This window comes from Phyllobates terribilis, unplaced genomic scaffold (genome assembly GCF_046119375.1).
Source record: "Phyllobates terribilis strain yellow unplaced genomic scaffold, ASM4611937v1 Scaffold_1__5_contigs__length_1240528914, whole genome shotgun sequence".
Lineage (NCBI taxonomy): Eukaryota > Metazoa > Chordata > Amphibia > Anura > Dendrobatidae > Phyllobates > Phyllobates terribilis.
The window spans coordinates 915,802,811-915,874,899 of NW_027362761.1; positions in this window are offsets into that span (position 1 = coordinate 915,802,811).

Here is a 72,089-nt window from a genome sequence, read left to right on the forward strand (position 1 = left end):
GACTTTGTGGGCCGAACCCAAGGGTCCAGGAACAGTGTCTGCGGGTGGCACTACTGCTTCTTCCGCTGTTGTGCATGCAAGCCAATCCCCTGTCCACGGTGCATGCGAAGATGCCTCCTGCCTTGCACATGTCATTGCACACTCTCAAGTAGCAGCATTAGGAAGCACGTCCATGTCCTTGTCCCGTCTCAGCGTTCAGTTGCCAATACCCCAGTCCTTGGAACACAAGTGCAAATACACAGCCAATGCCCAATAGGCCACACTACTAAGTTCCCACATTTCGCGACTGCTTGCGCTAGAAATGTTGCCTTTTAGGCTCGTGGAGACGGAAGCATTCCGCAACCTGATGGTGGCGGCCGTTCCTCGGTACTAGGTCCCTGGCCGCCACTATTTCTCCCGGTGTGCCATCCTCCCATTACACAAGTACATGTCCCAAAACATTAGCTGTGCCCTAAACAGCGCAGTTACCAGGAAAGTCCACATAACTACGGACACGTGGACAAGTTCTTGTGGGCAGAGAGGGTACATCTCGCTGACGGCACACTGGTTTTACATAGTGGAAGCCGGGACTCAGTCGGACCTTGGGAAGGAACACGTCCTCCCGACGCCAAGGATTGAGGGCCTTAGGTCAATCAGGGTTGCCCCCACTGTCTACAGCTCCTGCACCTCATCCTCCTCAGCCTCCTCCTCCTCTTCAGCCTCCATCTCCAAAATGACCACATCAGTCACAAGCTGGAAGCACTACAGAACTGCCTCGGACAAGCGGCAACAGGCTTTGCTGAAGCTAATGAGCTTAGGTGACAAACCGCACATTGCTGAAGAGTTGAGGACAGCTCTGAAAGATCAGGCAGATCTGTGGCTGACACCGCTGAACCTACAGCCAGGCATGGTCATGTGTGACAATTGCCAGAACCTGGTGGCGGCTCTGAGGCGAGGCGAGTTCACACATTTACCATGTCTCGCCCATGTGCTTAACCTTGTGGTTTAGCGGTTTCTCAAATCCTACCCAGAGCTGCCTGATCTGCTTGTTAAAGTATGCTACCTGTGCTGTGTGCCCATTTAAGAAAGTCATCTACAGCTTCCGCCGCCCTTGCTGTGTTTCAGCAGCATTTGCAGCTTGCGGCTCACAGACTGATATTTGATGTCCCCACGTGTTGGAACTCTACACTGCAGATGTTGGGAAGGATTTTTGAGCAGAAGAGGGCAGTTGTTAAGTACCAGCATCAACAAGGCCATCGATATTCAGTTCAGACTTCACACATAAGACCTCAGGAGTGGACATGGATGTCAGACATAGGTACCATCCTCCAAAACTTTTAGGACTCCACCAAGATGTAAGCGCCGTCACCATCGCACTTCACTGTCTTCTGAAACTCTCTCTGCTCACAATCAAAGAGGATGCATTGCAGGCGGAGCGCAATGAGATGGAGCAAGGAACCATACAGGGTGATTACACATAGCCCAGCCTCATCTCATCCCAACGTGGATTGGGTGACAATGAGGAAGAGGAGGAGGAAGAACAGGAGCTAGTTTTATGCGCTATAGACGGTACCATCTACACAACTGTCATACTGTCTGTTCAGCGTGGATGGCCAGAGAACAGAGAGGAGGAGGAGAAGAGCATGGTTAGTCATCCTCTTGGTGAGGACACGAAAGTCTTGCCTCTTAGCAGTCTGGCACGTATGGCTCAGTTTATGTTACGTTGCCTTTCCCATGACCCTCTGGTTCTCAAAATTTTGGGTTCCAGTCATTATTGGTTGGTGACTCTTCTAGACCCACGCTACAAGGAGAACTTTATATCTCTTATTCCTGAGGAGGACAGGTCTACAAAAATGGGGCAGCACTTGTGGCAGAACTATTAAAAAAATTCCCATCTGAAAACGCTGGCGGCAGAGGGCACACGACGTTAGACAACCAAGGAGTACAGGAGAGAGAGACACAACTTCAATCCAGCAGAAGCAGGGGAACACGGTCAAAGTTCTGGGAGAATTTTCTCAGCCCCTCCCATCGCACAGTCCCTGAGGCGTGGGGTACTCTCACAAGGAGTGCAAAGTTTGGGCAGCACATTGGATCAGTGGTTAGCACTGAAGCCTTGCAGCTCTGGGATCTTGGGTTCAAATCTCAGCAAGGATATCATCTACAAGGATTTTGTATGTTCTCCCCGTGTTTGCGTGGGTTTCCACCTCAGTAAAAAAGCAGCCATAGAGTGTCCGGGAACCTTCCCACACACTTTTCTTAGCCAGGACTGCTTCATGGCAGGGTTGGACGGTCCCACCATTGAATCCTCTGGTGTGCCCTGGCTTCTACATCAGGAGAGTTCATGATAGCGCTAACTTTGCAGCTGCTATGGGGCTCTTGAGTGAGCCCTCAGAATCAAATCCTCTGGTGGGCCCAATGTTTTTCAATCTGAAACAGATTCTCAATGGGAGTTGTATTTCACCACAGCCACATTCTTTAGCTCCATGAAAGGACTGACAAAAAGGGAAACCGTATCTACTCCAGCTGTCATTTCTCCATCATCAGGCTCTGCCCATTGTCACACACGACCATGCCTGGCTGTATGTTCAGCGGTGAGAGCCACAGATCAGGCTGCCGTGTTACAGCTTTCAACAACTATGCAGCACTGGGCGGTTTGTCACCTAAGTATTAAGCATGTTATCTTCAGCATAACCTGTTGCCGCTTGGCCAAGGCAGTGCTGCAGTGAGACTGATGTGGTAATTTCGGAGATGGAGGAGGAGGTGCAGGAGCTGAACAATGTAATTACATTGAGATTACATTGTCGACTCTGTGTTTTATACTAAAGAGAGATAAGAAAGATCCTACTGTTTGTTTGTTTTTTTACGTTATTTTTTAAGACAAATGCATTCACCAGGAAATGTTATTTTAACATTTTACAACCTTATCTGGCTATGTGGTGTGCATACAGTGCTGAAAAGACATGGGAAGCATGGGGAAGACATCTGGAAGCATCTCTGACTCCCAGGTCACTGCCTAAAAGTGTGCCCATCATAAGTGATCCTTGGCGCATGCGAAGATGCCTCCCGCCATGCACCTGTCGTTGCAGACTTGCAACAATCACCGTCCACGTCCTTGTCCCACTGCAGCGTTCAGTTGTCCCTACCCCATTCCTTGGAATGCAAGCGCAAGTATGCAGGAAGCCACCCACTCACAGGCTGCAATACTATACTGCCAAATTTTTGACAGCTGCTTGCACTTGAAATGTGGCCTTTTAGGCTCGTCGAGGCGGAAGCTTTTCACAACCTCATGCCGGCGACGGCCGAGTGTCAATACTCGGTCCCTAGCCGCCACTATATTTCCCGCTATCGCCTCCGCCTTCCACAAGCATGGGTCCCACAACATTACCCATGCCCTCCTCAGTGCACTTACTGGGAAGGACCGCCTAGCCACAAACACGTGGACAGGTGAATGTGGCCAGGGACGGTACGGAGCCAGTCCACAACTTTTTTTGCTAAGAGTTGTATTTAGCTCGGTGAAAGGACTGGCATAGAGGGAATCCGTATCTACCCTGTGTGTCATTTCACCCAGGAAGTCCTGTAATTGAGCTTGTTGCAGAAGCAATGGCAGCCCATCCAACATCAACTCGCACTTGTCGGTGGTGCTTTGACACAGACTCATCTTTCTTTGCGAATTTAATTTCTTGAATACAGAGTTGTACAATGGCCTGATCTGTAATGCGTTTTGATAAATAACATGCATAAGCATGGCCGATCCACATTAAAAAAGTAGCCATAGAGTGTCCGGGAACCTTCCCCCACACTTTTCTTAGCCAGGGCTGCTTTCCGGCAGGGTTGGACGGGCTCACCAGAGAACCGGAGACTCCTCCGGCAGGCCCTGGCTTCTCCTTCAGGAGAGTTCATAGTGCCAAGGTGAGGCCATGATGATGATAGAGGCCACCATCTGCTTAGTTTTCTGTTACTTGGAATGCAAGTGCAAGTATGCAGCCAGCCACCCACCCACAGGCCGCAACACTAAACTGCCAGATTTCTGGGCAGCTGTTTGCCCTTGAAATATGGCCCTTTAAGCTCGTGGAGGCAGATGCATTTCACAATCTCATGCCAGCGGCAGCCGCGTGTCCATACTCGGTCCCCAGCCGCCACTATATTTCACGGAATCGCCTCTGCCTTCCACAAGCACGGGTCCACAACATTACCCATTCCCTCCCCAGTGCACTTACTGGGAAGGACCGCCTAACCACAAACATGTGGACAGGTGAATGTGGCCAGGGACGGTACGAAGCCAGTCCACAACTTTTTATGCTGAGAGTTGTATTTAGCTCAGTGAAAGGACTGGCATAGAGGGAAACCGTTTGTACCCTGCGTGTCATTTCTCCCAGGAAGTCCTCTAAAGCTGCTTGCACTTGATATTTGGCCTGAACATTACTGCTGGTACTTTTCTGTGGGAATTTGCTTGCCTCCTACCAGCCTGGAATATTTCCAGCAAACTATGGTACGACGCCATGGTGTTAGCACTGCCCCCAGTACCAGTAGTGAAGCCATCCCCAATTTCCTTCTCAGGAATTTTATTTGGTAGACTGAGTGGCTGCCCAAATACATTTTCTCACAAAGGAGCTGTAGATAGAGTGGCAGTATGTGCAAGTTTCTCCAGCCTGTTAGATATTAGAGGGTGAACGGCAGCACATTGGATCAGTAGTTAGCACTGAAGCCTTGCAGCGCTGGGATCCTGGGTTCAAATCCCAGCAAGGACAACATCTACAAGGACTTTGTATGTTCTCCCCGTGTTTGCATGTGTTTCCTCTTCAGTAAAAAAGCAGCCATAGAGTGTCCAGAAACCTTCCCACACACTTTTCTTAGCCAGGACTGCTTCTCAGCAGGGTTGGTCGGTCCCACCAGAGTATCCTCCGATGTGCCTTGGCTTCTACATCAGGAGAGTTCAAGATAGCGCTAACTTTGCAGCTGCTATGAATCAATTACTCTGCTGGGCACAATGTTTTTCAATCTGAAACAGCTTTTCAGTGTGAGTTGTATTTCACCACAGCCATATTCTTTAGCTCGGCGAAAGGGCTGGCATAGAGGGAAACCGTATCTACCCCGGTTGTCATTTCTCCGTCACCAGGTTCTGCCCATTGTCACACACGACCATGCCTGGCTGTATGTTCAGCGGTGAGAGCCACAGATCAGGCTGCTGTGTTACAGCTTTCAACAACTCTGCAGCACTGGGCGGTTTGTCAATTAAGCATTAAGCATGTTATCTTCAGCACATCCTGTTGCCGCTTGGCCAAGGCAGTGCTGCAGTGCTGTCAGCTTGTTACTGATATGGTCATTTCGGAGATGGAGGAGGTGTGCATGAGCTGAACAATGTGATTACATTGAGGTTAAATTGGTGACACTGTTTTTTATACTAAAGAAAGATCCTATTGTTTTGTTTTTTTTACATTATTTTTTAAGACAAATGCATTCACCGGGAAATGTCATTTTTACATTTTACAACCTTATCTGGCAATGTGGTGTATGACATATCATCAGACACATCCTTTTTTATTTATGATGGAGGGACTCTGAAAGTCATAAAGCCTATTTTTACAGGGACATCAGACGGCCCTTAGTATTCTTAAAAGGCCAGCAGTCGGCCGTAGCTATTGTTAGAGAGCCATCAGCCGGCTATGCTTGCTGTTCCCATTATTAACAAGTGGGTCTCAAATACTGTTATTGCGTATCCAGTGACTGCAAGGGCTACCAAAAATTTGGACGCAACCCATTACCCCTTTGAAGAGACATAGAGGAGGGTCTCAGTAATAAAAATGTTCCCATTATAAAGGAGCGGGTTTCCTATAGTGGTAATGCCCATGCTGTGACTGCAACATCTGCCAAAATTTGGGAAAAACCCCACTAAAAATTTAAAGACACACGGAACAGGGCCACAGTAACAAGGTACGACATGTTCCCATTAGAAAGGAGAGTTTCTGCTATACAGTTATAGGTATGCAGTGAGTCCAACGGCTGACCAATTTTAGGAAAAACCCCACTAAGAATTTAAAGACACACGGAGCAGGGCCACAGTAACAAGGTACGACATGTTCCAATTAGAAAGGAGAGGGTCTGCTATACAGTTATTGGGTATGCAGTGAGTCCAACGGCTGACCAATTTTAGGAAAAACCCCACTAAGAATTTAAAGACACACAGAGCAGGGCCATAGTAATGACAAATTCCCATTAGAAAGGAGAGAGTCTCCCATAGTGTTGGCCTATGCAGTGAATGCAAGGGCTGCCCAAAATTTGGAGGCACTTCAATGCCCCTTGGAAGAGACCTGGAGGAGGGCTTCATAAAAAATGCTCCCATTAGAAAGGAGCGAGCCTCCTATGCTTGTAATGCCCATGCACTAAGTGTATGGGCTGACAAACATTTACCCCTGGGGGGTATACATGAACATACTGTATAAAAAAAATTTTTCACGGACATCATAAACACCCTTTAAAAAAATTATGTGGGTGTTGCATCATGGACCACAGTCACCCTGGTGATATGGTGGTGGAGGATGAGGAGAAGGAGGAGGGCAAGAGCAAATAGACAAATTCAGGAAACATATACCCATGTGTGGGTGTGAAAAGGTGCATGGGAATTCACCTCCCAAGAAAAGACACTGGATTTGAGTTTATGTTATGCTGCTATCATTCGGTGGTGTTGAGAAGTCTGGCTCAATCCAGCCCTTGTTCATTTTAATAAGAGTCAGCCTGTCAGCATTTTCTGTTGACAGGCGGATGCGCTTATCAGTTATAATTCCACCAGCGGCACTAAAAACCGGCTCTGATAAAACGCTGGCAGCAGAGCAGGCCAGGACCTCCAAGGCATAGAGAGCCAGTTTATTCCGCTTGGATACCCAATAATTATAAGGCACAGAGGAATCACGGAGGACGTTGGTACAGTCGGCAAGGTACTCCCTCAGCATCTTCCCAAACTTTGCACTCCTTGTAAGAGCACCCCGCGCCTCAGGGCCTGTGCGATGGGAGGGTCTGAGAAAAATCTCTCAGAACTTTGACAGTGTTACCCTGCCTCTGCTGGATTGAAGTTGTGTCTCTCTCGCCAGTACTCCTTGGTTGTCCAACGAAGTGTGCCCTCTGCCGCCAGCGTTTTCAGATGGGAATTTTTTTAATAGTTCCGCAACAAGGGCCTTCTGGTACTGCCCTAATTTTGTAGACCTGTCCGCCTCAGGAATAAGAGTTATAAAGTTCTCCTTGTAGCGTGGGTCTAGAAGTGTCACCAACCAGTAATGACAGTCACCCAAAATTTTGAGAACGCGAGGGTCATGGGAAAGGCAGCGTAACATAAACTCAGCCATGCGTGCCAGACTACTAACAGGCAAGACTTCCATGTCCTCATCAAGAGGATGACTGACCATGCTCTCCTCATCCTCCTCTCTGTCCTCTGGCCTTCCACGCTGAACAGATGGTATGACAGCTGTGCAGGTAGTACCGTCTATAGTGCATGAAACAAGCTCCTGTGCTTCCTCCTCCTCCTCTTCCTCATTGTCACCCAATCCACGTTGGGATGATATGAGGCTTGGCTGCGTGTAATCACCCTGTATGGTTCCTTGCTCCATCTCATCGTGATCCGCCTGCAATGCATCCTCTTTGATTGTGAGCAGAGAGCCTTTCAGAAGACAGAGAAGCAGGATGGTGATGCTAATTATGGTGTCATCGCCGCTAACCATCTTGGCGGAGTCCTCAAAGTTTTGGAGGATGGTACATATGTCTGACATCCATGTCCTCCCCTGATGTCTTATTTGTGGAGTCTGAACTGAATACCGATGGCCTTATTGAAGCTGGTACTCATCAACTGCCCGATTCTCACAAATCCTTCCCAACATCTGCAGTGTAGAGTTCCAATGCGTGGGGACATTACACACCAGTCTGTGAGACAGAAGCTGCGAATGCTCCTGAAACACTGCAAGGGCGGCGGAAGCTGTAGCTGACTTTCTAAAATGGGCACACAGGCGGCGTACTTTAAAAAGCAGAACCGGCAGCTCGGGGTAGGATTTGAGAAACTGCTGAACCATGAGGTTAAGATCATGGGCCAGGCATGGTACGTGTGTGAGCTCGCCTCGCCTTAGAGCCGCCACCAGGTTCCAGCTATTGTCACACACGACCATGCCAGGCTGTAGATTCAGCGGTGTCAGCCACAGATCTGCCTGCTAATTCTGAGCTGTCCACAAGTCTTTAGCATTGTTTGGTTTTTCACCTAAGCATATTAGCTTCTGAACAGCCTATTGCCGCTTGGCCGAGGCAGTGCTGCAGTGCTTCCAGCTTGTGACTCATGTGGTCTTTTCGGAGATGGAGACTAAAGAGGAGGAGGAGGCTGAGGAGGATGAGGTGCAGGAGCTGTAGACCGTGGGGGCAACCCTGATTGACCTAGGGCCTGCAATCCTCGGCGTCGGGAGGATGTGTTCCGTCCCAAGGTCTGACTGGGTCCCGGCTTCCACTATGTTAACCCAGTGTGCCGTCAGCGAGATGTACCGTCCCTGCCCACAAGCACTTGTCCACGTGTCTGTGGTTAGGTGGACTTTACCGGTAACTGTGTTGTTGAGAGCACGGCTAATGTTTTGGGACACGTGCTTGTGTAATGCGGGGACGGCACATTGGGAGAAATAGTGGAAGCTGGGGACAGAGTATCAAGGGATGGCCACCGCCATCAGGTTGCAAAATGCTTCCGTCTCCACCAGCCTAAAAGGCAACATTTCGAGCGCAAGCAGTCGTGAAATGTAAGAATTTAGTAGTGTGACCTGTGGGGCGTTGGCTGCATATTTGTGCTTGCATTCCAAGGACTGGCGTATGGACAACTGAACGCTGAGCTTGGACAAGGACATGGACGTGCTTCCTGATGCTGCTATTGAGAGTGTGCAATGACAGGTGCAGGGCAGGAGGCGCCTTCGCATGCACCATGAACAGGGGATTGGCTTGCATGCACAACAGCGGAAGAAGCAATGGTGCCACCCGCAGACACTGTATCTTGACACTGGGGTTTGGCCCACAAAGTCGGGTGCTTTGCTGCCATGTGCCTGATCATGCTGGTGGTGGTCAGGCTGGTCGTTTTTCCACTCCTGCTGATGCTGGCCTGGCAGGTGGAGCAAATGGCCTTTTTGGTGTTATCAGCAGAGTCTTTAAAAAACAACCAGACTCGGGAAGACCTAACAGTTGTACTGGCAACTTCCTTCGTGTTGGTATTACGGGGAACGGTTGCCTGCCTTCTGTCTGCGGCCACCACACTGCTTCTTCCTGCCTGTTGTGGTGCTCTGCCTCCCTCCCCCTGGGTGCTGCTGTCCTCACTCTGCATGTCATCCTGCCAGGTTGGGTCACTTACTGTATCATCCACCACCTCGTCTTCCACTTCCGCACCATGGTCCTCCTCCTGACTTTCTGGCAATTGTGTCTCTTCATCGTCCACCTCTTGTGACACTTTCCCACCGTCGCCTTCATGTGACCGTGGCTGCTCAAATATTTGGGCATCGCTACACGCGATCTCCTCTTGCCCCGCTTCAAGTGGACCGGGCGAGAGGCCCAAATCTATAAATGGAAAAGTGAACAGCTCTTCAGAGTGTCCAAGTGTGGTATCAGTTGTCTCTGAGTACTCGGCATGGTGGGAGGAAGGAGGATCAGGGTGAGGAATATGCGGTCCAGACTCACGGCTACTGAGACTTGACCGTGTGGAAGATAAGGTGGTGGTGGTGGCGGCTAAGTGACTGGAATCATTATCCGCTATCCAACCAACAACCTTTTGACACTGCTCTGGGTTCAATAGTGGTGTGCTGCGGTCCCCTAGATATTTGGACAGGAAGGTTGGCAATTGCAAATTGAATTGGAAAGTGTTCAAACCTTTGTGGAATCATGATTTTCAGGAAATTTGACTCAAACTTGATTCTCTGAGAAACGATTGTTTCCATTCTAACAGCAATGCATGACAAAGACACAGTGGGTTGGATATTCTATCATTTATTTTTAGTGCAAAATCTTGTAATCTACAGATATGTCCAGACACTTCTGTATTATTGCACTAGATCCCATTGCACATCTGTCATAGAATCATAGAATCATAGAATCATAGAATGGTAGAGTTGGAAGGGACCTCCTGGGTCATCTGGTCCAACCCCCTGCTCAAAGCAGGATTCACTAGATCATCTCAGACAGATGTCTGTCCAGCCTCTGTTTGAAGACGTCCATTGAAGGGGAACTCACCACCTCTCGTGGCAGCCTGTTCCACTCATTAATCACCCTAACTGTCAAAAAGTTTTTTCTAATATCTAATCTGTGTCTCCTCCCATTTAGTTTCATCCCATTGCTTCTAGTCTTTTCTTGTGCAAATGAGAATAAAGATGATCCTTCTACAATGTGACAGCCCTTGACATATTTGTAGACAGCTATTAAGTCTCCTCTCAGTCTTCTTTTTTGCAAGCTAAACATTCCCAAATCCTGCAACCGTTCCTCATAGGACATGGTTTGCAGACCAGTCACCATTCTGGTCGCTCTTCTCTGAACTTGCTCCAGTTTGTCTATGTCTTTTTTAAAATGTGGTGCCCAAAACTGTACACAGTATTCCAGATGAGGTCTGACCAAAGAGGAGTAAAGACCGATAATGACTTCACGTGATCTAGACTGTATGCTTCTGTTAATACATCCCAGAATTGTATTTGCCTTTTTTGCTGCTGCATCACACTGTTGACTCATGTTCAGTCTATGATCTATTAGTATACCTAAGTCTTTTTCACATGTACTGTTGCTTAGCTCTATTCCTCCCATTCTGTATATGCTTTTTTCATTTTTATTGCCCAGATGTAGTACTTTGCATTTTTCCCTGTTAAAAACCATTCTGTTGGTTGCTGCCCACTGCTCCAGTTTATTTAGGTCTTTTTGAATCCTCTCTCTCTCTTCTCTAGTATTAGCTATCCCTCCTAGCTTTGTGTCATCAGCAAATTTAATCAGTTTACCCTCAATTCCTTCATCTAAATCATTGATAAAGATGTTGAACAATACAGGTCCCAGGACGGAGCCCTGTGGTACCCCACTTGAGACATTCATCCAGCTGGATGTGAAGCCATTTACAACCACCCTTTGAGTCCGATCACTAAGCCAGTTATGAATCCACCTAACAGTTGCCTGGTCCATTGCATACTTGGTCATTTTTTCAATAAGGATGGTGTGAGATACTTTGTCAAATGCTTTGCTGAAGTCAAGATATACTATATCTACAGCATTTCCCTGATCCACCCAGTCAGTGATTCTGTCATAGAAGGAAATTAAGTTAGTCTGACATGACTTGTTAGTTACAAACCCATGCTGACTCTGGTTAATCACTTCATTCTTATCCATATACTTACATACATGTTGTTTAATAATTTGTTCAAAGATCTTTCCTGGTATAGAAGTCAGACTCACCGGCCTATAGTTCCCTGGGTCCACCTTCTTCCCCTTTTTGAAGATAGGAACAACATTTGCTCTTCTCCAGTCTTCTGGGACTTCTCCTGTTCTCCAAGAATTTTCAAAGATTATGGAGAGTGGTTCTAAAATTTCTTCTACGATCTCCTTCAGTACTCTGGGGTGTAATTCATCTGGACCTGGAGACTTGAACTCATTTATGTTAGCTAAATATTCCCTCACAATCTTTCTGTTTACAGATAACTTGGATTCCTCTATTCCTTTAAAAGGACAGTGAAGATCAGTTGATGTTACATTTTCTTTCTGAGAGAAAACAGATGCAAAATAGGAATTAAAAAGTTTGGCCTTCTCAACATCCTCTCTTACCATTTCTCCATTTTCATCCTGTAAAAATCCTATAGCATCTTTGACTTTTCTTTTACTTTTGACATACCCCCAAAATCCTTTTTTATTGCTTTTGACATCTCTTGCAAGCCTTAATTCATTGTCAGCTTTAGCTAACCTGATACGTGCCCTGCAGGATCTGCAGACTGCATTATAATCTTCTTTAGATATGCCTCCCTCTTTCCATTTAATAAACATTTCTTTCTTTCTTTTTAGCATGTGTTTAAGTTCTGTGTTCATCCATCCTGGTTTCCTTAAATGCTTCCCATTTTTCCTACTTTTTGGGATTGTTAACGATTGTGCTTTGAGAATCTCATTTTTAAAAATTTCCCATCCTTCCTGGACATTTTTGTCCTTAAGGACATCCAGCCATTGGATCCCTCCTATTCTCTTTCTGAGTCTCTTAAAATCTGCCTTTCTAAAATCTAACCTTGAAGTCTGAGTCTTCACATGTCTTCCTCCTCTAGTTATCCAAAATTCTATAATAGCATGATCGCTGCCTCCTAGGGTCCCAGCCACCTTTACCTCCTCAACCATTTCCTCCCTGTTTATAAGGATTAGATCCAAAGTAGCAGAACCCCTTGTTTTCTCCCCTACCTTTTGGAAGATAAAGTTGTCATCAAGAGACGATAAGAATTTGCTTGACCTGTTAGTTTTACTTGAGAGAGATTCCCAACAAATGTCTGGATAGTTGAAATCTCCCATGACCACTACGTCATATTTTTTGGAGAACTTGGTCATTTGATACATAAAGAGTTCATCCATATCTTCAGCTTGCCCAGGTGGCCTGTAGTAAATGCCTACAATGGTGTCCTTTCCGTTGTTCTCTCCTTGTATTCTTACCCAAACAGTTTCCACAGAACTCCCAGTCTCTGAAGCTTCAATCTCTGTGCAGATATACGCTTTTCTAACATACAATGCAACACCTCCTCCTCGTTTATCAAGTCTGTTTCTTGCAAATAAGTTGTATCCTTTTAGCCTTTTATTCCAATCATGTGTATCGTCCCACCAAGTTTCAGTGATTCCAATGACATCATATTCCTTTTCCTGCATTAGTAGTTCCAATTCTCCTTGTTTGTTGCCCATGCTTTGTGCATTTGTATAAAAACATTTTAGTTTGTGATTGGTTTCTCTTCCTCCCATATTTTTATTATTTAAATTGTTTTGTCTTTGTTCTTCCTTTCCACTTCCAGTAGCAGAGATCTCAATAGTATTTGTCAGCTGTATGGCTTTTTCTGGCCTTTTGCTTCCCTTCCCACATTGTTCTAGTTTAAAGCTCTTCTGATGAGTGTAGCAAGGCGACTTCCAAATACATGTTTTCCAGTCTTCGTAAGGTGCACCCCATCTCTAGCAAGTAGTCCATCGTATAGGTAATTCATTCCGTGATCCAGAAATCCAAATCCTTGCTGACGGCACCATCGACGTAGCCAGTTGTTCACCTGTAGAATCTTATTCCACCTCATTGTTCCATGGCCATCCACTGGGAGGATGGATGAGAAGACCACCTGCGCTCCCAATTCTTTCACTTTCTTGCCTAAGTCTTCAAAGTCACTGCAGATGGTTTCCAGGTCCTTTCTTGCGGTGTCATTTGTCCCCACATGTATTAGCAGGAATGGGTAGTGATCTGTAGGTCTGAAGAGTCTTGATATCCTGTCAGACACATCTTTAATTTTTGCTCCTGGAAGACAGCACATTTCTCTTGAGGTTATGTCTGGTCTGCAGATAGCGGCCTCTGTTCCTCTTAACAGGGAATCCCCCATGACCACCACTCTCCGTTTTTTCTTCACAACATTCTTCTTTCTCCATCCAGGAGGATTCTGAGGGCTTACAAGGTTATTCATTGCTGGCAAAGTCTTATTTTGCTGTATTTCTTCATGGTTCTCCTGCGTGAGAGCCTGGTACTGGTTCCTGAGCAGTATGGGTGCTGACTGCCTCTCGATCCTCCTGCTTCTGTGGGTCACATGCTTCCATTCCTGTTTCGTCAGGTGCAGTTCGAATTTCTTCTCTTTCTGAATCATGAAGAGATAATTCTGCTCTGTCTAAGAACTCTTCACCTTCCTTAATGATTTTCAAGGTAGTTAACCTCTCTTCTAGATTTCGCAACTTTTCCTCCAACAGGGACACAAGCTTGCAATTCTGGCATGTGAAGTTTGGCTTTTCCACTGGCAAGTCTGTGAACATGTAGCAGGATATGCAGCTCACCAAATGGCTCCTGGACTCTTCCATGTTCTTATTGTTAATGTTCTGAAAACAGTGAAAAAAGCTTAAAAAACCGGCGCGCGGTTTACCAATGTCCTCTTTTCAGCTCCAACAGCCAAAATCCAGTGTTCTTTGAGCTTGCGGAGACTCTTCACTTACCCCAAAATGCAGTGGGAATATGCAAATTATCTCCTCAGGACTCCTCCCCTGGTTTACCAATGTCCTCTTTTCAGCTCCAACAGCCAAAATCCAGTGTTCTTTGAGCTCGCGGAGACTCTTCACTTACCCCAAAATGCAGTGGGAATATGCAAATTATCTCCTCAGGACTCCTCCCCTGGTTTACCGATGTCCTCTTTTCAGCTCCAACAGCCAAAATCCAGTGTTCTTTGAGCTCGCCGAGTCTCTTCACTTACCCCAAAATGCAGTGGGAATATGCAAATTATCTCCTCAGGACTCCTCCCCTTTTTCACCACTCAATCTTCTCAACTTTCACAAAAGTTTCTAAGTGAAGCATGTCCCAGAGGACCATTTGACAAATGCTTGTAAGTGAACATATAAAGAACATTGTACTTTTCACTCATTAAAGTCACCCTTTACATTATCTCACCCTATACATCATCCCCGGAAGTCGAGCTAAATGACAAGTCAATACATTCTAGACCCTTCTACATTGTCTTTTTTTTCTAACACAATGTGAAAATACTTGAGAGTCAATTAATTTACTAATCTGAAACCACCATATTTGCGGATTTTGCCTATGTTTTTTATAGTTCACATGGTTTGTAGATACAGTATCTTTTATTTATGCTTCCTTGCAATGTTTTAAGACCTGCATTTATAGAGTTTCTTAATAGACAAAGCCCAAGACAGAAGCAAAATGAAAATATACTCTGCTATAAGTAAATAAGTAAAAGCAATAGTGCATATAAATGATGTAGGCTATTTAGTAAATACCGCTTTTGATCAAAAAAGTGTAAAAGCATCCCACCAACGTCAAGGTGCACCACAATTGGAATGGTTCTAACCTCTAGTATGAAGACCTTACCATGTGTCAAAGTGACGTCAATGTGAATAAGGTCAGAGCAGGACTGGGTCCCGAATGGATAGCCAGCAAATGGGAAGCTACAGTGGTGTGAAAAAGTGTTTGTCCCCTTCCTGATTTCTTATTCTTTTGCATGTTTGTCACACTTAAATGTTTCAGATCACAAAACAAATTTAAATATTATACAAAGATAACACAAGTAAACACAAAATGTCTTGAAAAAGTGATTATCTCTTCCCCTTAAAACACAAATTAACTCTGGTTTATCATATCTTTGGGAAGCTGAGTTATTATCCACAATTGGCGGAAACATGAAACAGTGGTGAACCTTTCCAGGAGTGGCTGGCCGACAAAATTACACCAAGAGCACAGCGACGACTCATCCAAGAGGTCACAAAAGACCCCACAACAACATCCAAAGAACTGCAGGCCTCACTTGCCTCAGTTAAGGTCAATGTTCATAACTCCACCATAAGAAAAAGACTGGGCAAAAATGGCATGCATGGCAAAGTTCCAAGACAAAAGTCACTGCTGAGCAAAAAGAACATAAAGACTTGTTTCAGTTTTGCTTGAGTTATGCAGCAGGGCAATGATCCAAAATACACTAGCAAGTCCACCTCTGAATGGCTTAGGAAAAATAAAATTAAGACTTTGGAGTGGCCTAGTTAAAGTCCTGACCTTAATCTGATTGAGATACTGTGGCATAACCTTAAAAATGTGGTTCATGCTCGGAAACCCTACAGTGAGGTTGAATTACAACAATGTTGCAAAAATGAGTGGGCCAAAATTCTTCCAGACTCATTGCAGTTATCACAAACGCTTGATTGCAGTTATTGCTGCTAAGGGTGGCCCAACCAATTATTAATGGGCCCTGTAGGTTTGGATCTCTTTTTTCCTGTATAATAAAGGCCTTCATTTAGAAAACACAGGGCCTTGTAGGTTTGGGTTTCTTTTTCCCTTAAAGGGGTTGTCCACTACCTTTACATTGATGCCCTATAGTAAAGAGCATCAATGTATGATTGGCCGGGGTCCCGCACGCGGCACCCCTGCCGATCAGCTGTTATCGGTGCCTATTCAATTGAATGGGAGGCGGATGTGCAGTACACCGTGGCGGCCACTACCACTTGACGGCGGAGCCCCACTGGTGAGCACTTTCAGCCGGCGGTCACCGCCGCCGACACCGATAACAACTGATTGGCGGGGGTGGGAGGGAACACCCTTACCTGCGCTGAATGTAAAAACCTGAAAATTAACTGGAGTATAAGTTATGCATGCAGAATAGGAGCATGTTCACACTAACCATTAAACAGACTAAGCCCAAGGCAGAAACAAAATGAACACATACCCTGCTGTAAGCAAATAAGTAAAAACAATAGTGCAGGGTACTTAGTACACACCATTTTTGATTAAAAAAAAAATTCACACCAACCACCAATATTACAGTTCATTTTTTTTCAGTTTACTAAATAGGTGTTGAATAGTAGACAATCTAATGAGTTAAAGAGGACTTGTTACCAAAATGTCACTGCTCCTATAATTATTCCTTTTTTTGTTTATTTTTAAACCCATTATACAGTTTCAGAGATATGGGCTTTTTGATTTCGTGCTAATTTATATGTTCTTTACCAAGGTGGCGTTACTCACAGGATTCTATGGGGGCGAGTCCCTTAGGTTGCTCTGCATTATTACCCTGTGAGCTACAGTCTTTTGCCCGGAACCATAAAAATTGTCAATAAGTAAAAGGCCCATATTTCTGGAACCATTGACGGATTTTTTATGAAGACAGAAATGAGAATGCCCAGGGAGCAGGACGCAAAAATAAAAGCAAAAATGGCCACTTTTAACTTGGTGACAGTTCCCTTTTAAATTTTCTACTTAGCTAATTATAAGTAGAAAATTATAAAAAATAAATTCAGAAAAAATAATATTTATTAAAAATATAGGTATTTTGTAGTAAAATCCTGTTCACATCTCATATTTTCCTAGATGGATTATTTTTTGACAGTATCAAAAAACACAGTGCATGACCTATTAAAGAGAATGTTTAAGCACAATATGGTTGTTCAAGCCAAGCATAAGCAATCGGTACACCTTCCCCACTTAATTGTTTTGCAACAATTTCTGCCCACTCTTCCTTGCTTGACAGCTCTGGCTTTACAGGCACCAGAGAAGGGGAAAGATATATGGAAAGTAAGTAGATAGTAAGATGTACTGATCTGTTTGGCCTTGTGCTTGATTTGAACAGTTATTTTGTGCATGTAGGCTTCCCTTAATAGGAAAAAAATAGATTCCCAGAACAGTTATTCTCTGCAAATGTATTGTTCCTTTTTGCTCTCCAGACCCCAGACCATAATAAACGTGGGATAAAAAAAATGAATACTAACTTCACCAATTACCTGTCCCACAGTCCAAGCAGCCCATTGTCCAATCCGCCGCACTTCTTTTTTTTCTTTTGCACCAACACGTACATTCTCTTTAGCCTCAGCACTCCAAGCCGTGGCTTCCTACTTGACTAGGCCTCTGATGCAAGTCCACCATGCCATTTATAGGACAATGCGTGGCCTAATGCAGTGATGTCACAATGTACGCCAACATGGCACTGTGCGCAATAATGTCCAAGATCTAGTCAAGCTGAAAGCCACATCCTGGAGTGAAGAGACCAAAGAGAATACATGCAAATTGGAAAAGTGTAAAGAAGAGGTTGATTGACTGGATGACGGGTTTCAGAGAGTTGCAGGAACGTTGAGCAATTAAGTAATTATTAGTGATGAGCAAACATACTCACAAATACTCTGTACTCGCCCGAGCATCTCAGTACTCGAGATACTCGGAGGTCGCCGAGTACTTCCGAGATGCTCGGGTGGATGCTTGGGTCCACTCCCTGCATGTTTGGTTTTCTTTAGAGAGCCAATCAACATGCAGGGATTGTCTGCCACACACTGTAATGCCGCAGCCATGTTGGTTGTGGCATTAGAGTGACTGGCTGGCCGCACAGCGTCATCAGGTCTATATCAGACCTGACACCGCCATGCTCGTCACAGTCTACTCTGCAATCAGACAGTGTAGGGAGAGGTGCTGCTGAGCTAGGGAGATATTTGGTTGTTTTTTAGTTAGTGTAGGTATTCCACAAGATTCTCTACATATCCATCTCAACTAACAGTCCTCCTGAGGACTAATCCAGCTGTAAAGATATCAGTGCTAGGCTGGCAGGCAGCGTATATAGAAGACTGCAGTGCATATAGCAAGAGGGTCCATTCCAGTTCTGTCTTCTGGTGCTTTTACAAATATTTGAAGAAATAGCCCCAGGTATCAGGGGCCAGGAATATTTTTTTTTATCTTAATCCAGATTATTTGCTTAAAAAGCAATCCAGAGAAAACCATTTTTCTGTGCCATTTGCTTGTTGGCACTGCAGGATACAGCCAGGTCCTTTCCATATTACAGCACTAAAAATCCAGCTATTTAAAACTGTGGTTTGTCCATCACACGGATCACATATAATTGCGCTGAAAATTCTGCCATTTCTAGCCTCCATTAAAATTTTGTTTCAGTGTGTCAGCAAAGTTATTGACACCAGTTTGCTGTTAAAAATAGTTACCTACAGGCCAGCTATTTAAAACTGTGGTTTGTCCTTCACACGGATCACATATAAGTTTGCTGAAAATTCTGCCATTCTGGCCTCCATTAAAATTTTGTTTCAGTGTGTCAGCGAAGTTATTGATACGAGGTCGCTGTTAAAAATAGTTAAATACAGGCCAGCTATTTAAAACTGTGGTTTGTCCATCACACGGATCACATATAATTGCGCTGAAAATTCTGCCATTTCTAGCCTCCATTAAAATTTGTTTCAGCGTGTCAGCAAAGTTATTGACACCAGCTTGCTGTTAAAAATAGTTACCTACAGGCCAGCTATTTAAAACTGTGGCTTGTCCATCACAGGGATCACATATAAGTATGCTGAAAATTCTGCCATTTCTGACCTCCATTAAAATTTTGTTTCAGTGTGTCAGCGAAGTTATTGACACCAGTTTGCTGTTAAAAGTAGTTACCTACAGGCCAGCTATTTAAAACTGTGGTTTGTCCGTCACAGGGATCACATATAAGTTTGCTGAAAATTCTGCCATTTCTGGCCTCCATTAAAATTTTGTTTCAGTGTGTCAGCGAAGTTATTGACACCAGCTTGCTGTTAAAAATAGTTACCTACAGGCCAGCTATTTAAAACTGTGGTTTGTCCATCACAGGGATCACATATAAGTTCGCTGAAAATTCTGCCATTTCTGGCCTCCATTAAAATTTTGTTTCAGTGTGTCAGTGAAGTTATTAACACAAGTTTGCTGTTAAAAATAGTTACCTACAGGCCAGCTATTTAAAACTGTGGTTTGTTCGTCACACAGATCACATATTAATTCGCACCAAATTCAGCCATTTGTAGTGAGCATGGAAGATATTGTGATGGTGATGGTGCATGCCGTGGGAAAGCAGAAATTGTGCCACAACCAACACCCACATCTTCTCGCCAGACCTTCCTGTCCCATTTACTAGGGGACCATAGCACACCACTATTGAACCCAGAGCAGTGTCAAAAGGTTGTTGGTTGGATAGTGGATAATGTTTCCAGTCACTTTGCCACCAACACCACCACCCTGTCTTCCACACGGTCAAGTCTCAGAAGCCGTGAGTCTGGACCGCATAATCCTCACCCTGATCCTCTTTCCTCCCACCATGCCGAGTGCCCGGAGACAACTGATACCACACTTGGACATTCTGAAGAGCTTTTTACTTTTCCATTTATACATTCGGGCCTCTTGTCTGGTCCACTTGAAGCGGGGCAAGAGGAGATCGCATGTAGTGATGCCCAAATATTTGAGCAGCCACGGTCATATGAAGGCGATTGTGGGAAAGTGTCACAAGAAGAGGACAATGATGAGACACAATTGTCAGAAAGTCATGAGGAGGACCAGGGTGCAGAAGTGGAAGACGAGGTGCATGACATAGTAACTGACCCAGCCTGGCAGGAGGACACGCAGAGCAAGGACAGCAGCACACAGGGGGAGGGAGGCAGAGCACCCCAACAGGCTAGAAGAAGCAATGTGGTGGCCTCAGACAGAACGCGGGCAATTGTTCCTTGTAACACCAACACGACAGAAGTCGCCAGTACAACTGTTAGGTCTTCCCGAGTCTGGTTGATTTTAAAGACTCTGCCGATAACCCCAAAAAGGCCTTTTGCACCACTGCCAGGCAAGCATCAGCAGAGGTAGCAAAACTACCAGCCTGACCACCACCAGCATGATCAGGCATATGGCAGCAAAGCACCCAACTTTGTGGGCCGAACCCCAGGGTCCAGGAACAGTGTCTGCAAGTGACACCACTGCTTCTTCCGCTGTTTTGAGTGCAAGCCAATCCCCTGTCCATAGTGCATGCGAAGAAGCCTCCTGCCCTGCACCTGTCGTTGCACACTCTCAACTAGCACCATCAGCAAGCACATCCTTGTCCTAGCGCAGCGTTCACTTGTCCATACCCCAGTCCTTGAAATACAAGTGCAAATATGCAGACAACACCCCACAGGCCACACTACTAAATTCACACATTTTGCGACTGCTTGCACTCGAAATGTTGCCTTTTATACTCGTGGTGATGGAAGCTTTCCGCAACCTGAATGCGGCGGCCGTCCCTCAGTACTCGGTCCCCAGCCGTCACTATTTCTTCCAGGAGTGCCGTCCCAAAACATTAGCGATGCCCTCAACAATGCAATTACTGGGAAAGTTCACCTAACCACGGACACGTGGACAAGTGCTTGTGGGCAGGGATGGTACATGTCGCTGACTGCACACTGGGTTAACATACATAGTTGAAGCCGGGACCCAGTCAGACCTTGAGACGGAAAACATCCTCCCGACGCTGAGGATTGCGGTCCTTAGGTCAATCAGGGTTGCCCCCACAGTCTACAACTCCTGCATCTCATCCTCCTCAGCCTCCTCCTCTTCAGCCTCCATCTCCGAAATGACCACATCAGTCACAAGCTGGAAGCACTGCAGCACTGTCTCAGCCAAGCTGCTACAGGCTGTGCTAAAGCTAATATGCTTAGGTGACAAACCGCACAATGCTGAAGAGTTGTGGACAGCTCTGATATAGCAGGCAGATCTGTGGCTCACACCTCTGAACCTACAGCCAGGCATGGTCGTGTGTGACAATGGCCGAAATCTGGTGGCGGCTCTGAGGCGAGCTCACACATGTACCATGCCTGGCCCATGTGCTTAACCTCGTGGTTCAGCGATTTCTCAAAACCTACACGGAGCTGCCTGATCTGCTTGTCAAAGTACGCCGCCTGTGTGCCCATTTTAGAAAGTCAGCTACAGCTTCCGCCGCCCTTGCCGTGCTTAAGCAGCGTTTGCAGCTTCTGGCTCACCGACTGGTGTGTGATGTCGCCATGCGTTGGAACTCTACACTGCAGATGTTGGGAAGGATTTGTGAGCAGAAGAGGGCAGCTGTTGAGTACCAGCATCACATGGAATGAACTGGTTCTCTACACCTTGGAGGTCCTGGCCTGCCCTGCCTCTAGCGTTTTGTCAGAGTGGGTTTTTAAATGTGCCGCTGATGGTATTATAACTGATAAGCGCATCCGCCTGTCAACTGAAAATGTTGACAGGCTGACTCTTATAAAATTGAACAAGGGTTGGATTGGGCCAGACTTCTCAACACCACAGAATGATAGCAGCATAACATAAACTCAAATCCAGTGTCTTTTTTTGGGAGGTGTATTCCCATGCACCTCTTCACATCCACACATGGGTATACGCTTCCTGATTTGGGCTATTTGCTCTTGTCCTCCTCTTTTTCCTCATCTTCATCCTCCACCACCATATCACCAGGGTTACCGTGATCCGTGATGCAACACCCACATAATTTTTTAAAAGGGTGTTTATGATGCCCGTAAAAAAATTGTTATACAGTATGTTCATGTGTAACCCCCATGTTTGTCAGCCCATACACTTAGTGCCTGGGCATTACAAGTATAGGAGACCCGCTCCCTTCTAGTGGGAACATTTTTTATAAGGTCCTCCTCCACGTCTCTTCCAAGGGGCATTGGAGTGCCTCCCAATTTTTGGCAGCCCTTGCATTCACTGTATAGGCCAACACTATGGGAGACCCACTTCCTTATAATGGGAACATTTTTTCATGAGGCCCTGTATGTCTCTTCCAAGGGGCATTGGAGTGCCTCCCAATTTTTGGCAGCCCTTTCATTCACTGCATAGGCCAATACTATCGGAGACCCACTTCCTAATAATGGGAACATTGTTTTCAGGAAGCCCTCTGACCTCCACGTCTCTTCCAAGTTGCATTGTAGTGCCTCCAAATTTTTGGCAACCCTTGCATTCACTGCATAGGCAAACACAATGGGAAACCCACTTCCTAATAATGGGAACATTGTTTTCATGAGGCCCTTTGACCTCCACATCTTTTCCAAAGGGCATTGGAGTGCCTCCAAATTTTTGGCAACCCTTGCAATCACTGCATAGGCAAACACAATGGGAGACCCACTACCTAATAATGGGAACATTTTTTTTCAGGAGACCCTCCTCTACGTCTCTTCCAAAGGTCATTGGAGTAGGTCCAAATTTTTTGCAGCCCTTACATTCACTGCATAGGCAAACAGTATGGGAGATCCACTTCCTAATAATGGTAACATTGTTTTCAGGAGACCCTCCTCTAAGTCTCTTCAAAGCGGTATTGGGGTGCGTACAAATTTTAAAAGGGGTATTGGGATGCGTCCAAATTTTGGGAAGCCCTGCATATCACTTCATATGAAATAACAGTATAGGAGACCCACTCTTTAGTAATGGGAACAACAAAGCATAGCCGGCTGATGGCTCTCTAAGAATATTGAGGGCAGACTGCTGGCCCTTTAAGAATAGTAAAGGCTGCCTGATGGCCCTATAAAAATAGGCTTTGTGATTTTTAGAGTTCCTCTGTCATAAATTAAACAGGATGTGTCTGATCATGTCTCACACACGACGTGGCCAGATAAGGTTGTAAAATGTTAAAATGACATTTCCCAGTGAATGCATTTGTCACGGTTGATAGCAATGCAAAAGTGCAAAAACGCATAAGAAACACTACGTGTGAACATAGCCCAATGTGTGGAGTAGTATTTTTGGTTATTTATTTTGTCTAATATACAAGTCATTACCTTGCAAAGGATACTCCTTAACATATTTCCCAGGAAAATCAATTTTGGCTTTGATTTTGTATGTTTCATTGTGAGTCCATAAAAGTGGCATAATATTTCTGACAATATTGTTCACAGCAGTGACTGGGAGTCAGAAATTATTTCAGGGGTCTTCCCTATGCTGTTCTCATGTCATTTGAGCACTGTTCCCAGCAATTTCTGCAATTTCCAGTGCTTCTGCAGACCGCCAGGGGGGGCCGCCGGAAAAATGCTCGAGTTACCCATAGACTTACATAGGGCTCGTTGCTCGGGTCGAGCACCCGAGTATTCCCATGTGCTCGACCCGAGCAATGAGCACCCGAGCATTTTAGTGCTCTCTCATCACTAGTAATTATCATTAATTAGCTGGCCGCCATTTTACTGAATTCTTGCAGAGCGAATTCCAAAAAAATCTGTATTCTGGACAGTATTAATATTTGTAAAATTTGAGCAAAATTCAATTCCACTTGAAGAAGTTCACTCTACTCTATCCACCACCATTTTTTTTAATAGAAAACTAGTAAAGAAAGATTAATCAGCAATTTTAAGGATTTAAGTTATCAATTAAAAGTTAATTTGCTTCATGTAAACTATAGCTTCATGAGTTGTGATCACGCAAAAATAAATATGTATCATATTTTTTGGATTATAAGACACATTTTTTTCCCCAAATTTGGGAAGAAAATGGGGATGCATCTTAAAATCTGCATGTAGCTTACTGGGGGGGGGTGGCTGCAGTGGAGTGGGATCACAGAAGTCAGGATTGCTGTTGCAGGAAGCTGGCGGCGACAGGAGAAGGGTGATGGTGCAGGCCCCATGCTAGGAAGAGGAGGTGTCCCAGCGATGTGAGCCTGTGGGCCCTGGGCTTTCATAAAATGTTGGTGGTGAGCGGAGTACCCTTCCCATTGATTTTCTTGCGATTATCTGGGAAAATGGCCGCCGGAGGCTGCACATGCGCAGATTGAGATCTCGGAAGCCAAGATCTTGTCTCCCAAGATCTCAATCTGCGTATTCACCGCCTTCCAGCCTGGGGCCCATAGCATCGCCCCACTCCAGTCGCCGCAGGCCTCCTGCAGCAGAAACCTTGTATCCTGTGTCCCCGCTCCACCCCGGTCCCTTCCCTGGTGAGCTACTGAAAAATCAGACTTAAAGACACACTACTGTTTTATTTGAAAAATGTCTTTCCTATTCTCCTCCCCAAAATTTGGGGCACGTCGTTCGATGCATCTTATAGTCCTCAAAATATGGTAGTTGGATACACATACCTGATGCAAGCAGTGTGATTAACATCCTTTCTAGTATTTTTATGCCATTGTTTGGTAGCTAAAAAGTATAGCTGCCAAACGTTTGCTGGTTGTAAGAATATTAAGTCCTCAACGAAAATTCATTTGTTTGTGGCTTTACTTTGTGGGTTGTTTTTTTAACACGATGCTTTAGGTGTAACATTAGCTCTTTTAGTAGATTTACTTTTTAGAAAGTATTAGTTATAATGATTTCTCAGGCTCAAGGTAAAATTTTTAATGGGTAGTTTTTGAAAGAAACTGAGGATTTTTCAATCATATATACAAACACCCAGGTAATTTTTATATATATTGTTTAAGCTTTTATTGCTCATCATACTCATGTTCTAAAGGAATTATATACAACATTAAAATTGTTAATATTTAATTACAAACATAAAATATATTTTTGGGTGAATACACACATAATCTTTACATTTATTTACTTATTTTTTAAGCAAATAGCAAGTTTATACAAGAAATCAGTAGCTATTACATACACAAATATTCGATAATGAGGGTTTCTAAGTATCCCATATGTGGCAACACTAGATTTGCACCATATGTTTTGGGTCTCATAGTTTTCATGCTGTTTAGCACATGACTCACACTTTTAGTAATACATGCTTTCACAATATGTGTCACTGTTAATTCTCCATCCAATGTGTTAAACCTGTGACTTATTGGAATTATATAATGACACAATTCCAGAAGGATTGAACATGCTTGAAGCAGATGGAATTCAACAGTTCAATATATTTATTTCTTTGAATTTCTAGAAAATGGATAAATCTAATGATTTTACGTGCAAATTGCAAGAATAGGCTGATCATAAGTTGTGTGCTGCGTCGTTACCTTGTTTTGTACCGAAACCATGATGTATCATGGAAAAAAACTGAGTGTTTTACAAGGAACTAAGCCTCTACATGACAAGACACTTTCCTCACCCAAAAGAATAATTCTTAGGCTGTCTGTTAAGCCCTCTGCAGGTGGAAACCGTATACCTAAGTGTGTTTTCACTTAACTATATGTAAATCTCTGATCTCCATGGGAACTGACATTGACATGCTTTAATTCCCATGAACGTGTATGTCCATATTTTTTTGGAATGGTGTAGTGTGTAAATTAAGCCATTGCGAGTAAAAGAATAATTTATGGGTAAATCTTGAGCACATAAAAATTTCCTTATATTGTTGTCAGATGTTCTTACCCACTAGTCAGTAGTTTGCATTGCATATTGTGTTAGATTAGGAATGGTAAATTTATGCTGATAGACTGTCCTTTTTGAAGGATGCAATCTAGGGTGGTCTTTGATCAGCTGCTGGTGTTCATAACAGGCACACTGAAAAGTACCAAGCAATGACAACACTGTGTGCCAATCTTGTACTGGGCCAATCTTAGCAGAGATAAGCGCAGGAGCCAGATTATTCTTTTCATAGTTGGAAAAAGAATAAAGATTTCTATCAACTGATGAGAGCATGCTGCAAGTAAGTACAGTATATGGGGAAAGTGAAGGAGTAGTCTCTGCTATGACTTCTGGAAAAAAAGATTAGGCAGTGGCACCACTCTAAGATACTAGTGAAAACGTGGACAGCTCTTGGACGAACAATGGGGAAGGATGGGGGCAGCTGTAATAATTGGGGAAAGAGAGGGAAAGGTACTGCTGTTACAAGGCTTTCACAGACTTGTATTGAGTTGTCACCTCCGGCTTGCTATACGAAACACTGGAGCAATCCGGTATGTCACAAACTACCGGAGACCGTCGTGGATGGCGGTGATAGACGGTGAGGATGGTGGCAAGTAAATATCAGACTAGGTTCAGGGACCTTAAAATAGAAGCACCACTCCAGTGCTACAATACAACAAAACACCTGAAACCGCTCCGGCGGTACCTGAGCCTGAAGCCACTCCGGCAGTAACTGAACCATAAACCGCTCTGATGGTAACTGAGCCTGAAGCCGCTCCAGCGTGATCTGAACCTGAAACCGCTCCAATGGTACCTTAGCCTTAAACTGCTCCAGTTGTTTGTGATCCTGCAGCTGCTTCAGCGGAACTTGAACTAGTACCAGTGTCCATCCTGTCAAGTGCTCCAGGATCCGCACTGTTTGAATTTGCATCAGTATCCAGTCCTGCCTTGGACTCCTAGTTCGTGTCTGTGATCCTGACCTTTGGGTCAGCTGCCATAGTACTGAGGATTGCCCTGACCTGGCGGTCACCTGCAGCTCAAGCCTAACTCCACCATCAGGAGCTCTAGGGATAAACAGGTGTCCACTTAGTCGCGCACCTCCAAGGGTAAGCCCGGACCGTGGAGCAGCGAGTCCACAATCCACGTGCATGACAGAAAATCCCAGTTTTTCACTAAGCACAGCAGAGCATGGAGATAAGTCCACACTCTAGTATGCCAAAATAGCACTAAAAATATTATGCTAAATGCTAATTGGCATAATAAAAGAGTACACAAGTCACTAAGTTGTAAGTCCAGTGTATTCATCTGGAGAGTGCTGCTCCTGCCTTCCTCTGCTTCGTTCAATGGTGATTGACAGTTTGCTACTGTTTATCTGCACACACAGCAGCCTGGCAGTCAATGTGAGGGGCTCACAATTACGTGTCTGGTGTGGAGATGAGCGAATCAGGTAAAATTCGAAGTCGCCTGTTAGAGTGGAATTTTCCAGGAAATACAATTCACAAAGAATATATTTTCTGTGAATTTAATGCACCTTATTATGCTCTGGGGTCTCTCCATAGTCCAGAGGATAGTAAGCATACAGTGGGTACTGAAAGTATTCAGACCCCTTTAATTTTTTCACTCTTTGTTTCATTGCAGCCATTTGGTAAATTCTAAAAAGTTCATTTTTTAAAGTACATTCTACACCCCATCTTGACTGAAAAAAAAACAGAAATGTTGAGATTTTTGCAAATTTATTAAAAAAGAAAAACTGAAATATCACATGGTCATAAGTACTCAGACCCTTTGCTCAGACACTTTAAGTCACATGCTGTCCATTTCCTTGTGATCCTTCTTGAGATGGCTCTACTCCTTCATTGGAGTCCAGCTGTGTTTAATTAAACTGATAGGACTTGATTTGGAAAGGCACACACCTGTCTATATAAGACCTCACAGCTCACAGTGCATGTCAGACCAAATGATAATCATGAGCTCAAAGGAACTGCCCAAGGAGCTCAGAGACAGAATTGTGGCAAGGCACAGATCTGGCCAAGGTTACAAAAGAATTTCTGCATTACTCAAGGTTCTTAAGAGCACAGTGGCCTCCATAATACTTAAATGGAAGAAGTTTGGGACCACCAGAAGTCTTCCTAGATTCAGCCGTCCAGCCAAACTGAGCAAATGTGGGAGAAGAGTCTTGGTGAGAGACCTAAAGAAGAACCCCAAGATCACTGTGGCTGAGCTCAAGAGATGCAGTAGGGAGATAGGAGAAAGTTCTGCAAAGTTAACTATCACTGCAGCCCTCCACCAGTCGGGCCTATATGGCAGAGTGGCCTGACGGAAGCCTATCTTCAGTGCAAGACATATGAAAGCCTGCATAGGGTTTGCTCAAAAACACATGAAGGACTCCCAAACTATGAGAAATTAGATTCTCTGGTCTGATGAGACAAAGATTGAACTTTTTGGTGATAATTCTAAGCGGTATGTGTGGAGAAAACCAGGCACTGCTCATCACCTGCCCAATACAATCCCAACAGTGAAACATGGTGGTGGCAGCTTCATGTTATGGGAGTGTTTTTCAGATGCAGGGACAGGACGACTGATTGCAATTGAAGGAAACATGAATGCGGCCAAGTACAGAGATATCCTGGATGAAAACCTCTTCCAGAGTGCTCTGGACCTCTGACTTGGCTGAAGGTTCACCTTCCAACAAGACAATGACCCTAAGCGCACAGCTAAAATAACAAAAGGGTGGCTTCAGAACAACTCTGTGACCATTCTTGACAGCCAGATCCCTGACCTAAACCAAATTGAGCATCTCTGGAGAGACCTGAAAATGGCTGACCAATAATGTTCACCATCGAACCTGACGGAACTGGAGAGGATCTGCAAGGAAGAATGGCAGAAGATCCCCAAATCCAGGTGTGAAAAACTTGCTGCATCATTCCCAAGAAGACTCATGGCTGTACTAGCTCAAAAGGGTGCTTCTACGCAATACTGAGCAAAGGGTCTGAATACTTATCACCATTAGAGATGAGCGGTGTTCGACTAGAACTGTTCGCCAATCTCAAATTCGAGCTGTTTTGGGCGGTGTTCGAGTTGTTCGACGAACCCGAACAATTTGCAAAAAATTCGGCTGTTCGAGGTTATGTTCGATAACTGTTCGTGCACCAAAAGCGTGTCCTGCATGTCTGGCGCTATTTAGAGCACCAATCATGCAGGGATTGTCTGCCACTCACTGTAATGCCACAGCCATGGTGGTTGTGGCATTACAGTGATTGCCCAAATCGATGGGAACAGTGCCAACAGTGAAACATGAAAAGCCGGCAATTCATCAGCGGCATATACCGGTACCCGACAATTTAGAACCGAAAGAATAGATCTTCACACATAGATTAGATAGATAGAAACATGTCAGTCACACATATAAGAAGCACAGTGACAGTGTTGCTTACTGTACTTGTCATTTAGTGTAAAGGATTTATCAAAAAAAATAATAGTGTTTTCATGCACCGTCTCTTTAAAAAAGCCGGCCGGCAATTCAGCAGCGGTACCTGACAATTTATAACAGACAGAATAGAGCTTCACACATAGATTAGATAGATAGAAACATGTCAGTCACATATATATGAAGTACAGTGACAGTGTTGATTACTGTACTTGTCATTTAGTGTAAAGGATTTATTAAAAAAAATAATAGTGTTTTCATGCACCGTCTCTTTAAAAAAGCCAGCCGGCAATTCAGCATCTGTACCCAACAATTTAGAATAGAAGGAATAGAGAATCACACATAGATTAGGTAGATAGAAACATGTCAGTCACATATATATGAAGTACAGTGACAGTGTTGCTTACTGTACTTGTCATTTAGTATAAAGGATTTATTAAAAAAAATAATAGTGTTTTCATGCACTGTCTCTTTAAAAAAGCCGGCCGGCAATTCAGCATCTGTACCCGACAATTTAGAATAGAAGGAATAGAGAATCACACATAGATTAGATAGATAGAAACATGTCAGTCACATATATATGAAGTACAGTGACAGTGTTGATTACTGTACTTGTCATTTAGTGTTAAAATAAAGGATTTATTTAAAAAAAAATTGGCGTGGGGATCCCCATAATTTTAGGCTCTAGCGGAGGTTAACCAGACGGCTGGGGCAGATGTTTGAAGCCTGGGAAGGGGGTAATACCCACGGAGCTTCCCAGGCTACTAATATCAGCCCCCAGCGGAATACCTAGCCTTTACTAGCTATTAAAATGGGGGACCCCCCAAAAAAATGACGTGGGGTCCCCCCTATTTTAATAGCTAGCAAAGGCTAGGCAGACAGCTGGGGGCTGATATTAATAGCACAGGAAGGGAGCCATAAATATTGGCCCCCTACCAGGCTAGAAACACCAGCCGTCAGCCGCCCCAGAAATGGCGCATCCTTAGGATGCGCCAATTCTGGCACTTAGCCTCGCTCTTCCCACTGCCCTGTAGCGGTGGCAGTGGGGTAATAGGGTTAGGGTTGATGTCAGCTTATAATGCCAGCTGACATCAAGCCCAGGTTAGTAATGGAGAGGCGTCTATAAGACACCCCCATTACTAACCCCATAGTCAAAGTTAAAAGAAAACACAAACACCCAGAATAAAGTCCTTTAATTGAAATAAAGACACATTCCTTTATTGTTCTAAATTAAACCATACTTACCATCACGCCCATTCCAGCTGAAGCCAACGATCTCCTGCAATAAAAGAAAAATAATAAAGCAACCTCATCCTTACCTTTCCATGGTTCCCACGACAGCTTCAGCTCTGCTACATCGAGATAACAGGCTGGACCGCAGCAGAACGCAGCCATCCAGCCTGTCATCCCGCAGACACTGAGAAGCGCAGGCATGCTTGCGCTCTGCAGTGTCTGGCTGTGACGGCATAAAGATGAGACGAGTTCATGTCCAATGAACTCGGCGCACCTCATGCACGTCACTGACAGCGTGGGAGAATTCTCCTGCACTCAGCACTTCAGCGTGAGAATTCTCCCACGCTGTCAGTGACGTACATGAGGTCAGCTGAGTTCATTGGACATGAATGAGCTCACCTCATGCACGTCACTGACAGCGTGGGAGAATTCTCACGCTGTAGCGCTGAGTGCAGGAGAATTTTCCCACGCTGTCAGTGACGTGCATGAGGTGAGCTGAGATCATTGGACATGAATGAGCTCACCTCATGCACGTCACTGACAGCGTGGGAAAATTCTCCTGCACTCAGCGCTTCAGCGTGAGAATTTTCCCACGCTGTCAGTGACGTGCATGAGGTGAGCTCATTCATGTCCAATGAACTCAGCTGACCTCATGTACGTCACTGACAGCGTGGGAGAATTTTCACGCTGAAGTGCTGAGTGCAGGAGAATTCTCCCACGCTGTCAGTGACGTGCATGAGGTGCGCCGAGTTCATTGGACATGAACTTGTCTCATCTTTATGCCGTCACAGCGAGACACTGAGGAGCGCAAGCATGCCTGCGCTTCTCAGTGTCCGCGGGATGACAGGCTGGATGGCAGCTTTCTGCTGCGGTCCAGCCTGTCATCTCGATGTAGCAGAGCTGAAGCTGTCATGGGAACCATGGAAAGGTAAGGATGAGGTTGCTTAATTATTTTACTTTTATTGCAGAAGACATTGGCTTTAGCTGGAATGGGCGTGACGGTAAGTATGGTTTAATTTAGAACAATAAAGAATTGTGTGTTTATTTCAATTAAAGGACTTTATTCTGGGTGTTGTGTTTTTTTAAATACTTTACTAGAAATTCATGGTGGTCATGTCTAATATTGGCGTGACCCCATGAATTTCGGGCTTAGGGCCAGCTGATAATGCCAAGCTGGCCTTAACCCCTTTATTACCCAGTGAGCCACCGCACCAGGGCCCTGGATGAGTTGGGTACAGCGCCAGAAGATGGCGCTTCTATGAACGCGCCATTTTCTGGGGCGGCTGCGGACTGCAATTTGCAGCGGGTGGGGCCCAGAAAGCTTGGGCCTCCCCGCGCTGCGGATTCCAGCTCCCAGCTGCCTAGTTGTACCTGGCTGGGCACAAAAATAGGGCGAAGCCCCACGCATTTTTTTTTAAAATTATTTCATGAAATTCATGGAATAATTAAGAAAAAAAGGGCTTCCCTATATTGTTGTGTCCAACGAGGTACAAATAGGCAGCTGGTGGTTGGGGGCAGCCCGTCCCTGCCTGCTGTACCTGGCTGGACACAAATATAGTGCGAAGCCCCACGTCAATTTTTTTTTAATTATTTCATGAAATAATTTTTTTAAAAAAGGGCTTCCCTATATTGTTGTGTCTGGCCAGGTACAAATAGGCAGCTGGTGGTTGGGGGCAGCCCGTTCCTGCCTGCTGTACCTGACTGGACACAAATATAGGGCGAAGCCCCACGTCAATTTTTTTTAAATTATTTCAGGAAATTCATGAAATAATGAAAAAAAAATTGATGTGGGGCTTCGCCCTATATTTGTGTCCAGTCAGGTACAGCAGGCAGGAACGGGCTGCTCCCAACCACCAGCTGCCTATTTGTACCTAGCCGGACACAACAATATAGGGAAGCCCTTTTATTCTTAATTATTCCATGAATTTCATGAATTTAAAAAAAAAATACGTGGAGCTTCGCCCTATTTTTGTGTCCAGCCAGGTACAACTAGGCAGCTGGGGGCTGGAATCTGCAGCGCAGGGAGGCCCGAGCTTTCTGGGCCCCACCCGCTGCAAATTGCAGTCCGCAGCCGCCCCGGAAAATGGCGTGTTCATAGAAGCGCCATCTTCTGGCGCTATACCCAACTCATCCAGGGCCCTGGTGCGGTGGCTCACTGGGTAATAAAGGGGATAAGGCCAGCTTGGCATTATCAGCTGGCCCTAAGCCCGAAATTCATGGGGTCACGCCAATATTAGACATGACCACCATGAATTTCTAGTAAAGTATTTAAAAAAAACACAAACACCCAGAAAAAAGTCCTTTAATTGAAATAAACACACAATTCTTTATTGTTCTAAATTAAACCATACTTACCGCCACGCCCATTCCAGCTGAAGCCAATGATCTCCTGCAATAAAAGTAAAATAATAAAGCAACATCATCCTTACCTTTCCATGGCTCCCACGACAGCTTCAGCTCTGCTACATCGAGATGACAGGCTGGACCGCAGCAGAACGCTGCCATCCAGCCTGTCATCCCGCAGACACTGAGAAGCGCAGGCATGCTTGCGCTACTCAGTGGCAGGCTGTGACGGCATCCAGATGAGCCGTGGTCATGTCCAATGAACTCGGCTCACCTCATGCACGTCAATGACAGCGTGGGAAAATTCTCACGCTGAAGCGCTGAGTGCAGGAGAATTTTCCCACGCTGTCAGTGACGTACATGAGGTGAGCCGAGTTCATTGTCGGCTCATCTGGATGCCGTCACAGTCAGACACAGAGGAGCGCAAGCATGCCTGCGCTTCTCAGTGTCTGCGGCATGGCAAGCTGGATGGCAGCGTTCTGCTGCGGTCCAGCCTGTCATCTCGATGTAGCAGAGCTGAAGCTGTCCTGGGAACCATGGAAAGGTAAGGATGAGGTTGCTTTATTATTTTTCTTTTATTGCAGGAGATCATTGGCTTCAGCTGGAATGGGCGTGATGGTAAGTATGGTTTAATTTAGAACAATAAAGAATTGTGTCTTTATTTCAATTAAAGGACTTTTTTCTGGGTGTTTGTGTTTTTTTTTTAACTTTGACTATGGGGTTAGTAATGGGGGTGTCTTATAGACGCCTCTCCATTACTAACCTGGGCTTGATGTCAGCTGGCATTATAAGCTGACATCAACCCCAACCCTATTACCCCCTGCCACCGCACCAGGGCAGCGTGGAAGAGCGAGGCTAAGTGCCAGAATTGGCGCATCCTTTGGATGCGCCATTTCTGGGGCGGCTGACGGCTGGTGTTTCTAGCCTGGTAGGGGGCCAATATTCATGGCTCCCTTCCTGGGCTATTAATATCAGCCCCCAGCTGTCTGCCTAGCCTTTGCTAGCTATTAAATTAGGGGTGACGCCACGTCATTTTTTTGGGGGGGGTCCTCCATTTTAATAGCTAGTAAAGGCTAGGTATTCAGCTGGGGGCTGATATTAGTAGCCTGGGAAGCTCCGTGGGTATTACCCCCTTCCCAGGCTTCAAGCATCTGCCCCAGCTGTCTGCTTAACCTCCGCTAGAGACTAAAATTACGGGGAACCCCACGCCAATTTTTTTTAATAATAAATCCTTTATTTTAATACTAAATGACAAGTACAGTAACCAACACTATCACTGTACTTATTATATATGTGACTGACATGTTTCTATCTATCTAATCTATGTGTGAAGCTCTATTCTGTCTGTTATAAATTGTCGGGTACAGATGCTGAATTGCCGGCCGGCTTTTTTAAAGAGACGGTGCATGAAAACACTATTATTTTTTTTGATAAATCCTTTACACTAAATGACAATTACAGTAAGCAACACTGTCACTGTACTTCGTATATATGTGGCTGACATGTTTCTATCTATCTAATCTATGTGTGATTCTCTATTCCTTCTATTCTAAATTGTCGGGTACAGATGCTGAATTGCCAGCCGGCTTTTTTAAAGAGACGGTGCATGAAAACACTATTATTTTTTTTAATAAATCCTTTGCAGTAAATGACAAGTACAGTAAGCAACACTGTCACAGTACTTCATATATATTTGACTGACATGTTTCTATCTATCTAATCTATGTGTGAAGCTCTATTCTGCCTGTTATAAATTGTCGGGTACCGCTGCTGAATTGCCGGCCGGCTTTTTTAAAGAGACGGTGCACGAAAACACTATTATATTTTTTAATAAATCTTTTACACTAAATGACAAGTACAGTAAGCAACACTGTCACTGTACTTCATATATATGTGACTGACATGTTTCTATCTATCTAATCTATGTGTGATGCTCTATTCCTTCATGTCTAAATTGTCGGGTACCGGTGTATGCCGCTGCTGAATTGCCGGCCGGCTTTTTTAAAGAAAGCGTCTTCTGAGCAGTTTATGAGCTTTTGGACACCTTTGAAGGTGTTTTCTATGTGTTCCTATGTGTTTTTGTTTGCCTGCCATTGGTTTTAACGGTGTTCGATGGTGTTCTAAGGTGTTCGACGAACAGTTCGACGAACAGTTCCTCGAACATCCCGGTGTTCGACCAACCGAACCGAACCCGAACACTACGGGGGTGGCTCAACACTAATCACCATGTGATATTTCAGTTTTTCTTTTTTAATACAATTGCAAAAAATTCTACATTTCTGTTTTTTTTCAGTCAAGATGGTGTGCAGAGTGTACTTTAATGAGAAAAAAATAGACTTTTTAAAATTTTCAAAATGGCTGCAATGAAACAAAGAATGAAAAATGTGAAGGGGTCTGAATACTTTCCATACCCACTGTAATATGTAAAAAAATAAGAAGAGTCCTTAAATTCACCTAATCACTCACCTGTCCAGCCCTTCTGCACCTTACCTTCACCCATCCAGTCCTCATTGCATCTTCTGATCCCTGCCCTTGTATTCAATTCCCTGGATCTCTCACAGTCAGCCAGGACTTCCAGCCCTGATTTGGCCAAGGAACATTCTGCACAAGTGTGCTGAAGTTCACAATGCCATGAGATCAGGGTAAACACCAGGACCTTCTATGATTTTAGTGTGATTTCAGTGCGAGTAGCAAGGATCAAAAGATGAGGAGAGGACCAGATGGGTGAGTGTGAGAAGCAGAGCGGAGGGGCCAAAATGATGAGCGGTAAGGTGAATATAAGTATTTTTATTTTTTATTATATTTTGATTTTTTAACCTTTTGATGGCCCTTTACGGTTAAGAAAAATAGTGGATAAGAAAGGTGACTTCTTTCCATACCATGCTGCCCATAAATACAATGCCATAGCCTCACTAAGAGAGGATTGCAGCTGTTACAGTTATAGGATATCTTCAATGATTTTTCTTGCTGAAAACTAAAGGAGTTGTACTGTATGATATGTACATCCAGTAAAGATTACAGACTAGAGAATTGTTACAGTGACAAAAAATCAATTTGACAAAAATTTAAAGAAGAAGTGGAATCATTAACATGAAGTTTCCAGAGTAAAAAATGTTCCAATTGTTAAGGCAAAATAAATAAAGAAAACATTTTAATTGTCTAAAAGGACCTTGTAAGCTGTTTAAAAAAACATGGAATAAGGAACAATCCAGTATTTAATTTTTTTATATACACTTAAAGCACCACTGCAGCTGTTTTTTTTAGCACTTGAATGGTGTTACTAAACTAAGGTCCCTGCCCCCCAGTATTATACTTTCGATTTGCTGTCTACAGCTGTTCCAGACGCCACTCCGTTCACGCCATCTTGTGACCACAACTGACTGATTGGAAGTCAAAAGTAACGGTCACAAGCTCTCAGTGTAAGTCTATGAGGGCCTCATTCTGGCTCTCATAGACTTATATTGAATTGTGACTTCTGGATCACCCAACAAACACTAGAGCGATCCAACAGGTCACAAACTGCTGGAGACCCACATGAACAGCCCCAATAAAAGTGTGAATACAGCGGCTGGTGAGTATAAGAGTAGGGGCAGTGAACTTAGATTAGCAGCACCACTCCAGCGCTGGAATAAAAAAATAAAAACTGCGGAGTGGTGCATTAACAATAATAAAGGATCTTCGATCATTAATATAAAAAGACTTGTAATTAGAGATGATCGTTGTTCGACTCGAACTGTTCGCCAATCTCAAATTCGAGCTGTTTTGGGCGGTGTTCGAGGCGTTCGGCGAACACGAACGATTTGAGAAAAATTCGGCTGTTCGAGGTTATGTTCGATAACTGTTCGTGCACCAAAATCATAACTGGATTTTTTCTCAGTAATGATGAAAATTAATGTTAATACGCAGTTTGAGTGTACAGCAGGGTGGGGGGAGGGGCAGGGGATGGATCTCTGCAGGAATAATGAAGATCTCCATTTTTTTTTCTCTTTCCCGCATTTACAGTGGGGAGGTGCAATCTGTCAGCCTATCAGCAGCGCACACACGGAGCGAAGTGCTTTTTTTCACACAAGCAAGGGCATGTGTCATTGGCAGTGTATGTCACATGTCCTTGCCCTATAAGACCAAGCCATTTTCCCCGTCGCCACCATTTTCTCACTGCTGCAGCTGCGTGTTAGACGGCACCGCTGTTGCTGTGTGCGCTATACCTTGTTAATTTAAAGCCAATTTTTGCACAAATCTACAGATAGCTTTGGAGTAGGGAATAGTTGTGATTGCAGTCCTTTTAAGGACTAGGTTACAGCATTTCCTACGACTTTTATCAGACAGGTCTGTGCTCTTAAATAGATAGATTGTGGGAGTAAAAACTAATTGTAATTGCAGTCCTTTTCAGGACTAGGTTACATCAGTTCCTATCAGTTTTTGCCAGGCAGGTCTGTGCCAGTGCTGTGCAAGTTTTTTTCACAGCATTTGGCTGAATCTAGCAAAGCTAATCCTTTTTGGCCTATTGCAGAGTGTGTTAGTCAGTGGAGTAGCCTTTCTGTGTTGCAAGATATACCACCTGTGAATAGAATACCAATTTTTTTACTGCACCTAGTGAAGTAAAATCTTTTGGGCATAGCATCATTCTATTAGTCCATCTATACTGACCTCCATCAGGTTGCAAATTGAATATAATTTTTTTCTGCATCTAGCTCTGAAAAAATATTTGGGCTTCTAGCAGTGTGTGGGACTTGTTCTATTATTCCATCTATACTGACCTCCATCAGGTTGCAAACTGAATATCATTTTTTTCTACATCCAGCTCTGAAAAAATATTTGGGCTTCTAGCAGTGTGTGGGACTTGTTCTATTAGTCCATCTATACTGACCTCCATCAGGTTGCAAACTGAATATAATTTTTTTCTGCATCTAGCTCTGAAAAAATATTTGGCCTTCTAGCAGTGTGTGGGACTTGTTCTATTAGTCCATCTATACTGACCTCCATCACGCTGCAAATTCAAAATAATTTTTTGTCTGCATCTAGCTCTGAAAAAATATTTGGCCTTCTGGCAGTGTGTGGGACTTTCTCTATTAGTCCATCTATACTGACCTCCATGAGGTTGCAAATTAAAAGTAATTTTTATCTGCATCTACCTCTGAAAAAATATTTGGGCTTCTAGCTGTGTGTGGGACTTGTTCTATTAGTCCATCTATACTGACCTCCATCAGGTTGCAAACTGAATATAATTTTTTTCTGCATCTAGCTCTGAAAAAATATTTGGCCTTCTAGCAGTGTGTGGGACTTGTTCTATTAGTCCATCTATACTGACCTCCATCACGCTGCAAATTCAAAATAATTTTTTGTCTGCATCTAGCTCTGAAAAAATATTTGGCCTTCTGGCAGTGTGTGGGACTTTCTCTATTAGTCCATCTATACTGACCTCCATGAGGTTGCAAATTAAAAGTAATTTTTATCTGCATCTACCTCTGAAAAAATATTTGGGCTTCTAGCTGTGTGTGGGACTTGTTCTATTAGTCCATCTATACTGACCTCCATCAGGTTGCAAACTGAGTATAATTTTTTTCTGCATCTAGCTCTGAAAAAATATTTGGCCTTCTAGCATTGTGTGGGACTTTCTCTATTAGTCCATCTATACTGACCTCCATCAGGTTGCAAATTAAAAATAATTTTTATCTGCATCTAGCTCTGAAAAAATATTTGGCCTTCTAGCAGTGTGTGGGACTTTCTCTATTAGTCTATCTATACTGACCTCCATCAGGTTGCAAATTAAAAATAATTTTTTGTCTGCATCTAGCTCTGAAAAAATATTTGGCCTTCTAGCAGTGTGTGGGACTTTCTCTATTAGTCCATCTATACTGACCTCCATCAGGTTGCAAATTCAAAATAATTTTTTGTCTGCATCTAGCTCTGAAAAAATATTTGGCCTTCTAGCAGTGTGTGGGACTTTCTCTATTAGTCCATCTATACTGACCTCCATCAGGCTGCAAATTAAAAATAATTTTTATCTGCATCTACCTCTGAAAAAATATTTGGCCTTCTAGCTGTGTGTGGGACTTGTTCTATTAGTCCATCTATACTGACCTCCATCAGGTTGCAAACTGAATATAATTTTTTTCTGCATCTAGCTCTGAAAAAATATTTGGCCTTCTAGCAGTGTGTGGGACTTTCTCTATTAGTCCATCTATACTGACCTCCATCAGGTTGCAAACTGAGTATAATTTTTTTCTGCATCTAGCTCTGAAAAAATATTTGGCCTTCTAGCAGTGTGTGGGACTTTCTCTATTAGTCCATCTATACTGACCTCCATGAGGTTGCAAATTCAAAATAATTTTATGTCTGCATCTAGCTCTGAAAAAATATTTGGCCTTCTAGCAGTGTGTGGGACTTTCTCTATTAGTCCATCTATACTGACCTACATCAGGTTGCAAACTGAATATATTTTTTTTCTGCATCTACCTCTGAAAAAATAGTTGGGCTTCTAGCTGTGTGTAGGACTTGTTCTATTAGTCCATCTATACTGACCTCCATCAGGTTGCAAACTGAATACAATTTTTTTCTGCATCTACCTCTGAAAAAATATTTGGGCTTCTAGCTGTGTGTGGGACTTGTTCTATTAGTCCATCTATACTGACCTCCATCAGGTTGCAAATTGAATATAATTTTTTTCTGCATCAAATCCAGCCAATAGTTTTGGCCTAATACCACAGTTTGGCCACTCAGCTCTGCTCGGTTCCCATCCATTGTTTTTTTGTGCAAACAACTCCAGAGTTGTGAATTAGTTAACCACCAAAATGAGTGAAAAAGGCCTGCTGCTGGTGGAAAGGGGAATAGGCGTGTTGGGAAGGGGAAAAAAGGTTGTGTCCGTGGGGTAGGTGTTAAAGCAACAGTAACATCTGCAGAAGAAAGACCATCTTCCAGCCAAACTAAAATGTCTACTTCTTTTAGCGGACAATGTGATAAGATCCCTTTCTTACGCCCCACGCCAATCGCTACAAATTCCAGATGAGGCACAAAAACAGCAGGTGCTTCAACGGATATCAAGTGCTCCTTTAAGTGGGCTCGCCTCCACATCAACTTCAACATCACAAATACTCCAGTCCTCAAAGGTGTCACCCCAATCGCACTTGCTTCCTCACAGCTCCCAAATCTCCAGCTGCCCATCTGAGTATGAGGTAGAACAGATGGTTGAGTCTGCAGAGCTGTTTACTCATACTATAGCCTGGGAATCAGAGGTCGACTCCAGCGCTTCTGTGAATCCAGATGAGGAAATGATCTGCACTGATGCCCAGAATCTTTATGAGTCGGATCCAGGACCAGACGCAGAAGGTTCTGACCATAATGTAGACCCTCATTCCCAAACTGTAACTCCTGTTGGTGGAGACAATGAGGAAGACGATGATGAGACTCAAATACCTGATTGGAGCGACAACTTGAGTTTTTTGTCAGGGCAGGAACAGGTTGGCTCTGAGGACGACGTGTGTGATAACGCACAGGGTGATGATGAAGAGGTTGGAGATCCCACTTACTGTCAACCCACAGTCAGCCAAGAGATGAGGTCAGCAGAGGAGGTGGAGGAAGATGCTAGTGACGACGAGGTCAGGCTGTTCCTTCCTGGACCGAGACGTAGTACTGGAAGCACGTCAACAACTGCATCCTCAAACACAACTCTGCCTCTCACCACAAGTCGTGGTGGCTCTTCAGGTCGCATGGGTGCTAAGCCTTGCATAGCCTGGGCATTTTTTCAGATCGATAAAGATGACCCAACTCGTGTTATCTGTAACATTTGTCAGCAAAAGCTAAGTAGAGGCCAAAAAATACATAGTTTGAGTACTTCATGCATGAACCGGCACATGGACATGAAGCATAAGTTGCAGTGGAAAGCTCAGTGTGCTACAATGCGGCCTAGCCGGCCGGGCCAACCACCGTCTGCCATATCTTGTGCATCCGCGGCCTCTTCATCCTCTGTGACTGGTGGGACAGCAGTCACACCTGTTTTGGGGCGCAGACCTGCCACCTCTTTACCCGCAACAGCCAGCGTGATTGGCAGGTCATCATTTTCTTTGGAGGTGGTAACACCAGCTGGTGTTGAGCGCTGTCCGACATCGATAGCACCACCTTTGGATCAAGGCAACCTAACATGTCCGCCTGCATCTTCCTCACAGACCGGCAGTTTGCCGGGGACACCCTTATCAACCCCGTCTAAGCACAATAGCCAGCCCTCGGTCCCTCAGATGTGGACAAGTAAAAGACCATTTCCTCCTAGCCATTAGAAAGCTAAGAGGTTGAATTTCACCATCTGCAAGCTCTTGGCTACAGAAATGCTGCCTTTCCGCCTGGTGGACACAGAGGATTTTCGAGACCTTATGTCCGTCGCAGTGCCCCAGTACCAGATGCAAAGTCGGCACTACTTCTCAAAGAAAGGTGTGCCTGCGCTCCACCAGCATGTCGCACACAACATCACCGCTTCTTTGAGAAACTCTGTGTGTGACAGGGTGCATTTCACCACAGACACTTGGACGAGTAGGCATGGACAGGGGCGTTACATGTCGCTGACTGGGCACTGGGTAACTATGGTGACAGCAGGACAAGGGGCTGCTGTCCAAGTCTTGCCGTCCCCACGAGTTGTGCGTCAATCCTCTTTATGTCAAAGTTCCTCCACTGCTTCTGCCTCCTCAACCTCCTCTCGGTCTTCCACCTGCACCCAAAGCCTGTCTGGTCATGCCACATGCTTTCTAACTGCGCAGAAGGGATCCTGCACACCTCCTTACTATGCTGGCAGTAGGACTCAAAGTCATCAGGCGGTTTTTACTTTGAAATGTCTGGGAAATGTGAGTCACACAGCTGAGGAGTTGTGGTCAGCTCTGGAGAACCAATTTCATGAATGGTTGTCTCCACTGGACCTGAAACCAGGGAAGGCCGTGTGCGACAATGCTGCAAACCTGGGTGCGGCCCTTCGCCGGGGCAATGTCACACACATGCCTTGTATGGCTCACGTGTTGAACCCGGTTGTCCAGCAATTTTTAGCCCACTATCCCAGACTAGATGGCCTTCTGCAGAGGGCACGGTCGCTGTGTGCTCACTTCCGCCGTTCGTATCCCGCAGCTCAGCGACTTACATCTCTACAGAAGTCGTTGGGCCTGCCACTTCACCGGCTAAAATGCGATGTGCCTACCCGGTGGAATTCAACTCTGCACATGTTGCAGCGACTGTGGCAGCACCGACAAGCCCTGGTGCAATACGTTCTGACGTATAGCCTGGGCCAACGAGATCCAGAGGTGGGGCAAATCACGCTGGAGGAGTGGTCTCAGATGAGGGACCTATGCACCCTTCTGCACAGTTTTGAAATGGCGACGAAGATGTTTAGTGCTGACGATGCCATTATCAGCATGACTATTCCGGTGATTTACATGCTGGAGCACATGTTAAACAGAATTCGGAGTCAGGTGGTGGCACAAGAGGAGGTGGAGGAAGTAGAGGAGGAGGAGTTGTATGCGGAAGGGCTAAAATCTGCAAGGTCCAGACGGTCGGCAGCACCAAGTCGGCAGGCATGTGAGGGTGGGGGAGATGGTTTTACCAGGGCGCATGGTAGCAGCCAAACTAGTGAGGAAGGTGCAGGAGTCCAGGAAGAAGTGGAAGACGAACTGATGGAAGACTCATCAGATGAGGGAGACCTTGATCACATTTCTGTTGTGCGAGGTTGGGGGGAGAGGACAGAGGAAGGAAGCATGATTGTTACCTCGCCACCAACACAACAGGGACTTGGTGCTCCTGGATGCGCAACACACATGAGTGCCTTCTTGCTGCACTACCTGCAACATGACCCTCGAATTGTGAGAATTAGAAATAACCCTGACTACTGGGTTGCCACACTGTTAGATCCCCGGTACAAAAGTAAATTTGCAGACATTATTCCTGCCATAGAAAGGGATGCACGCATGCAGGAGTATCAGCAGAGACTGTTGCAGAATCTTACATGTGCTTTTCCACAAAACACCAGTGGTGCACGTAGTGAATCTCACAGTTCCAACTTGCCAACCGTGGGACCGTCAAGTGTTCAGCACTCAAACCGTAACAGAACCACAGTATCTGCTGGTAACATCAATTTTGCGGAATCATTTCACCACTTTTTTAGCCCATCCTTTGCAAGGCCACAGGAGACAAGAAGTCTGACACATAGTCAACGCCTAGAGACGATGGTACAGGAGTATCTCCAAGTAAACATTGAAGCCATGACTGTGTCACTGGACCATTGCTCTTTTTGGGCTTCCAATCTGGATAAATGGCAGGAGCTAGCCACTTACGCCTTGGAGATCTTGTCATGCCCCGCAGCCAGCGTTCTGTCTGAACGTGTGTTCAGCGCTGCTGGTGGTGTGCTGACAGATAAGCGCACGCGGCTCTCCACTGATAATGTAGACAGACTCACGTTTATAAAGATGAAAAAATCATGGATCCGAAACGACTTTTCTACCCCTGTGTCATCCTGGGGAGAGTAAAAGCTTGATGATTGGTTAAAATCACTCTACCAACCGTTTTAAGCTTTCAAATTACTAATCATGTTTATCTGTATCTTGACTGGAAAATAATTTGGGCTTTGTAGCAGTGTGCAGCACTGATCCTATACTAAGCTCCACCAGATTTAAAATTAATAATAATTTTTAGCTGCATCTAGCCCGGAAAATAATTTTGGGGCTCCGAGATGCGCAAGACACATAAGTGCCTTCTTGCTGCACTACCTGCAACATGAACCTCATATTGTCAGAATTCGAAGTAATCATGACTACTAGGTTGCCACACTCTTAGATCCCCCAAACTTTTCGATCAACCTTTTCATTTTAATAAAGACCAAAAAAATGGTCATTTTTGAAATTATAAGCATTAGCAGGTTATTAGAAACTGAAATCAAACAGTTTTCAACTCAAAACGTTATTCTAGGTGATGTTACATTTTCACATAGGACCCCTTGTTCGAAAGGAGCTTCTGAACTCTCTCGTCCACTGAATTTGTCAGGTTTTGGATGGTTTCTGCTTCAATTGTTTTGCATGAGGACAGAATACCCTCCCAGAGCTGTTGCTTAGATGTGAACTGCCTCCCGCCATCATAGACACTCCTTTTGATGATGCTCCAGAGGTTCTGAATGGGGCAGAGGTCAGGGGAGCATGGGGGTCACACCATAAGTTTGTCCCCTTTTATGCCCATATCAGCCAGAGATGCAGATGTTTTATGTGCAGCATGAGACGGTGCATTATCTTGCAAAAAAATGATCTTGCTGTGAAATACACGGTTCTTCTTCTTGAACCATGGCAGGAAGTGCTGTTTGAGAAAATCCACATACATTATGGAGTTCATCTTTAGCGCCTTCAGGGATCCTAAAGGTGCCGACAATCTCTCTCCCCATGATTCCAGCCCAAAACATTACTCCACCTCCTCCTTGTTGGCGCTGGGGTGTCCATCAACCAGCCATCCTCCACTCCATCCATCTGGACCATCGAGCGCTGCACGGCACTCATCCGTGAACAAAACAGTTTTGAAATCAGTCTTCATGTAATGCTTGGCCCACTGGAGCCGTTTCTGCTTGTGTGAAGTGGATAGAGGAGGTCGACAGGATGGCGTATGCACAGCTGCAAACCTCTGAAGGACCCTGCATCTTGTTGTTCGGGGGACGTTGGAGGCAACAGCAGCTTCAAAAACTTGTCTGCTGCTATGATAAGGCTTTTTTGCCGCTGCTCTTTTAACCTGACGTAATTGCCTGTAGGAAAGAGTCCTCAATTTGCCCTTATCAGCACGCACACGTGTGTACTGTGAATCAGCTACATACTTCTTGATTGCCAAGACACTTCATCCTGATCATCGCGCAATGTTGATTGTAGTCATGCCTTGACCTAAACACTCCACAATTTGTTGCTTCTCAGCAGCCGACACATCCTTTTTCTTTCCCATTTTGGCAGAAAATGTAGGCTGCTTAATAATGTGAGACAGCCTTCTTATGTATTCTTGCTTTTCATTGGACACACCTGCCAAACTAATTAGCACAGGTGTCTGCAATTGCTTACAGTGATATAAAGAGCCCTGACACACATCACCATCAATGAGTTTAACTGACAAACAAACAAATTCTTCCCTTATCACTCCTAAACACTTTTTGCATAATAATTTGGAACACAGTGTACATGTGCTTTTCCACAAAACACCAGTGGTTCACGTAGTGAATCTTACAGTTCTAACTTGCCAACCGTGGTCTGTATGGAGTTGTTCAATAAAGGGCCCAAAATTAAGATAACATAGATGGGAGAGGTCTCTATGAATAGGAATTCCTAAGTATTTGATACCCTGTGAGGGCCAGGCAAAGGGAAAGTTGGACTGGATGGAATCCTGTATGGATTTGGGGAGGGAGACATCGAGGGCCTCAGACTTCGCTGCATTGATTTTAAAATTTGAACATGTAACAAAGTGATCTATTTCAGCCATAACAGCATGGATGGATATATGTGATTGAGTGATATATACTAGGACATCATCAGCAAATAGAGAGCACTTGTACTCGGTGCCTCCCACCTCAATCCACCTAATATTGGGGTTATGGCGAATTGATGAGAGCAAGTGCTCCGTCACTAGGATGTATAAGAGAGAGGACAGAGGACATCCCTGCCTTGTCCCATTGGTGATTGTGAAAGGTGATGAAAATGTTCTGATGCACCCCCTGGGCCTTGGGACACCCGGAGCCGGACCCTTTTTGGTGGATGCTGGTGGTTGTAGTCTTCGTGGCGGCGACCCGGTTCCGTGGCTCAGGGTGGTCAAACCAGTGGCGGAACTATTTATGTGGTTTTGATGTTTAAATGTCCGACTATGCCACCCGTGGATTACGGTCAGAGTGAACCGCCGCTGCAGGGCAGACCGCTGAGGCTGGTGTTGTGGGTGCAGCAGAGCGTAGCATAACTCCCCACTGGAGGAGTATAGCCTCAGGGCAGTGTATGCGGAGGATGGGGGTGATGGTGCAGGGCAGCAGCAGTAACGACACGGAGTCAGTGATGCAGTCCAGGGCCTTTACTCACAGTTCTTATTATCCAGACCACATCTGCAGGTAACGGCTGCCCACGTCGTACTGTGCTCACCAGGTGAGGGGCTCAGACAACTCCCAGATAACTTTGGAGCGCTTCACAGGACCCCCTTTGTGTGTCCTTTGTCTGGCCTTTCTTACCAACCCTTCTGTCCGGCTGCCTCGGGCCTCCTCTTGGTAAACTTGGCGCCAGTTTCCCTGACCCTATGTGGTGCCTTCCTAGCGGGTGTAGCGAGGGGCTGCACCACATAAAATGTCACAGCCTCCGGTTTCTAGCTGAGGGTCGTTTCCTGCCTCCACTAGTTTCAGGGACCCGTCTCCCCCTTTGGTCTGACCCCTCCATGCAGGTGGATTCGGGCGTGCGGTGGCGACTCGCCCGTTCGCACCCCTGGGATCCCTTCATTCCTCGTTCCTGGAGCCTTTTCCGCTCCTCTTCCTTCCTTCTCCCTCTTCCAGGCCTGGGCCTCTGTTACAAGGCCCGCCTCCGGAGCAGAGCTCATGCAGAGCCCCTGCTCCCTGCCACTTCTGCTCAGACTTCTCTGCGCTGAACTAAGATGGTGCCCACCTTTTATACTCCCTTCTCAATGCACCCAGGAACTGCTTCCTCCCTGCTCCTGCACTACAGGGTTCCCCTTCCTCAGTGTTCCCTCCCCCCACTCCAGCCAGGGAAAGGGACTGTCGTGCCCATCTCAGAGGCATATTGGTCGCCCTGCCACACGGCAATGTGGTGTAATGCATGCAGGTGTCGGGTCCTGATCCACACTCCATCCTTACCTGAGAGTGAGATATCACACCTCTGGGTGAGGTGCAATACCTCTGTAGCAACCGAGCCCTCAGGGTGCTACAGCTCCATTTATCTTCAGCCTAGGTGACGTATTGTGATACAGGGCCGTGATTTTGGCTATAAAAGGGTCCCCTAGACCCCTACCCCAAGCTTTTTAAGAGAATCATATATGGCGTGCCAGGAGACTCTATGGAATGCTTTCTCAGCATCCAACGAGAGTATCTAATTACAAATTTTTAACTGCATCTAGCCCAGGAAATACTTTGTGCCTAGTAGCAGTGTATGCTAGTCAGCGGATTATCCCGGCTGTTAAGCAAGCTACACCACCTGTAGTTTGGACACTTAATTTTTTCAAAGGAAATGCTTCGGGACCACGGGATACTCAGTGAAGAGCATCAGGAGGCACCCCAAGGCATAGGGGCTGGGACTGGCAGTAGGATGCCTTGCGGTGGACAGCCGAGCTCGATCCTTATAAAAGCTTTTTAACTGCAGCAGCTTTAGTGGACGCTACTGGAGCAGGAATTACGCGGCTGCTGGCATGAGACTTGCCCTCCAATAGATCCTTGTAAATGGATTTAAAGTGTATTCATTCAAATTAGAGAGACAATTTAAATTAAAAAGCTTAGAGCTGCCTCCACCACAGGGGGGCTCGCTCGACCCACCAGCGGACAGGCACCAGTATTGGGAGAGGGGGGCTGGCCGTCAGGGTTCACCGCGGCTCTGGCACAAACCCGGCGACACGGAGGTGGCACGGGCAGGAGCGGACTGAACGTGTCGACTTCTCGCTTTTTGGATTTTAGAAGGGCATGACTTGCCTATATCTGTGTCCCCCCCTCCTTTTACTCCTCCACCTCTTTTCTTTTCGCATGACTATATGTACTTGTCACTTTTCCATGTGTTAGTTGTGTCTTCTGAGCAGTTTGTCAGCTTTTGGACACCTTTGAAGGTGTTTTCTATGTGTTTCTATGTGTTTTTGTTTGCCTGCCATTGGTTTTAACGGTGTTCGAAGGTGTTCGACGAACAGTTCGACGAACAGTTCGGCGAACACACGGGTGTTCGACGAAACGAACCGAACTCGAACTCTACGGGGGTGGCTCAACACTACTTGTAATACAAACTAAATTCTTCCTTTGCCTCTTACTAAACTGTATCATGGCCTGAAAACATGAATGAAATGGTTAAGTATGAAAATGATCATTATTTAAAAATATATACATATATTTTTTACACCTCAAAGCATAAAAACATAATATATGAAAGCTAAATGTTGATGGGCCATTCATCATTTTTTTTCTACAATTTTGGTAGCGATTTACCTAACAAAATGCAGCCAACATTTCACATCAGTTAGAGTTCAGAGTATTTGGCAAGGAATATTCTCTGGCCACATATATCAGGATGAGCACTTTTCGTCTTTTATTTTAAAGATTTGGCACAGATTCCTCTATCTGCTCAATTTCTATCTTCTTGCAGATCAAAAACTTGTGCACTCACTCTAGATTTTCTGTGGCAATTTATCACAGCAAAATATCATTTATAATATCACTAATGTACAGTCCACACTATTTTTGAAGAACTTATTCAGCCAACAGCACAGACATTAATTATACTGTTACGAGTTTCAAAGAGATGTCACCAGGTGAATGTCATAGTTTGTTAAAGGGAATCTATCATCTCCACAAAAGCTTTTTACTTGCAGACTTAGTGATAATCTGCAGGTAAATAACATTTTATTGATATCTGGCAGGCTTAGAGGAAGTACAGCTGTGTGGGGTTCATGTAGGAGTCTTCTTGCGCTAAGTGTCATTGGCGCCAAGTGTGGGCAGTTATTTCATTTGGCAATTGGACTAACACCCATCTTCTATCTTCACACAGGTACAATATCTCAGCTTGCTGTCTGTCATTTACTGCTACTTCCCTTGAAACAATTAAATGGTACAATATCTCTGCTTCATGGATTTTTACTATTTGTCACCTTTTACAATCCATTCAATATTCACTGTTACATGTCTGTTCTCCCCCTCATTGCAGACACTATCTGATGGTGGAGGTGTTATATTGTGTAGCTGGGCATGGTGTTAGATCTGTCTTTGATCAACTGGCAATCTCCTGGTGATCTGACCAGCTGCTATTTTATCCACAAGCACCTCCTACAATGCCCCTCACCTGATGATTTAGGCTATGTACCCACATAGCGTTTTTGTAGCGTTTTTGCGGCGTTTCTACGGCCGCGAAAACGCTTGTAAAGCCATCTGCCATTCAAAGCAATGTGAATTCGGATGTGCTGTGCACATGATGCGCTAATTAGCGTGCCGAATTGCAGCATGACCATTTCTACCGCGATTACGCCGCAAATTCGCGGCCATTGAGGAACATTGAAACGCAGCAAACCCGCAGGTATATGTGGATTTGCTGCGTTTCAATTGAATTCAATGGCCGCGAATTTGCAGCGTAACCACGGTGCGTGTGGTACCCAGGATGAAGAGGAGACTACGACTCCTCTTCATCCCAGCTACCACACGGTGAAAAAAATAAATAAAAAAGTTAAAATTTAAAAAAAACTGTATCCTCACCTCTCCGGTTTTCTCCCAGCCGCATCCTCTCTCCTCGGCGTCCCGCGGTGTACTTGCTGGACCTGCGGTGACGTCATTTAGTCAGCTGATGGTCATGCGACCGCTTACGACAGCGGTCAAGTGATGGTCGTGTGACCATCAGCTGACTAAATGACGTCACCGCAGATCCTGCCAGTACATCGCGGGACGCCGAGGAGAGAGGATTGCCGCCGGGAGGAGACTGGAGAGGTGAGTATACAGGGTTTTTTTATTTTTAACTTTTTAATTCTTTTTTTTTTTTTTTTACTATAGATGCAGCATTTAAAGCATCTAAGTTGGTCACACAATATAAATCCATGCCGGTTGCATGGATTTATATTGTGTGACCAACTTGTCAAGCACTTTTCCAAGCGATGCTCAAAATCACTTGGAAAACTGCTTGAAAAAACGCATGAGAAAACGCATGTAAAATGCTGAAAAAACGCTTCTCTCTGGTAGAAAAAACGCATGTAAATCTGCATGCGTTTTTTTCTGCCAGAGAGAGGCAAAAATGCACTGCATCAAATCTGCTACATGGGCACATAGACTAAGTCTCTCCAATAAATTAAGAAGCTGCTTAAGGGGTGCACGTGTGTGGGGTTCATGCACGTGTCTTCTTGCGCTAAGTGTGATCGGCGCCAAGTGTAGGCAATTATTTCATTTGTCAATTAGTCATTGCAGGAGTCAGGTAACCATACTTTATATCCTCTTTAACTATGGATCGAAAGATAGTACATATTCACACTAAGCAATGTTTCTATAGTCCTCCACTTTCTGCTAACCCCCCTAATACCTACACCTCATAATGAACTGTTCATCTCTCCCTCCATCCTACCCCTTCAACTCACCTCCTCCTAAGAATTGTTATTTAATATTCAATCCTCTGTCTCCAAACACTGACAGCCACCTCATGCTCTCTCCTGCTCCCACCTACTAACACTTTCTCTTTTCCTCCTCACTGCTGGAGATATCTCTCCAAATCCTGGCCCTTATCACCACATCCCCACAGTCACCTCTACCTCCTACCCACAACTTACCACAAATTCCTGCAACCTCTCTAACCTTATACCCATCCGCCCAGCCCCCGCTTCCCCAGTCCCACTAGCAGGAGCTCTCTGAAACGCTCATGACTCGCCCCCTGGGCCGTGGGGTACCCGGAACCGGGCTTCTGTACGATGCTGGGGGTAGTAGTGGTGACCCTATCCCGTGGCTCAGGGTGGTCAGACCAAATTGTGGCAGTCTATTTATCAGTGTTTTGAATGTCCGACTACGCCACCCGTGGATTGCGGTCAGGGGTAACCGCTGCTGAAAGGCAGACCGCTGAGGCTGGTGTTGGTGTGCAGCACAGGGGTAGGATAACTCCCCACGGGAAAAGTGTAGCCTCAGGGCAGTGTAGGTGGATGCTGGGGGTGATAGTGCAGGCCGCAATAGTAAGAGTTCAGAGTCCGCTTCAAACAGTCCAGGGTCTTTACTGTAGGTATTATTAATGACCCAACAGTGGTACCAGTTAGGAATGGGCCTGGGTGTCTGAGAGCATTCGGGCGAGCCCCACTGGTCAGGCTGAGTGTGTAGGCCTACCTTTCTCTCTATGCTCTTTCTGACTATCCCCCTCTTCGTGGTGTACTAGCCCACTTCCCTTTGCTGGCCATGTACTTCTCGTCCGTATGGCTTGCAACTTGGGTTCCTTTTACCTTTGGCCTCTCTTGGCCTTGCTGGTCCCTTCTGTTGTGGCGGAGCCTCCGGGCTTCTTAGGACAAGGGACCTGAAATCCCTCGCGTCTTGGTTCTCTGCTGCTAGGCTTGATAACCCGGACAGCCTCGGACCCCAATGTCCGGTAGATTGGTTCTCTGCCAGGACAAGCTCTCGTCGCCTCTGTCCCTGGCTTGCAGTTTCTCCTCTGCCTCACGGACTCCTCAGCTGCTGCTGACCTGTCCCTCTTCTCTGAGAACCCTTCTGGTCACTTCAGAAGTGGGTTCTAGTCTCTCTAACCCTGCCCCAGTTCCAGCTTTTATAGGGGCAGCCAGCTCCCCCTACAGGCCTGGGACAGGAGGTGCTGCATGCTAATGGTCCCTAACCAGGGAACCTCCCTCCTGCTCTCAGACACAGCCTTTAATATTTGTGGCATCCAGGCCTGGGGTGACACAATCACTCTGCAACAAACTTTCCTACATCCATGATCTTTTCATTACTAACAAACTCTTCTTCCTCGGCATCACAGAAACCTGGCTCACCCCCTCTGACATAGCTTCTCCAGCTGCACTTTCCTATGGTGGATTCCATCTTTCCCACACACCCTGCTCCAGCGGCAAGCATGGCGAAGGAGTTGGTATCCTTCTGTCAGATAACTGCTCCTTCTCCCCAATTCCACTGCCACCCTCTGTTACTTTCCCCTTTTTCGAGGCACACTGTTTATGCATCTACTCCCCCTCCAATCTCCAACTGGCTGTCATTTACTGTCCCCCAGGGCCAGCCACCACGTTCTTCGACCACTTCACCACCTGGCTGCTTCACTTTCAGCTTCACTTTCTTTCTGCTGACATCCCCACTATCATCATGGCCGACTTCAACATCCCCATTGACATTTCCCACTCATCTGTCTCTAAGCTTCTATCCATCACTTCCTGCTTCAGCCTTGCTCAAGTCTATTTAAGCTGCATGATTGTCATAAAACAAGCATTCCTAGGAACTCTCATTCAGTGAAAATGGACCTTAACAATTGAGTGTTATAATACAGAAAGTTTCATCATATTGTTGTCACGAGTATGTCAGAGGTGACAGACAGTCGCCCTGCAGTGGGTTGCAGGAGATCTCTACATTTGGCATTATGGACATCTTCTTAGAGACTGTCTCTAGGACCCAGCGGCTACTTTCCTCTGGCTAATCAACACCATGGCCTGGGTGTATAAATACCTGCTGTGTTCCAGTGGGAGGTGCTGGCGATATTCATTACTCCTTGTGAAGGGTTTATCAAGAGCAGAACTTCTTCCTCTCTGAAGCTTGAGGATGTGTGTGCATTTGTCTGGAGTCATCTAAAGCTAAGAAATTTCCCCCTGTTTGTCATCCCTTGTTGTCTTTAGTGTTCAGTGGGGATTGACTAGTGCTCATCTCCTCCCCTCCCTAGCCTTAGCCATACGCCAGGGAAAGACAGGGCGAGGCACGTGTGCGGCAATTGGTGAAGATCCAATATAGGGTCATTAGGGGAGACAGGGTGACACTAGACCAGCCTAGGAGGTCTCCACTCCTCCCTTTCCATAGTGTCTGAGCTCCATTTCCCTCTTCCTTTGTGTTGCACTAAGTCTTTCCCACACCTTGCGTGACAATTGTGTGCTCTAGTGTATAAGCCACAAAAGGAAAGCACATTATATTCACACTTAATATATAATATTCATACAATGAACCATGTTATTATCATGGTTTAGGTTAAACATTTACATAATGACACAATTATCACCAACTGTTCACATTACTATGCTACATTTATTGAAGTCTTTTCTGTGGCAAAATACTAACCTGTCTCTTGTGTTTCTTATTATGTAAAAGACATTTTGTCCACAATACTGTATATAATGTATTTCTGTTTGCTACATGCTATGCATTGCAAAACTGTCCTTGGGGAGCATAGAAAAATATAGGCTTTTGTGCATTCTGCCACCATAGCAGTGTACAGTAGTAGGGCAGTAGTAGTGAGCCGAGAGGGTTGTCTTTCTAATTTCTTTGCAATACCTGTGACCAGAAAAAAGCAAAACTACATGTTCAAACTGAATACACTATACATAAGGATTTAAGAGCTTTGCAAGTTATCGTTTTTGGCTAGAGGTATATTGTAAAGCCATAATAAATTTCCATTCAGCACAGGGGGCTCAAGTCATCTTGTAAAAGTCTAAAATGTTACATGGACGTATTACATATATGCATGAATGGTTGCTACATTCAGGAAGGAATAGATTATGGGTGGAGATCTTGCCTCTACAAAGGTAAACCACCTTTTGTGCCTGCCTCCAAAAAAAAAATTAGTAAATATATTTAGAAAATTAATAAAAAAATCCTTCAAATTATAAAACAATTATTTTTATTATAGATTTCATTAGGATCCAGTTAGAAAACATATAGGATGTGTAATGTAATAAAATCACATGCTATACTTCTCTTTATGAGAAGTCCATAGAAGTTAAGATTTCATGAGCTAAATTCAGTTGTGTGCTGCAGAAGCATAGCTATCTGTAGTGCAGGAGGCAGTCTCCTCACTTACATGGTGGGCCCACCCTAATATTCAGGTGGCTACCACTTTTAGCCGTATCACTGTACACACTATACTATACAAGTTAAACCTTGTTATCCTTGATTTATCACTCTCTGTAGTCTCCCTGCTCTGCCATTCTCTATTTTGTAGGCCGATCTAGGCTTGTGGTTTATGGAATGGCAGGGACACTCACAGGATATCATCTTCCACTAGCTATGCCTGGTCATTAGAATGGATTTGCGTCCATATCCATAATGTCCATCCCCACTGGGCTTGGCTTTGTGAGTACAACTCCGCTCGAACACCTGAGATACGGCCCCTGCCGGCAGCTACCATCCCAATGTCCATAATGCAGACAAGGAACTCCGGATGCAGATGATGACATCACCTTGAATAGCTATGAAGTCCTGCTAGGTCCAGCACCTGGTGTTATCCTATGCGTTTCAGAGAACTTTGTCTCATTAGACAGGGATATGGACTTTTTGACTTTCTTCTATTTATCTACGGACATTTGAAGTCAGGACAACCAGTTTTATGATTTAGAACATCAACATCCATTAAGCTAATTGTGAATTCATCTTTGTAACTGCCTGGTGGGATATTTTACCTTGTCACCTTGCGCAATAGCCAAGTTTAATTCTTATGTTTTATACAGAGTGTCTGAGAGAAGTTATGAATTGCAGGGTTCGATTACTGCTATATGTAGGGAACATTTTTTGTGGGACATTGAAGTGGCATTATTACTCTTTAGGAACACTTTGTGCACTATTAATTATTAAGTGGACACTCATGGGGCATAACTATATGTAGGAAACTCAGGGTGTATGTTTACAAATTATGGAGAACTCTGGGGAGCATTATTACTTTTTGGGGGGCACTAGGGGCATTGTTAATTGTAAAGGAGGAGCTCAAAAGGGCATTGTTAATCTTTGAGGGAACCTGGAGCATTATTGTTCAGGGGACAATCAGAGGGCATTATTACTTTTCAGTGGCACTTAGAGTAAAATATTAATTTTTAAGTGAGCACTTAAGTGCTATTTTTAATTTATAAATGATGTTGATTATTATAACCATCAAATGAACACACAAGAGGCATTATCACTTTCTGAGGCACAAAAAGAGGGCACTATTATTTTCTAAGAGCTAACAGAGGGTATTAATATTTTCTATGGGCTATTTTACTGTGAAGTAGGGGACCTTATGATGTAAGTGGCACAGTTTGGGGCATTATTCCACGTGGGATACTAAGAGGAGCACAGTTACCTTGTATCACAGAAGCTGCAGTGAAAGGAAAAAATAGGATGGCAACAGGCTCAGCATTGGAGTGACAGTAGAGAGTTTGGGTAGGTTGAGAATAGATGGAGGTCCTGGAAATGTGAGAAGTCAAACATGTCTTTTTTGTAAACGATGTAGACAAGTCATGACTTAATAAAGACTTTGTGGTGGTCTTGGACAGATGGAAAGGACTGAAAAAGTGATTGACTCCATCAGAAAGAATGTCACCTGTAAGTCACTATATATAACTGAACTGTAAAAGATTATAGGGTATAACAAAGGAAAGAGAGAGCCTGCTCACCAATTTTTTTGCATATGTTTCAGCATCATGGGGGACATTGCAGTGACCAGTCAGACTCATTACAGCAATCCTGAAAAAATTCAATGATATTGTCTGCAGAACTGGTATCTACTGTATCTTTATAAGGTCGCTGCATGGTGGTAATAATGGCCTTGATGTTTGTAAAGTGGTTTTTGTTTATTTGAAGATGTTTTGTTTAACACCCATTATAATCATGGTTCTCCTCCATAGTTGTAAACATGTTTACCTAGTCTAGGGACCACTACTCGTCTATGTGCCCCCTTTTTTACATTGTGCGTAAGATTGGAATAAGTCGCTTTGAATATTTGTTTTTCTGGTATATTGATCAACATTTAAAAGTGGCCTATTGTCGATTAACATCCCATATATCTGAATTAGTATTATGAGTAGTGTTATGCTTTTATATAACATTCAAAAAGACATGACAAAATAAACAATGTTAACATTATACTGACAAAAACACAATAATGGGTCTATTACATTAATAAAAAAGCAAGTAACACTTGCATTGTGTACATATACAGTATATATTCAAGGTGGAAATAAGAATTCTAAAAAAGACTACTAAGTGGATGTTCATTTATAAAAAAAAAGTCTACTAAGTGGATGTTCATTTATAAAAAAGACAACTAGGTTGATGTTCATTTATAAAAAAAAAAGACAACTAAGTGGGTGTTCATTTTTTTGCATCCAAATATGAAAAATACTATTTTGTTAAATTTTTGTGCTGACTTAAAAACTAAGTACATATTGGTCAAATGTGCCCAGGGATTGGAAAAAATTCTAAACATTTAAAGCAGAAAGACCAAAGGAAGATGATTGTGTCTTAAGGAATAGAACTGTACCAAATATTCCAAACTCAAAACTTATCAGCAATATTCCATCACACCATAACCTCAAAGGTTCACCCAGGGGTTCTCATTCACTCTGTTGTACGTAGAAATGGGTCAATGCTTTAAGTTCAGCCAAAAACTGAGGTCTGACTTTTGGCTTCACTTGTTTTATGATGACTGGAGTTTTAAATGAGCCCAAGACATTTTTCAATGCAATAAATATCTCACAGATATAAAAAGTATTTGAAGACAGTCGTGCAATCGGCCTTCTACAGATTATTTGTATGGCAAACATTATCATGCTTGCAACATTCAGCACATTGCTCTCCAGATTAATATTGAAAACATATTTAATGAAATGCTGAAAGGATTAGAGCATCCTGAAAAAGGGAAAGTCTGACTAATGTTGCAGCTGTGTAACGTTCCCAAAAATGTGCAATATTGCCAGAATGTATTAACTAGTCAATTATCTGAAAATAAACACAATGTGATACAAATACATCAAATCCAAGAAGTTTATAGCTTGCAACAAATATACCTTAGCATAATTATTTATTATTCAAAGCAGTGATGTTGTGCACAACATTAATTTTTTTGTTGTTCTTATGGTTTCCACAGAGCTATAATAAAACTTTCTAAAGTAATGTGTAAAATAAGTAATGATTATAAATTTGCGTAAGCCATTTAAGGTGAATAACAAGGATAAAAACTTTAAGAAATGAGGGTGCAAAGCCTCCCTGGTACATACCAAACCATCCAGATAAAAATTAACACTGGAGGCAACATACCAAAAGAGTGTGCAAAAGTTTATTTATAAGCCCATTGTAGCCATATTTCGGTTCCAATGTTTGAATCTTTTCCAAGCAGGTTTAAAAAGGTTAAAATATTGGAATCAAAGCCTCTCCACAAAGGGCTTATTAATAAACAATCAATTTACGTACACTTTTTTTTGTTGTGCTGCATCCAGTTTTTATTTTATACACACACACATATATATACAGTATATAAATATATATATATACAAACAGTGGTGTGAAAACAAATTTAAATATTAGATAAAAATAACACAAGTAAACACAAATTGCAGTTTTTAAATTAAGGTCTTTATTATTAACCACTTTACAGCCTGTGGTGTATTAGTACCCATCAGGCTGTCACCCTCTGTTCAGCGTGGGCTCCGGCGCTGAGCCCACACTGAACCAGGTTCATGTCAGCAGATTCTTACAGCTGACATGTGCCCGCAACTGCCGTGGGTGGAATCGCGATCCACTCGTGGCTGGTAACGGCTGTTAACATGTTAAATGTCGCTGTCAATCTCTGACAGCGGCATTTAACATTGCCGCGCCGGAAGCGCGTTACTTACCCCGCCCATCGGTGACCCCGTCATGTGATCGCGGGTCATTGATGCGTGGGCATGACAACTCTGGGTCTGCAGCAGACCTCAGTGGTTGTCATGAGCTGCTCACTTTGAGCGCCACCTAGTGGTCGGCGCTCAAAGCACAGGAGCATTTCTGCTACATAGAGGTGATCTGCTCATCACCTCTATGTAGCAGAGGCGATCGGACAGTTGCTGCTTCTAGTCTCCTATGGAAACTATAGAAGCAAGCAAAAAGTGAAAAAAAAATGTTTTTAAAAATATTAAGAAAATTACAAAAAATATAAAAGTTTAAATCACCCCTCTTTCGCCCATTCAAAATAAAATAATAATAAAAAAAACCCACATGCACATATTTGATATCGCCGAGTTCAGAATCGCCCGATCTATCAATATAAAAAAAGAATTATTCCGATCGGTAAATGGCGTAACGAGAAAAAAATTCTAGACGCCAGAATTACGTTTTTTGGTCGCCGCAGCATACAATAAAATGCAATAACGGGCGATCAAAACATCGGATCTACCCCAAAATGGTATCAATAAAAACTTCATGGGGCAAAAAATAAGCCCTCACCGGGCCCCAGATCCTGAAAAATGGAGACGCTACAGGTCTTGGAAAATGGCACCATTTTTTTTTTTTTTAGAAAACTTTGGAATTTTTTTTCACCACCTAAATAAAAAAGAACCTATACATGTTTGGTGTCTACGAACTCGTAATGACCTGGAGAGTAATAATGGCAGGTCAGTTTTAGCATTCAGTGAACATGGTAAAAAAAAAAAACATCTGTGGTATTGGACTTTTTTTGCAGTTTCACCGCACTTGGAATTTTTTTCCCGTATTCCCGTACACGGTATGGTAAAACCAGTAATGTCATTCAAAAATAAAACTCATCCCGCAAAAAATAAGCCCTCACATGGCCATATTGACCAAAAAATAAAAATGCTGTGCCTCTGGGAACAAGAGGAGCAAAAAACGAAAATGTAAAAATGGAAAATACAGGGTTGCGAAGGGGTTAAAGGAAAAAGAAATCAAAACTTACATGGCCCTGTGTGAAAAAGTGATTGCCCCCTAAACATAATAACTGGTTGAGCCATCCTTAGCAGCAACAACTGCAATAAAGCATTTGCAATAACTGGCAATGAGTCTTTTACAATGCTCTGGTGGAATTTTGACCCACTCACCTTTGCAAAATTGTTGTTTTTCAGCCACATTGGAGGATTTCCAAGTATGTACCGCCTTTTTAATGTCATGCCTCAGCATCTCTATCAGATTGAGGTCAGGACTTTGACTAGGGCACTCAAAAGTCTTAATTTTGTTTTTCTTAAGCCATTCAGAGGTGGACTTACTGGTGTGTTTTGGATCATTGTCCTTTTGCATAACCCAAGTGAAATTTCAGCTATAGGTCATGAACAGATAGCTGGACATTCTCCTTAAGGATTTTTTGATAGACAGCAGAACTCATGGTTTTATTTACCACACAAAGTGTTTCAGGTTCTGAAGCAGCAAAACAGCCCCAGACCATCACACTACCATCACCATATTTTACTGTTGGTATGATGTTCTTTTTCTGAAATGCTGTGTTACTTCTATGCCAGATGTAATGGGACATACACTTTCCAAGAAGTTGAAATTTTGTCACGTCAGTCCACAGAGTATTCTCCCAAAAGTCTTGGTGATCATCAAGAGGTTTTCTGGCCAAACTGAGATGAGCCTTTATGTTCTTTTTGCTCAGCAGTGGTTTTCGTCTTGGAACTCTGTCATGCATGCCATTTTTGCCCAGTTTCTTTCTTATGGTGGAGTCATGAACACTTACTTTGACAGAGGCAAGTGAGGCCAGGTGTTGTTTGAATGTTGTTGTGGGGTCTTTTGTGACCTCTTGGATGAGTCATCGCTGCACTCTTGGGGTAATTTTGGTCAGCCAGCCACACCTGAGTAGGTGCACCACTGTTCCATGTTTTTGCTATTTGTGGATAATGGCCCTCAGTATGGTTCGTTGGAGTCCTAAAGCTTTAGAAATAGTGGTAGGTTTGGATTTCTTTTTCCCTTAATAATAAAGACTTTCATTTAAAAACTGCATTTTGTGTTTACTTATGTTATCTTTGTCTAATATTTAAACTTGTTTTGTGATCTGAAACATTTAAGTGTAACAAGCATGCAAAGGAATAAGAAATCAGGAAAGGGACAAACACTTTTTCACAACACTGTATATATATATACAGTACAGACCAAAAGTTTGGACACACCTACTCATTTAAAGATTTTTCTGTATTTTCATGACTATGAAAATTGTACATTCGCACTGAAGGCATCAAAACTATGAATTAACACATGTGGAATTATATACTTAACAAAAAAGTGTGAAACAACTGAAAATATGTCTTATATTATAGGTTCTTCAAAGTAGCCACCTTTTGCTTTGATGACTGCTTTGCACACTCTTGGCATTCTCTTGATGAGCTTCAAGAGGTAGTCACTGGAAATGGTCTTCCAACAATCTTGAATGAGTTCCCAGAGATGCTTAGCACTTGTTGGCCCTTTTGCCTTCACTCTGCGGTCCAGCTCACCCCAAACAATCTCGATTGGGTTCAGGTCTGGTGACTGTGGAGGCCAGGTCATCTGGCGTAGCACCCCATCACTCTCCCTCTTGGTCAAATAGCCCTTAAACAGCCTGAAGTGTGTTTGGGGTCATTGTCCTGTTGAAAAATAAATGATGGTCCAACTAAACGCAAACCAGATGGAATAGCATGCCGCTGCAAGATGCTGTGGTAGCCATGCTGGTTCAGTATGCCTTCAATTTTGAATAAATCCCCAACAGTGTCACCAGCAAAGCACCCTCACACCATCACACCTCCTCCTCCATGCTTCACGGTGGGAACCAGGCATGTAGAGTCCATCCGTTCACCTTTTCTGCGTCGTACAAAGACACGGTGGTTGTTGGAACCAAAGATCGCAAATTTGGACTCATCAGACCAAAGCACAGATTTCCACTGGTCTAATGTCCATTCCTTGTGTTCTCTAGCCCAAACAAGTCTCTTCTACTTGTTGCCTGTCCTTAGCAGTGGTTTCCTAGCAGCTATTTTACCATGAAGGCCTGCTGCACAAAGTCTCCTCTTAACAGTTGTTGTAGAGATGTATCTGCCACTAGAACTCTGTGTGGCATTGATCTGGTCTCTTATCTGTTCTGCTGTTGACCTGCGATTTCTGAGGCTGGTGACTCGGATAAACTTATCCTCAGAAGCAGAGGTGACTCTTGGTCTTCCTTTCCTAGGGCGGCCCTCATGTGAGCCAGTTTCTTTGTAGCGCTTGATGGTTTTTGCAACTGCACTTGGGGACACTTTCAAAGTTTGGCCAATTTTTCGGACTGACTTACCTTCATTTCTTAAAGTAATGATGGCCACTCGTTTTTCTTTACTTAGCTGCTTTTTTCTTGCCATAATACAAATTCTAACAGTCTATTCAGTAGGACTATCAGCTGTGTATCCACCAGACTTCTGCACAACACAACTGATATTCCCAACCCCATTTATAAGGCAAGAAATCCCACTTATTAAACCTGACAGGGCACACCTGTGAAGTGGAAACCATTTCCGGTGACTACCTCTTGTAGCTCATCAAGAGAATGCCAAGAGTGTGCAAAGCAGTCATCAAAGCAAAAGGTGGCTACTTTGAAGAACCTATAATATAAGACATATTTTCAGTTGTTTCACACTTTTTTGTTAACTATATAATTCTACATGTGTTAATTCATAGTTTTGATGCCTTCAGTGTGAATGTACAATTTTCATAGTCATGAAAATACAGAAAAATCTTTAAATGAAAAGGTGTGTCCAAACTTTTGGTCTGTACTGTATGTATATATATATATATATATATATATATATATGCATACACATATGTAATGAACACTTTGTGCGCCATGTGTGGACGTTGAAACTCTAACAAATTGTGTTTTTCTCAAAGCTTTCTGCTTCAGTGTTTTTAGTAGTTTTTTTAGTCAGATGCTTTTGTGGTTTCTGTTGTACAATTATCAGCATTTAAGGAGTTTTTATTGATAAATGCAACAAATTTATGAAATGTCTCAATATTTACAGTGCGTGGTGGACACCAGCTTCTGGGCCAAATCCTGACAGACCCATTCTTGCCTAATTAGTGCTTGGAGTTTATTATAATTTCTGTGGTTTTGTATGTTTGCTCACCCACTTCTTGAGGATTGACCACAGGTTCTTAATGCGATTGAGATCTCGGACGGTTCCTTACCCAAAATTGCAATGTTTTGTTCACTGAGCCACTTTGTTATCACTTTTACCTTTTGACATGGTGCTCCATCAGGTGGAAAAAGGTTTGTTCTTCACCACATTGCTACTGCATCTTTGGGAGAAATTGCTCTTGTAGGATGTTTTGATACCATTCTTTATTCATGGTATTATTCATAGGCAAATTTGTGAGTGAGCCCCCTCGCTTGGATGAAAAGCAACTCCACATCTGAATTGACTGAGGATGATTTTCTGTTGGCATGACAGTGTCGTGCCCCTGAGGGTTCGACCGCTACAGGGATGCTGCACCTCTTCAATGGGGTGTGGTGTTCCTCCTTTGAGGTAAGAACGGTGCAATGGTCAGGACCCCACCTCCACATCCAACACCACACTTCTCCCACCAGAGGGGGGTAGTAGGCACTAGTGTGCTGCCTCTACTGGGAAAATGGGAGACTGGGGAACCAAGAGATAGGGGGGAACCATGTAGTGGGTGAGGGTGGAGGATGCACATTTAGTTACACTTAATATTTCATATTTTATAAACAGCCATCTTGGGCTCATGGTTCTTTGATTGTGATCTCCATCCCTGAACTTGGCTTCTGGGTGAACCTGCAGCGGATGGAGACATGGCCCTCGTACTCTGGCCTTGAGTCGAGGGGCAGGTTGGAGTTAATGTATGTCTCAACCCGGTCAAGGACCATACCCAAGAAGTCCTGGAGCTTAGGAGTGTAGCTCCAACCAACGCAAAAGGATCCCAGGGGGATGCAGACGGAGCGGTATACGCCACCTGCCCTATTCTGGCCTAGTCAGAGGGATTCCAGCTGCAAGAGGGGTACCGGCCCCCGACACCTGACTTTGCTACTCTACGTCCTATTCTGGGAAGCCCGGCAGGCCCAGAGGATCCCACAAGGTAACGGAAGGAGTGGAGCTGCCACCCGTACCCTTTTTCTGAGCTTAGTCCAGAGGGAGACCCGGCCTATCTACACACACAGACAGGAGAGGACTCAGTCTGAAGTCTAGGAACACTCTGGTGCGGGGTCCTGATTAAGCACTTGAATTACTCGGAGGTTGTCGGACCCCCGTCCCCGGTGGCCGCTGAACTCCGTGAGGAGCAGGGAGAAGCCTTGCAGCTGTTCTCTCCACCGTGAGTAAAAACCCTGGAAGTCAACCCCTATGGCCTCCAGACTCTTTATTTCTGCACTGCACCGCACCACGCAGCACCAGACCTCCTACACTACAATTCCCTCCATCTTCATCTCTGCCCTGAGGCCCTGCTCCGCCTGTGGGGAGTAGTGTCAACGATGGCTGCCACAACATCCCGCCTCAGAGGACTGCAGCAGCGCTGGTGGCCTCAACCAGGTACCACAGGTGGCGTAGTTGATAGCAACCACTCAACCATGATAGCCTGTACCACCCTTTTTTTAATGTGACGGCCCTGGGCACAGACTGGGTCCAGGCCACGGCTGCGACGCCACAAAACTTCTGACCCGGCTCCGAGTAATCCCCTCATCTTCCCAGGGTAGGGCTGCGAGCGTCACAACAGGGTAGCAAAGCCTTTACCAGAACTGTCTCACAAAAAACTGAAATAAGAGTTATCAAAAGTGATCAAAATGTGGCTTGAACCCAAAAATGTCACCAGTGAAAACTACAGCTTGTTTTGCAAAAAAAAAAAAAATTAAAAAAAAAATATCTCTCGGAACATAGCAAATCCGCCACAAATTTTTGTGTGAGAGTAGCAGAACATAAAAATAATCTTCCGACTTTATGCATTGTATTTATCATATAAATAAACTGGATTGTTAAGCAGTGTTTAAAAAATAATACAAAAAAATATTTGAGAATTGTTTCTTTGCTGCATTCCACCTCCAAATAACTAATGATTAAAAAGTCATATGTATGTAAAATTGGTACCATTGAAAACGACATCTTTTCTTGCAAAAATTAATCTCTAATACAGCAAATTATAAAATGTATAGCTCTCAGAATGTTTCGACATAAAACAAACTATTATTTTTTCAAACAACATATTTATTGTACAAACGTAGGAAAACATAAATAAATCTACATAAATTAGTTTTTTCATTAATGTGCTGGATCCTATTTTCATCCATATTTGGTCCACGTGTCTCCTGTTACCATCAATGTGGCTTCCTTTTTCTAAACAAAAAAAAAATTCTTAAAATCTCCAACTGACTAAACAGTAAAAAAAGAAATAGCACACAGATGAAACACTTATGCATTTCTATTTATTTGCACAGTTGTGTTTATTCTGTAATATGGACCAAACTCAGACATATCTCATTTTTTTCATGGACACTTTAACCACAAAAACACGCACATGTGAACAGCACCATAGTATACATACTGATCATAATCTATCTGTGAAAGACATGGACAGAACAAGTACATGAAACATGCATTTCTAAGAGATGCCTTAGGCCACGTGAACATATTGAGTATTTGGTGAGTTTTTTACATCAGTGTTTGTAAACCAAAACCAGGAGTGGGTGATAAATACTGAAGTGGTGACGTGTTTCTATTATACTTTTCCTCTGACTGTTCCATTCCTGATTTTGGCTTACAAATACTGATGTAAAATACTCACCAAATACTCAACATGTGCACACAGCCTTAAGGTCAGGTTTCATAGTTTCAGATTTTAAGGTGGAAGGTAGACATAAGATCATCGAGTATAACCTATATCCTAAGACCACATTTACACATTCAGTATTTTGTCAGTATTTTGCATCAGCATTTGAAGCAAAAATCAGGAGTGGAAGAATCAGAAGAAAAGTATAATAGAAACGTGATCATTCATGTGGATCCAAAGGAAGGCAATAACCCCATGGAGCACATGCTAATTGCCCCATATTAGGGGAAAAATAACTTCCCATCTCCACATACGGCAATCAGATTAGTTTCCTGGATCAACATTCAGAAAGCAGTAAGTAAAAAAACGGACAGACATGACTGGCTCCGTGTCCTCTATGTAATCCTTCATGTAGCAGATGGCTGTAGGAGCTGCCTACATGTACATTCATTAGTCTGGTAAATCGGATCATACTAGCTCATCCTGCAATTTTTTTAAAATGGACCATTGGTTTATGTGAAAAATTGCTGGAGTGCACAGGCCCTTCAGTTATTATTTGATCAGTATGTTTTGAGGGCAGCAGAATGAATAAAAATATGGCTGTCTGAAACTGGCCTTAGCTTTTATTGTGCAGATCCAAATTAATGTTAAATGAGACTCTATGTTTTTCTGGAAAAATAAAATTATATTGCAACTGCGCTTTACATGTTGCTCAATAGTTTTAGGCTTAAAAAAAAAAAACTAGTCCAGCATTGAGAAAAATAAATAATTTATACTAATGTATCAAACCCACCCGACTTATCTCGTGCCGCTGACTAAGCCCCCCACCAGTCTCCGTCATCTTCTAGCGGGAGGTGGCATGTAACGGCTGCATGATTTAATATACAATAGCTATCCCTCTGCAATGGCCAGGATCAGAGATACTTCCAATCCTGGTCCCACAAATTCTGCAGCGAATAGTAAAAGTAGCGAAGAGTTTGACAAACAGATGGGGCTATATTTCATTGTCTATATATGGATCGCAATACCCAGACTGATTGCGGGTCTCCTAACCTGACAACCTCATATATGCTGTAAGTTTGGAATAGCAGTCTCGTAGTCTGTCCTTTTATTGTAGGCCATGAAATACAGATATCTAAATCTGGCTTTTAAGGTTTTTTTTTACTTTAAGGAAAAATGTGTCCCCAGGCTCAGTATTTTGTAAAAAACAAACTATTCTTTATTGACCCTCCACAGGTCCAATACTGTTCTCACTGTTTGTTGTTGTTCACAGCACTAATGTCATATCGATAGCATTGCAACTAATCAGTGAGTCCAGCATTTTTTGCTGTCTACACTGGTAGGCTTTCGACTTGGCATTAGTGAGCCAGACAGCAAAAGTCACCATGAGCAGCGTCAGATACTTGGCACTGGACCCAGAGAGGGCAAATAAAGCATAGTTTGATTTTTTCTGACAGACTGTGTCAAGGATACAGCTTTCCTGAAAATGGAAAACCCCTTTAAGCAGTTAGGCCTCATTCAGACGTCACACGTATGTGTTTTATCTGGGGTTTTTTCACAAATACAACAAGTATCCAATATAGGTTATGGTGCTTTTCTGTGTTTTGTCACGGACTATGCGTCTTTACAAAACTCAAGCAAACGAGTCAGTTTTTTCTCCTTGAAAAGATTGAAAAGAAAAAGAGAAGTTTTGTAACATATTTATGTATGTAATTTGTCCATCCTTGAATAACACTGATAACACTGATAATAAAAGCCAAACACTGATCAAACACTGGTGACGCACCAGTCCAAAACACTGATGATACCGATGCCATTTGTTCACATACGTGTTTAAACAAGGACGTATGAATGAGGCCTTATATTGAGACATAATTCAAATGCCAAACAGGCTGGGGTCAGATGGCTGTAGATCCCCTCATCCGAATGAATCGGGCTGATTATTCAAAAGACAACCTGAGCAAACACTGACCAGAGTTTGAGCAGAATGTCAACATAGTGTGATTCGGTTCTCTTGGATGAGATATTCGGAGCACACTGTGAGTAGAAGATGGAGAACAAAATTTCCCCCTCTTCTCCATTGTGTCATTGCAAAAGTGGACTGCAGTCAGAAGTCATCTGAGTGCAGGCTGATGATTTCCACACACTCATTGACTTGCATGGCCGAGTGCGATCCAATAATTTGATGAAACTCGGACATGCTGTTATATTTTTCCTCAGACTGACTCGATCCGAGGAAAAAAATCGGATTGGTCCGGATGTGATCTGATATTTTGTCCCATCGCACTCGTACAGAAAATACGGAGGTGTGCACCTGGCCTAAAAGTTATTTCAGTGGTAATCTTATTATCTTTACCAGCTTTATCAGGGTAGATCAAGCTATAGAGAAATCACAAGAAAACATACTGAATGCAACCTGCATGTTTATAATTAATTAACATTCAATTGGTAAAATCCAGTTGAAAATACATTTACTATACAATTGTCTTACAGGAGCAGTTGTAATATATACAGTATTATAAGTCACACAGAAGCTCATTATCAAGGTCAAGCCTCTCATGAGAAAAAACTTGCGATGAAAGCCTCCTGAACATCATTAAGCCAGAACAGTATTACTTTTATTTGCTGGTATCGTTCTGATTTGGCGAGTTGTTTTTCTTTATTGCCACATGTGATGGAAAGGTTCCAAGAGAAAACATGTCCCTTGTGCATTCTCCAAGACAGATACATTAACTCTATAATCAGTCAACGGGATGCAGTTGTACGCTGTATATTTAAGTTCAAAGATCTCACTGTGTGCTGTCTGCCATCGGAAAGTGTGTCACTGATTCATATATCAGAGTTTAATTTAGAAAATGCCAGTCACCATGGCTGACAGAGTACAAATAACAGGGAGATTGTTGAATGAAGTCCTCTTCCTCCAGTGCTTTGAAATTTGGACGACAGTCTGCCAGCCTGAGACCTTGTTTTAATGACATCAACCACATAAAAGAACTGGATTTGTTTATCGCAGGTCATTTCAAATACCAGTGATAAGCATGCTTAGGAAAATTCCATCTTATCCTTTAGTTCACATGTTCTTTTTTTGTTCCACTGTGAAATGTTCTCTTGAGATATTTTTTTCGTACTTGTCTAGGTTTTTTATTTATATGTTTTTCACATATTTAATAGCAATTATAATGAAAGTAATGTCAGGGGCCATCAGAGCATTTAGCTCATGAGCACACAAGGCAGCATATGTCTTCATATTCAGATATTAGGAGTTCAAATTATGTATCATAGTTAATTGTTCATTTTGTTTGCCCCTTCTCTCCCCCCACTCTTTCTTAATATAGCATTATGCCATTATTTTACCCCACCTCCAACTTTAATTTAATGGCACTAACCAGTCATAGGAGTTTCTTCTGTATGAGCAGGAAAACATGCATTAATCTAAGTGGTCAGTTAGTTGGCGGGAAAGACGTTTCCTTTAAAAAGAGCCAGTTTGGGTTGATTCTGGCAGTTTTGGGAAGGCAAGAAGAAGCAGCAGGATGGAAGAGCTTCTTCAGCAGCTGTTCCGGAGAGTGAAGTCTGCCAACTGAGGAGAGTGGATGAGGAAGTGCCTGGAAGAACCAACCACAAGGTTGCCATCGCCGGAGCTGAATGAAGACCCTCGACCTGAGGAAGAGGAAGCGACAATGGAGGAGGTGGTGACTGGGTTTCCATTTGACACATAGTATTAAAACAAAAATTTGGAACAACAATTTTTTAGATATTTTATCATTATTACTTTCTTTGAAGGAAGTAATTTTGAAGTCTGACAAAATTGAGTCCGAGGATAGAAAACAACTTGCACCCAGATTTTTTTTATAATTGGTTGAAGGCGTTTTGTATCTATGAGCAGTCTTAGGAGAATCGTTTCCGGATAGATGCTCTAGCTTGATTCTACACGTGCATATTGTACTCTAGGCATATAAAAATTTTGGCAGAATGGCGTGGTACAATTATGATGAAATGTTCAGACAAAAACTTGCAGTCCATCCTTCAATAAAATACTCACCTCTCCTCGTTCCCCGAGCTGCTCTGGTCTCAGCACGAGCACTCAAACTCTCTACTGCTCTGCATAGTGGGCACAAAATAGTGACATCATCGCTCCCTCTGCGCTGATATGTCAGACGCACAGGGAGAATGATGGAGGAGGGAGCAGACGGCTTCCCTCTTCCATCATTGCTTTCAATTGTATTGACATCCATCATTCTGATAAAGTTGAAAGGCGTCGCAGGCCAAATATAATCACCCTGTGGGCCACATTTGACATATGTGGTCTAAAGGAAGTGTTAGTGACACAACACATTAGCAGATGCCAATTGGTTGCAGTACTCATCTAGCCCAACAAATTCTTGCGAACCCCAGGAGAGCTGGTGCTGATGTCATTGGAACAGCACTGGTGCTAATGTATTTGTGTTATTTTTAATTTACACTGGAGAATACTGTATTTAAAGGGGATGTCCACTAATCGGACAACCCCTTCTCAATCTGAGTGGTTACCCCCAGTAAAATAGAAACACTTATACTCACCTCCGGTGCCAGCGCCGTTCAAGTGGTGTTGGCATTCGCTATCCCGGTGCTCATGAGAGGATGTTACGTCACACGAGCCCTGCACCCAATCAGTGCTGGCTTCACTCTTCCGGCCCGTGGATTATTCGAACATCAACAGGAAGTCAGGGCTGTGGCTCCTCATTTGACATTTGAAGCACAGATTTTGTATGTGCGATTTGCAGAGCAAAGTGTGTTTTTGTGTGTATCATTTGCAGATCACCTAAGGCAAGTTGATAAAAATCCCAAAACTTAGCCTATTTTGGAAATTACACTTCTTGGCAAATTAATGTATGCATGCAGTTTCTAGCCCCACAGATGTTTTCCAGAAAAAGAAAGCATGAAGTGGATGTTGAAGAGTGAAATTTTTAATATACCAATATGTGCCCAATACATTGCATCCAGCTTGTGCTTCTGGAGATAAGCACCCTGTAAATTAAGTGGTTCCTTCCCGCTACACCATTGCCATACATTTTGATGCTAAGAACTGTTTAGGCACACTGCAGAGATCGCATGGGGCTCCATTTTGATTTCGGAGTACAGATATTATTTTCAGGGAGAGGGAGGGTGGTGAGTGCTCGAGTGGGAATAAATCGCTTTTCCAGAGCCATTGAATTACTTGTGACGTTTAAACTCTCTATTATTCTATTGACAGATTACAGAAACAAGTAAGGGCTTCTTTTTGTGCAATGAATGATTTAAAGTTTTCATTGGTAGCATTCTGGGGTTAATAACACTTTTTGAGTGCAAAATTTGGACCTGGACAACCAACAGCAGGTTAGTCAGATGTATAGGCCTCTAAGGCTTTCAAAATTTAATAAAGACATATGGGTTCACTCACCACTAGTGTTGAGCCACCCCCGTAATGTTCGAGTTCTGTTCGGTTTGTCGAACACCCGTGTGTTCGCCGAACTGTTCGTCGAACTGTTCGTCGAACACCTTCGAACACCGTTAAAACCAATGGCAGGCAAACAAAAACACATAGAAACACATAGAAAACACCTTCAAAGGTGTCCAAAAGCTGACAAACTGCTCAGAAGACACAACTAACACATGGAAAAGTGACAAGTACATATAGTCATGCGAAAAGAAAAGAGGTGGAGGAGTAAAAGGAGGGGGAGACATAGATATAGGCATGTCATGCCCTTCTAAAATCCAAAAAGTGAGAAGTCGACACGTTCAGTCCGCTCCTGCCCGTGCCACCTCCGTGTCGCAGAGTTTGTGCAAGAGCCGCGGTGAACCCTGACTGCCAGCCCCCCTCTCCCAATACTGGTGCCTGTCCGCTGGTGGGTCGAGCGAGCCCCCCTGTGGTGGAGGCAGCTCTAAGCTTTTTAATTTAAATTGTCTCTCTAATTTGAATGAATACACTTTAAATCCATTTACAAGGATCTATTGGAGGGCAAGTCTCATGCCAGCAGCCGCGTAATTCCAGCTCCAGTAGCGTCCACTAAAGCTGCTGCAGTTAAAAAGCTTTTACAAGGATCGAGCTCGGCTGTCCACCGCAAGGCATCCTACTGCCAGTCCCAGCCCCTATGCCTTGGGGTGCCTCCTGATGCTCTTCACTGAGTATCCCGTGGTCCCGAAGCATTTCCTTTGAAAAAATTAAGTGTCCAAACTACAGGTGGTGTAGCTTGCTTAACAGCCGGGATAATCCGCTGACTAGCAGACACTGCTACTAGGCACAAAGTATTTCCTGGGCTAGATGCAGTTAAAAATTTGTAATTAGATACTCTCGTTGGATGCTGAGAAAGCATTCCATAGAGTCTCCTGGCACGCCATATATGATTCTCTTAAAAAGCTTGGGGTAGGGGTCTAGGGGACCCTTTTATAGCCAAAATCACGGCCCTGTATCACAATACGTCACCTAGACTGAAGATAAATGGAACTGTAGCACCCTGAGGGCTCGGTTGCTACAGAGGTATTGCACCTCAACCAGAGGTGTGATATCTCACTCTCAGGTAAGGATGGAGTGTGGATCAGGACCCGACACCTGCATGCATTACACCACATTGCCGTGGGGCAGGGCGACCAATATGCCCCTGAGATGGGCACGACAGTCCCTGTCCCTGGCTGGGTTGGGGGTGAGGGAACACTGAGGAAGGGGAACCCTGTAGTGCAGGAGCAGGGAGGAAGCAGTTCCTGGGTGCATTGAGAAGGGAGTATAAAAGGTGGGCACCATCTTAGTTCAGTGCAGAGAAGTCTGAGCAGAAGTGACAGGGAGCAGGGGCTCTGCATGAGCTCTGCTCCGGAGGCGGGCCTAGTAACAGAGGCCCAGGCCTGGAAGAGGGAGAAGGAAGGAAGAGGAGCAGAGAAGGCTCCAGGAACGAGAAACAAAGGGATCCCAGGGGTGTGGACGGGCGAGTCGCCACCGCACGCCCGAATCCACCTTCGTGGAGGGGTCAGGCCAAAGGGGGAGATCGGTCCCCGAAACTAGTGGAGGCGGGAAACGACCCTCAGCTAGAAACCGGAGGCTGTGACATTTTATGTGGCGCAGCCCCTTGCTACACCCGCTAGGAAGGCACCACATATGGTCAGGGAAACTGGCGCCAAGTTTACCAAGAGGAGGCCCGAGGCAGCCGGACAGAAGGGTTGGTAAGAAAGGCCAGACAAAGGACACACAAAGGGGGTCCTGTGAAGCGCTCCAAAGTTATCTGGGAGTTGTCTGAGCCCCTCACCTGGGGAGCACATTACGACGTGGGCAGCCGTTACATGCAGAAGTGGTCTGGATAATAAGAACTGTGAGTAAAGGCCCTGGACTGCATCACTGACTCCGTGTCGTTACTGCTGCTGCCCTGCACCATCACCCCCATCCTCCGCATACACTGCCCTGAGGCTATACTCCTCCCATGGGGAGTTATGCTACGCTCTGCTGCACCCACAACACCAGCCTCAGCGGTCTGCCCTGCAGCGGCGGTTCACTCTGACCGCAATCCACGGGTGGCGTAGTCGGAAATTTAAACATCAAAACCACATAAATAGTTCCGCCACTGGTTTGAGCCACGGAACCGGGTCGCCGCAACGGAGACTACAACCACCAGCATCCACCAAAAAGGGTCCGGCTCCGGGTGTCCCAAGGCCCAGGGGGCGCGTCAGAAGTGCTCTCTATTTGCTGATGATGTCCTAGTATATGTCACTCAATCACATATATCCGTCCCTGCTGTTATGGCTGAAATAGATCACTTTGTTACATGGTCAAATTTTAAAATCAATGCAGCGAAGTCTGAGGCCCTCGATGTCTCCCTCCCCAAATCCATACAGGATTCCATCCAGTCCAACTTTCCCTTTGCCTGGCCCTCACAGGGTATCAAATACTTAGGAATTCCTATTCATAGAGACCTCTCCCGTCTATGTTATCTTAATTTTGGGCCCTTTATTGAACAGCTCCATACAGACCACGGTTGGCAAGTTAGAACTGTAAGATTCACTACGTGAACCACTGGTGTTTTGTGGAAAAGCACATGTACACTGTGTTCCAAATTATTATGCAAAAAGTGT